This window comes from Fringilla coelebs (genome assembly GCF_963513975.1).
Source record: "Fringilla coelebs genome assembly, chromosome: 12".
Taxonomy (NCBI): Eukaryota; Metazoa; Chordata; class Aves; order Passeriformes; family Fringillidae; genus Fringilla; species Fringilla coelebs.
Genome location: NC_140038.1, coordinates 21,492,735 through 21,561,727, shown reverse-complemented (window position 1 = coordinate 21,561,727; position 68,993 = coordinate 21,492,735). Strand labels below are relative to the sequence as shown.

The 68,993-nt window shown below is 58.8% G+C and overlaps 1 protein-coding gene across 4 annotated transcripts; it reads left to right on the top strand.

Annotated features, from left to right (window-relative positions):
* The first annotated feature begins 18,254 nt into the window (after window positions 1–18,254).
* TLE3 (TLE family member 3, transcriptional corepressor) lies at window positions 18,255–48,165 on the top strand. Of its 4 annotated transcripts, none has more exons than XM_084214066.1 (21): window positions 18,255–18,393; window positions 18,883–19,025; window positions 19,159–19,259; window positions 19,345–19,408; window positions 20,282–20,326; window positions 28,977–29,039; window positions 29,427–29,501; window positions 35,050–35,254; window positions 36,579–36,595; window positions 39,451–39,570; window positions 39,931–39,981; window positions 40,116–40,271; window positions 40,358–40,490; window positions 41,077–41,258; window positions 41,792–41,868; window positions 42,023–42,272; window positions 42,806–43,053; window positions 43,684–43,831; window positions 44,389–44,539; window positions 45,447–45,523; window positions 45,929–48,165. In XM_084214066.1, exons 2-21 carry the CDS (start codon window positions 19,002–19,004, stop codon window positions 46,034–46,036), a joined length of 2,295 nt encoding a protein of 764 aa, XP_084070192.1. In that variant the 5' UTR covers window positions 18,255–18,393; window positions 18,883–19,001; the 3' UTR covers window positions 46,037–48,165. The 4 variants fall into 4 exon arrangements, with proteins under 4 accessions (XP_084070192.1, XP_084070195.1, XP_084070194.1 ...); XM_084214069.1 differs by having other exon boundaries at window positions 41,077–41,273; XM_084214068.1 differs by having other exon boundaries at window positions 29,427–29,531.
* The last annotated feature ends 20,828 nt before the right edge of the window (window positions 48,166–68,993 follow it).

Below are 68,993 nucleotides of genomic sequence, written 5' to 3'. Positions count from 1 at the left end.
GTCACACCCTGAGTGGGGACAGGAGCTCCTGAGTGTCCCTGTCACACTCTCCATGGGGACAGGAGCTCCTGAGTGTCCCTGTCACACCCTGAGTGGGGACAGGAGCTCCTGAGTGTCCCTGTCACACTCTGAGTGGAGACAGGAGCTCCTGAGTGTCCCTGTCACACTTTCCAAGGGGACAGGAGCTCCTGAGTGTCCCTGTCACACTCTGAGTGGAGACAGGAGCTCCTGAGTGTTCCTGTCACACTCTGCATGGGGGCAGGAGCTCCTGAGTGTCCCTGTCACACTTTCCAAGGGGACAGGAGCTCCTGAGTGTCCCTGTCACACTTTCCAAGGGGACAGGAGCTCCTGAGTGTTCCTGTCACACTCTCCATGGGGACAGGAGATCCTGAGTGTCCCTGTCACACCCTGAGTGGGGACAGGAGATCCTGAGTGTCCCTGTCCCAACCTGGGAGCCACACAGCTCCAGCATTTCCAGGCCTCACAACCTCGTCCCACTGAATTCCAGCTGGATGCCGTGGCTCCATGCCCGGGGTCAGGATGGGGCAGAGGGAGTACAGAGTGTGTGAGGGGGCTGGGCTGGGCTTGGTTTGTTTTCCTGGGGAGGAAAGAGGGGAGGGAGCCTTCAAAACGCTGCTGGGGATGCTGCCTGGGGATGTTCCCGCTCCCAGCGTCCCTCCCATCCCTCCCCTGTGCCAGGAGGTGCCTGTGATCCCTCTGCCACGTGGGACTGGCAGGAGCAGCAGGAGCAGCAGGAGCAGCAGGAGCCTTATCTCCTGTCTCCAGCACCCCAAATCCCGACGGGATGGAGCTGGAGCCGCGCTTGGTTGGGAAGCCTGGGAGAAACCTGCTCAAATCATCATCACTTTGATTCCCGACAAAAGGAAGGAGCCGGCTGAGTTAAATGCCTTCCCTCTGATGTGCTGTTTAGTTATTTTGCTTTCAAGAAAAATGAATCCCCCCTCGGCGTGTTTGCAGAGCTGATTTGGTGCCGCAGACGTGCCGCGATTGGAGGGCAAGGCAGGGGCAGGGACACGGGGACAGCAGCCTTGGAGCGGCTCTGGGCGCTGGAACGGCCCTGCCTGCGGCAGGAGGGGCCCTGGGGGCCGCCCCGGGCACGGAAACCCCGGCTGGGCTCGGAGCCCCCTCCCAGCCCCTCTGCCTGCCCTGCTGGGGGATTCCTGAGCCCGGGTGATTCCCCATTTCCATCCTGCACCCGGCTCCTCTCCCACTGCCTGGGGTGTGGGGCTGGGCTGGGGGACCCCTGTGTCCCCCTCTGGCCCCCGGTGTCCCCCGGTGTCCCCCAGGCCCCCATGCAGCCCCTGCCTGCGCAAGGTTCCCCATTTGCATTGGTTTGCATCCGCCCTCGGCTGCATTTGGGTTTCGTTTGCATCCGGCCCCGGCTCCAGGCAGCCCCTCCCCCGTGCAGATGTGCCAGATGTTGGTCCCCAGCGTGGCACGGGGGCTGTGACAGCCACAGCGAAGGGCAGGGGGCGCAGAGCCCAGGGAGAAGGTTCAGGAAGCTCCAGTGGGGAGGGGCAAGGAAATGAGGCTGCTGCTCCCTCCTCCCTGCTGGGATGGATGCTCCTGGCCCCAGCCAGGGAATTCCAGGGAATTGCTCCTGTTTGCCCCAAATCCCCAAACTTTTACAGAGCTGGGGGTGTTCACCAGGATCCAGGGAAAGCCCAGAGCCCCTGCCAGGGCCTGAAGGGGCTCCAGGAGAGCTGGAGAGGGACTGGGGACAGGGATGGAGGGACAGGACACAGGGAATGGTCTCAGACAGACACAGGGAATGTTGGGGATGAATTCCTGGCTGGGGGGGTGGGCAGGCCCTGGCACAGCGTGCCCAGAGCAGCTGGGGCTGCCCCTGGATCCCTGGAATGTCCCAGGCCAGGCTGGACACTGGGGCTGGGAGCAGGGATGGGGCAGGGATGGATCAGAGATGGGGCAGGGATGGATCAGAGATGGAGCAGGGATGGGGCAGGGATGGATCAGGGATGGATCAGAGATGGGGCAGGGATAGGGCAGGGATGGGGTAAGGATGGAGTAAGGATGGAGTAAGGATGGAGCAGGGATGGAGCAGGGATGACAATCACGGAGCTCTCCGCGGTGTGAGGGTTGTTTTTCTTCCCCAGGGCTCCCGTGGCTGCGCCAGCAGCTCTGACAGCGAAATCTCCTGCCTGGTGTCATCATTATGGAAAGGAGCTGTAAATCTTCCCTTGATGCTCGGCAGCTCCGGGATGCTCCGGGAGCAGCCGGCGTTGCCGTCGGGGTGGGGAACACCGGGACTGACACGCCGCAAGCGCTCATTTCGGCGAGGAGCTGCCCGGGCCGGGGCTGCCCCTCCCCGCAGCGTCGCCTTTTGTCCTTTCCTCCCCTCGGTTCGGAGGGGAGCGGCGGGAGGAAGGAGCCCGCCAGGCCGGGGATGCTGTTCCCCAGGAAAAGTCGCTGTTTGGGTATTTTCAGCACGGCTCTGCTGACCCGCAGACACCTTTGTTGGCCGCAGCTCCCAGACCTGTCATCTTCCCACCTGCTCCCGTTTAATCCTGCTCGGGGGGGCGCGTCCCGAGTCGCCCCTCGCTCTCCTCCGCCAGCCCTTCCATCTCGGGGAGGAGGGGATCCTTCCCTTCCCTCCGACATCCCTGCCTCTCTCGTGAAATGCAAATTAATTACATTCTAATTACTCGCTGCGCGCCGGAGCTGTTTCCCTCTCGTGTTAGGTTTAGCGGAACATCTTTGTTGTCAGCTGCGCCTTGTAGGTACCGAGCCCACGAAAGCCGAGCCTGGCTCGGCGGGGGACGGGCAGAGCAAGGGGCGCCTCCCGCTTTGTCAGCGCTTCCCGGCGGCACGGCCCGGGAAAATCCCCGCTTTTATTGTCCGCTTTTCCTCCTGGCTTTTGGAAAACATTGAGGAAACACCGAGGGAGCCCCTGGGCTTTGTTCCGCACGAGGTCTGTGGGGCCCGGGCGCTCCTGGGCACGGCGAAAACCCCTGGGACCCCAAAGTGAGACTGGGGGCTCCTGCCCGGGACCTGGGACCCCTGACAGGACCTGGGACCCCTGACAGGGACCTGTCCAGGACCAGTCCAGAACTTGGAATCCCTGTCCAGAACATGGGATCTCTGACATAGAGCCCTATTAAGGACCTGGGACCCCAGTCCAGAGCCCGGGATCCCTGTCCAGAACCTGGGATCCTTATCCAGGACCTGGGACCCCTGACAGGGACCCCTGTTCAGGACCTGGGACCCCTGCCTTGGACCTGGGATCCCTGTCTAGGACATGGAATCTCTACCTGGGATCCTGTTCAGGACCTGGCACCTCTCCATGTCCCCCCATCCTGCGCCCGGCCCCCTCCCATCTCCCTCGCCCCCCTGCCCGGGGTGTTTGGGGGTGATGCTGCTGTTTGGGGTGGTGGTGGTGTTTAGGGATGATCTCAGTGTTTGGGGTTGATGCTGCTGTTGGGGGTCCTGCTGGTATTTAGGGATGAAGCTGATATTTCAGGGTGTTGGTGGCTTTGGAGGATGATGCAGATATTTCGGGATGCTGACAGTGTTTGGGAGGGATGATATTTGGGGATGACACTGATGTTCAGAGATGATGCTGATATGTAGGGATGATGCTGATATTTAGGGATGATGTTGATATTTGGTGGTGATGCTGATGTTGGGGGTGATGCTGATATTTAGGGATGATGCTGATATTTAGGGATGATGCTGATATTTGGTGGTGATGCTGATGTTTGGGATGATGCTGATATTTGGGGGTGATGCTGATATTTGGGGGTGACGCTGATGTTTGGGGGTGACACGGGTGTGGCCACAGCTCTGTGGCAGTGTCCACAGCTGCCACCATCCACGGGGGAAGTTGGGAACCATCCCAGTCAGCGAAACCTCTGTGGGAAGTTGGGATGGGGACCCGGGACCGGGATTTGTCCCCTGCCGCGGGATCCCTCCTGCTGTGGGGCTGGGACAGGCAGAGCTGCCTCCTGCCCCATGCCTGGCACCCCACATCCCTCTGTTCCCACAGCTCCGGCTCCTTCCCCTGGACGCGGCGCTGGGCTGGGAGCGCTCCCTGTTCCCGCAGCTCCTCCCTGCCCGCCGCGGTGGGAAGCAGCCCTCGGCTCGGGAGCGCTGCTGCGGATTTGCATGGGGCCGTCATTAGGCTGTAAGTCTCATTTAAGGCAATAAAGGTGCTTAATTTCACAGGGAAAAAACTTAATGGAGCGCTCGGTTCCCAGGCGCTGCTGCCCTGACATTTCACAGCCTTTGGAAGTGTCGCTTAATGACGGCCGCAATCCCGAATCCCTGGGTTCTCCTGACCCTCCGGAAATAAAACAAAGCTGCTTGGAGGAAAAAAAACCCCAACAACAAAAAACAACGGAGCAGGTGTTGTGGAAAAGTCGGGAGATGCAAATTCCTCCTTCTCATTAACGATTGTATTTATTCCACGATTCCACCTGTCCGGGTGACGTCTCTCCCTCCCGGAGCCTTCTCACAGCAGATTAAAGTGCACTTTTATCACCATCCTGAAAGGCATTTCAGGAGGGAACATTAGTTCTCCTACATTATTCCCGCATGTTAGAAAAAGTGTCTTTTTAAAATATTAGACAGCAATCGAGGTTAATTTAAACCACATCAAACACGCACGGCTGCTCTGCCGGAATCCTCCCCCACCGCCAGCAGCTCCGGGATGCTCCGGCCGCAGGCGGAGCTCGCCGGGCCCGGCAGCTCTCCCGGCACGGGGGAGAGGTGGCACAGGGATGGGGGAGCCCAAAATCCGCACAGGGGAGCACAGAGAGGTCCTGGAGCATCAGGGCAAAATCCACCGAGTGCCAATGGGAAATCCATGCAGCACCTTGGCAGTGCGTCCAGGTGTCCCTTCGTCCAGGTGTCTGCTCATCCAGGTGTCCCTCATCCAGGTGTCCCTTCGTCCAGGTGTCCCTCATCCAGGTGTCTGCTCATCCAGGTGTCTGCTCATCCAGGTGTCTGCTTATCCAGGTGTCTGCTTATCCCAGTGTCCCTTCGTCCAGGTGTCTGCTCATCCAGGTGTCCCTCATCCAGGTGTCCCTTCGTCCAGGTGTCCCTCATCCAGGTGTCTGCTCATCCAGGTGTCCCTTCATCCAGGTGTCTGCTCATCCAGGTGTCTGCTTATCCTGGTGTCCCTCATCCAGGTGTCTGCTTATCCAGGTGTCCCCTCATCCAGGTGTCTCCTCATCCAGGTGTCCCCTCATCCAGGTGTCTCCTCATCCAGGTGTCTGCTTATCCAGGTGTCTGCTCATCCAGGTGTCTGCTTATCCAGGTGTCCCTCATCCAGGTGTTCCTTATCCAGGTGTTCCTTATCCAGGTGTCTGCTCATCCAGGTGTCTCCTCATCCAGGTGTATGCTTATCCCAGTGTCCCCTCATCCAGGTGTCCCCTCATCCAGGTGTCCCTTCATCCAGGTGTTCCCTCATTCAGGTATCCCTCATCCAGGTGTCTGCTCATCCAGAGGGCAGGAATTCCTGGCTGGGAGGATGCAGAGACCCTGGCACACAGCTGTGGCTGCCCCTGGGTGGTGGGCAGTGCCCCAGGCCAGGCTGGAGCGGGCTGGAACAGTGGGAGGCGTCCTTTTCCATGGGACAGGACAAGATTTAATGTCCCATTCCAGCATGGCCCATCTCTCCCATCCCATCCCATCCCACCCCATGCCATCCCATCCCATGCCATGCCACCCCATCCCACCCCATCCCATCCCATCCCATCCCATCCCATCCCATCCCACCCCATCCCATCCCATCCCATCCCATCCCATCCCATCCCATCCCACCCCATCCCACCCCATCCCACCCCATCCCATCCCATCCCATCCCATCCCATCCCATCCCATCCCGTCCATGGAGATGTGAAGCTGCTCCACCACCAAAGTTTCCAGGGCAGCACTTTCATCTGGTAAATAATTTCTTGTGGATTTGCATGAGGGTTAAACTCCTGCGCTGGGCCTGCTTCAAAGGGCTGTGCCCAGCCGGCTCCGAGTGGGAATTCTGCATCCTTGGAGCAGCCCGGAACCTGTCCGCCCTGTTTGGGAATGCCAGGAGTACCCGAGCTGGTTATTTAAAGCTTTGAAAAGCACCCGACTTCCTTGAAGTCATTAAAGCCTAACCTTTAAACTCCAGGAGTCTAATGGTTCAAGCCAAGCATAATGTTGAGGCACATCTGTGATAAATCTGCTTTTAATCTGCACAGAGTGCTTTCCGTGGATTCCGAGGCGAACGTATGAGGTGTTGGCTGAACACACTGAGTGCCAGTAAAACCCCCCCGATCGTAATCTATTACCTTTTACACAAAGCAGCATTTAGTTTTATTAACTACTGAAATATACTGAAAACTGTTAGGAAAGCAGCGTGTAAATCTCGGAGATTCATGCTGCTTGATTTTATGGAGGCCTAATTCCCCGCCAAAGCAGCAGCCAAGCGCTGGGGCCAATGACTTAATCGTTTGTAGCTGATTAACAGCAACCTCCCGCCTCATTCCGGGGATGCTGCTTGGCGAGGGGTGGAGGGGGCTCTGCTGGGACCCCAAAATCCTCCCTGCAGGGCCTCAGGTGCGGCTCTACAGGTGGGGATTGGAGCTGGGGCGTGTCCGGCGGCAGGTGAGTGCTGGGGAGGGGTCACGGCATCCTGGGATGGTCGGGGTGGGAAGGCACCTGGATGTCCCCCGGTGTCCCCGCTGCTGCCAGCCCAGCTCGCCCCGGGCCATCCCCACGCTGCTGCCCGTGCCGAGCCGGGCTGGGCCGGGCTGGCTGCGGCCGGCGGGGCGGTTCGGGCCGCGGCGCTGAGTCCATCCCCTGACCCCCGCTTCTCAGCCAGCAGGGCGAATTGTCAGCAAAACAGGGGAAAAACCCTGTAAGCAAAGCCCGAACGTGGGAATGATTAATAAAAGACAGAGCGGGCCGGAGAGCCGGCCCGCGGGGGGTGATGTAGAGACGTGCCCGGGGCTCCCTGGCCGCGCTCCCCCGGCCCGGGGCGCAGGGGGTGTTGGCCGGGGCGCCGGCAGCACGGGCAGGAGCGGCAGAGCCGGGCACGGCCGTGGCAGGAGGCAGCTCCGCACGGATTTGCCAGGGCACGGCTTGATTTTAATAAAAAGCTAAATTGAAAAAGGTTGTTGGGAAAGCTGCTCCAGATCTAGAGGGAAATAACTCCGGCTCAGGGCTGAGGAAGCCAAAATGTGTTTTGGTTCTTTCCACTTTTGGAAGAACTGTCGAGTGTTGTTGGGTTTTTGTTGGTTTTTTGTTGTTTTTTTTTTCTCTTGCTCTCTCCCCGTTCCTCCCCCTCCTGTGATTATTCAATTTGCCATGAAAGCTGGGCCCAAACCAAACCCTCGGTGCCAAAACCTCCGCACTTGGAGAACATTTGGGCCCGGAGCTGGAGCTTAAATTACATCTCGCACATGGCCCCAGCCGCACCGGATTGCAGTCCAAGACACACACGAGTTCCTGGTTGTCGAAACCCGGCTCTGAAGGAGCCGCTCTCCGCCCGGGGGGTTCTCTGTCTTCCCAAAGCCAGGAAAAAAAAATTATCCCGGTGCTCTGGAGCTCTTTCCTCAGCCAGGGACCTCCAGGTGCCGGCGGGGGCTGCGGGGCCGGGGCCGCCCTTCGGGGGCATTTGCGGGTTTCTGTCCCAGGGTGGATTTGGGGACCCTTCTCGCTCCCCTTTTGTGTAGGAAACACCAGAGAGCAGCTCCTGCTGGGACCTCAGAGCCCCGGGGCAGCGACAGCGGTGGCTGGCCGTGGTGACAAGGAGCTGGGAACAGCCCTGGCCGCGGGAGGAGGCGCTGGAGCCTCCCCGGCCTCCGGGGCATTCCCAATGGGATCGGCCTTTCCAGGGACCGGCTGAGCCTCTCCGCCGCCCACCGCCCGCTCCATCCGGGGGTCTCCCTGCCCACGGGGCCATCCGAGCCCCGGCCAGCAGAGCTGTGCCCCGGCCCCTCTCCTGTCCCACTTCTCCAGCTTCCCTTTGCCCCCGCATTCCCACATCCCTCCCCGCTGCTTTGCATCCGCCGCAGCCACAATCGAGGCGCATCCTCCCCTCTCGGAGCCCGTTCCCGGGGAGCGCCGGGCCCGCTCGGAGCCGCTCGGGGCGTTCCGGGGGCGACGGCCCCGAGATGCTGCGGTTTGGCAATTAACAGCTCGTTCCAGCGGCATTTGCATCTCCCCGCTGCCGAGCTGGAGCTTTCATCTCCCGCACCCGGAGCGGCGTGTCCGGGCAGGCTGCGGGCTCCGGCACCGGCTCCCGGGCCTCGCCGGGGCTCGGGCCACCGATGATCCCCCGGGCCGGGCCGGGGGCTCGGCTGGGCGGGAGGGACCGAGCCGTGTCAGCTCCGCCGACCTCGCTCTCCTTTGAACGCGCTCGTCCCAATTATCCCCAATTCCCGGCGGAGCAGCAGAAGCCAGACAGCTTTGAACCTGCGGGAGGATTTGCGCCGGTTCCAGGTGGGAGCAGCCTCAGCCACATGAAAAAAAAAATTGGTATTTCTGGAGCTATTAAAGAAGTGCCTTTAATGGTTTAATAAAATAACAGCGCGGGAACAAGGCCTCTCTGATGTCCAGACCGGATTCCTCCAGAGCATCGTCCGGGAAGGATTTTCCAGGCAGCCTGGGATGTCCCTAATGAGCTGAAAGGGACCCGGGAGGCTCCTCACGGTCACTCCGAGCTCGCCCAGAAGGACGAGGTGAGGGAGCATCCGAAGGTGGAACAACAGAGCCATAATCCCATTTATTTTGGGATTTATTTGGGGCTGTCTGGTGCCCCTTTGCAGGCACCCCGATGAATGCTGGCTCGGGCAGCTTTCATTGCTCTCTTAAAGCAAGAAATAGGAACATTCATCATCTAATCAGGAATTTCTCGTGCTGCAGAGGCATCATTTGATATTTTGTCCTTTCCCTCAGGATTGGGGGCCGTGCAGGCTGGGTCCCAAACCCCCTCAATGAGCTGGAACCGAGGAGACAGAGTTGCTGGAGGGGCTGATGGCGCCACAGCACGAGGGTGATGGGACCAAAAGGGAGACCCCAAAGAGCCCGGCAGCTCCAGTGAGCCCAGAGCCCTTGGAACCCCAGAACCCCGGGATGGTCTGGGTTGGGAGGGTCCTTCAGAGTCCTTCCAGTGCACCCAGGGACCCCTTCCACCAGCCCGGGCTGTGACTGCCCACCCCTGGAAATGTCCCAGGCCAGGCTGCTCGGGGCTCGGAGCACTCTGGGATGGTGGAAGGTGTCCCTGCCACGGCAGGGGTGAATGGGATCAGCTTTAAGGTTTTCCTGCATTCCACAGCATCCTGGGATTCCGTGAACCTGAGCTGGATCCTCGTCCTGCTCTGTGCACCCACGGCACGAGGTCAGCAGCCAAGGGTGTCCAAAGCAGAGGGAGCCCCAGGATCCATCCCCGTGCTCCCTGTGCAGGGCAGCTCCCGGCAGCCCGGAGAGGGGCACGCCCCAGCCTGTGCCCGCCGTGGGCGAGCGCTGGCCGGGTCAGGAGGGTGGGTTTGGCTCCCGGCTCAGCCCCGGGCTGGTTACACAAGGGGAGCGGAGCCGGGGCTGTCCCAGCCGGCTGGGCTGGGAGCTGGGAGTCAGAGCACCCGCAGGCAGCCGGGTTTGCCGGGGCTGCCCGGGGGTCCCAGCCAGGCAGGGCCCGGGAGCTGCCCACACACAGCTCCACCACCCCCAGAGCAGCTGCGGCTCCCCCTGGATCCCTGCAGTGCCCCAGGCCAGGCTGGACACTGGGAGCACTGGGGCAGTGTGAGGTGTCCCTGCCACGGCAGGGGTGGGACGGGACGAGCTTTAATGTCCCTTTCCACCCGAACCATTCGGAATTCCACGATCCTGCGATTTGACACAGACTGGAAAGCCCTGACTCCTCAAGAGCTGCTCCCAAACCCCGCGGGGAAAGGCAGCTGCTGCCCTTCCAGAGGAGGGCATGGCCTCCACGGCCAGGCTGACTCACCGGGAGCTGGGCTGGGCCCTTGGGCCGGGGCTGCTCCGCAGGCTGGGCCCAGCTCCTGCTGCAGCATCACCCGCGGCAGCTCCCGGCCCTGCCTCTCCCAGGCCCACCGGGCTGCAGGGCTCTCATTCCCTCGGCTCTTCCCCTGGGAATTCCCATCCCGGCTGGGCCGAGCACTGGAGCAGGGAAGGGCCTGTGCCAGAGCCCCCATGGAAAGCTCCTGGCACTGGGCTCCTCAGGGATGCCCCAGGGATTCCCGTGCTCCCAAACCCGCTCCCAGCGGTGCCCCGGCTGTCTCTGGAGTGTGAAGCCCTTCCCAAACTTCCCGGCTGGCTCATGGCTCACAAAGCTCTCTGGGATTTGCTGGATCTTCCCAGAACGGCGCCGGGTGTGACTGCCCTCCGGACAGAGGGGACAGAGGGGACAGAGGGGAGGACAGAGGGCAGAGCGGGCGGCTCCCTGCTGCAGCTGACAAGTGCCAGCCGTGCTGCCAAATCCCCGGGCCTGGCACTCCCCACAGCGCTGGCCAGACACTGAAACCCATTCATTTGTCCAAAAACAAACCCGCAGGGCTCGCCTCCTCCCACACGGGGACAAAGCCACTCCCTGTCTGCTCCTGGGGCTCTCCCCGCGGTGCCAGAGGGCACAGCCCCCTGCCAGCCCCACTGATGGCTCCGGGGGTGGCACAGCCCCCCTGGGGTTCGCTCAGGGGGGAGGTTGGAGCAGGAGCTCTGGCAAAGCAGAGCTGGGGAAAGATTTGGGCTGGGGTTGTGGCCTGAGCCCTGGTACCCTCCATCCCCCCGAGCTGCAGAGCCAGGAGAGAGCTGAGGGCACCTGGTTTAGGGTCAGGCTGTAAACCAAGGCTAAGAATCAAGGAATGGGACACAAGGATGAGTATGCTGTGCTGCCCACCAGGATGGATGGATGGATGGATGGATGGATGGATGGATGGATGGATGGATGGATGGATGGATGGATGGATGGATGGATGGATGGAAGAAGCCCCAATCCCAGCAGAGCTGGTTTTGGGTGAGCCATGGGATCAGTGCTACCAGCTCCACAGTGGCAATGCCCCAAGAGAGAGACCCCAAGCAGCCCCGCAGCTCCCGGGAGCAGCAAGAGAGACCCCAAGGAGCCCCGCAGCTCCCGGGAGCGGCGCTGAGCCCGGGCCGCTCCCGCTGCCGGCACTCTCGTGTCTCGGCGGTGAATGTCTTCCTGCTTAAAAGCTCTCCAAATCACAGGGGCAGCTTGTTTTGACATTTGATTAGCCACAGAGAACAACTTGAGAGTGCTTGAGTGACTGAGGGAGGGAGGGAAGGAGGGAGGGAGCTCCGCCGCGGGAGCGGAGCCGAGCGCTCCGGCCTTTCCCGGGAGCGGCACCGGGCAGGGGCGGTGGGCGCCGCTCCAGGCGAAGATAAGTGGGCTAGCGGGAGAGGCGAAGGCGAGGAGAGGAAGTGGTGAGTGAAGTCAGCTGAAAACAGTTTCTTCTGCTCGCTCTGACTCATAAATTTCATTAATACCCGGGCGGCAGCATCCCCCCAGCCCCGCGCGCGGCCGGAGCGGGATCCGGGACGGAAAGCCCCCCGCGCCGAGGGGCGACCCCCCTGTCCCGACCCCCCTGTCCCGACCTCCCGGTGGCCTCCGCGCGTCCGTGAGCGCGTCCACCTCGTGTTCCCCCTCGTCCGGCCGCCGACAGCGCCCCGCGGTGCGGGAGCCGCTCCCGGGCCGGGAGGGGTGTGGGATCATCCCCCCGCCCGCCGCCCCCCGCAGCCCCGAACTCCCCGGGGTTTGTTTTCTTTCTCTGCCCAGACCTACAACAAGTTGTGTCAGGCCGGTGGTGACACTGCGGGGCTGTTTTGCTTTCCCTCGCTATCATCGCTATCAAGTAGGAGTTAACAGCTCTTGTTTATACAATGCCTATCTGGCCAGGGGCTGATTTAATACCTCCCACTTCTTTTAAGTGCAAATAGACTCTAATGTGTGTATTAGGCTACTTGAGCGGCAGCTCTGCTGAAATACTCGCTTTCCAAATAACTTATCTGCAGTTAATGCCGGCCAGAGGAGAAGAGCAAACTTCTTAAGAATTTAGCAATAAGAAAAAGAAAACAATCCCTTTAATATCCCCCCCTTCCCCGGGCTAAGCATTTGGCCGCACGGAGCTCGCTGGGATTTCTCGGGCGGGATCCTGGGACGGTTCACGGGTCACAGCCCTGATCCGGCTCCTCCAGAGCATCCCGAACCCGTTCCCGCCCGCTCGGGAACTCGGAGCTGCCACGGTACCGGCGCCGCCGTCCCGCAGCCCTGCCGGCCGCTCCCGGGGCCACCGGCGCGCTGGGAGCAGTAGCCACGCCGCTCAGGCAGCGTCTGCAGCCACGCTTGGCAGGAGAGACAAAGAGAAACCTCATCCCTGAGCGAAACTGCGGAGTTTCTGCTGAGTCACAGCCATCAGGGAACGGGGAGAGCAATTACAGCCGAAAACTGGGAAGGCATCCCAAACAAATTGGTTATAATTAACAAGTAGAAGAATAACACCAGTAATACCATTAGCAGGCCCAAAAGCCATTTGCAATATAATATCTATAATTAGACAGTGCTCAGCAAAAGCCGGGGCTGAGCTGTTTGCCCCGGGAGGGGAGGGCAGGTGAGCCCGCGGCACCGCGGGCCGGGATCCGGGGGCGGCGGGCACGGGACAGCGCCCAGGAGCGGCCAGGAACATCCAGGAGGATCCAGGAGCATTCAGGACCATCCAGGAGCACCCAGGGATGACCAGGAACACCCAAGAGGATCCAGGACCATCCAGGAGCAGCCAGGAGGATCCAGGAGCAGCAAGGAGCATTAAGGACCATACAGGATCACCCAGGAGGGTCCAGGAGCAGCCAGGAGGATCCCAGGAGCATCCATGAAGATCCCAGAGTGCCCAGGCTGCAGCCCCGGAGCGCAGGGGGGATGCGCAGGGCACAGCCGAGCCTGCCTTCATCTCCCACATCCTCCGGAGGATTTAACGTCCTTGGACATTCCCAGCCCTGGAATGTCCCAGGCCAGGCTGGCCGGGGCTCGCAGCACCCTGGGACAGCGGGAGGTGTCCCTGCCATGGCAGGGGTGGCACTGGGGTGGCACTGGATGGGCTTTAAGGTCCCTTCCAAGCCAAGCTGGAGCTGCTGGGATGGGACCCGGGCTGCAGTGTGAGTCCTGGGCAAATCCCCCTTCCTGCTGTCCCCGCTTTCCGGGCAGAACTTCGCAATTCCAGCTCTTTGGAGCTGTCTCGGCTGCCGGGAGGGTTCTGGGGCTCTCCCTGCCCCCGCACCTCAGGGTGCTCCTCACCCAGCACTCCCGGATCCGGGCAGAGAAGTGTCGGGTTTGGTGCTGGGAGCGTGCCGGGGGCTCGGGGGGTTCTGGGGGGTCCCGAGCGGGGGTGCTGCCCCCAGGGCCCCCCCGGCCGTGCGGCAGCGGCCGGAGGCGCCGGGCTGGGCCGGGCGCTGGCGTTGCTCAAGCAAATCCGCGGCTGAGGGCGAGGTCAGGGGAGCTGGGCTTGTGAAAGCCGCGGCAATCGGGGCCTGTTGTGGCAACAGCGGCAACCGCCTGGACACCTCACCGGCCGCGGAATGGTCCGGGGGGAAGGGACCCCAAAGGGCTCAGCCAGCCCCTGGCACCGGCAGGGACATCGCCCTCCGAGCGTGCTGCTCCTGCCCCGTCCCGGCGCCTCCCGGTGCCACCGCCGAGCCCCGGGGCCCGGGGGGCGCAGGGCTGAGCCCTCTCTGCCAGAGGCGCTGGAAAACCTCGCTGCCGAGAGCAGAGACAGCGCAGCTCTCCGCAAAGCCAAACATCCAAATATCCAAATATCCAAATATCCAAATATCCAAATATCCAAATAAATATCCAAATAAATATCCAAATATCCAAATAAATATCCAAATATCCAAATAAATATCCAAATATCCGCGCTCGCAGGCTCCCGAGCGCTGCGCTGCCTCCCCGCTCCGAAATCCTTCTTTAGATAAACTTGAAAGCTGAAGGGAATTTGGCAGGCAGGGTCCTGCCCTGCGCGGAGGGCAGATAATGTCACCTGCAGTGTAAACACACACCGGTGACCGGGGCTGGCACCGCCTTGTCAGCGATAAAGTCACCTCTGGGGCGGCTCCCGTCACGCCGGGCTGCGCCTCGGGGAGGAGGGGACACCAGGGACACACGTGGGTGCGGCTGTGTGCGCGCCTGTGCGCACACGTGTGAGCGGCCGGGCATCACCTCTGGCCCCGCCGCCTTCTGCCGCGGCCCCGCAGCGAACCCGCATCGCTCCGGGCAGCTGCGGCCGCTCCCAGAGCCAAGGGGACATTCCGGGGGTCCTGTGGCACGGGGACATTCCGGGGGTCCTGTGGCACGGGGACATTCCGGGGGTCCTGTGGCACGGGGACATCCGGGGGTCCTGTCCTGAGCCGTGCCCCGCAGGAGGCCGGGGGTGGCGGTGGCTGTGCGGATGTTCGGACCCTTCCAGAAGTCCCTGCCCTCATCCCGAGGGATTCTCCCTCCCTCGTGTCCCTCCTGGGGGTTTGGGGGGGCTGTGGACCGGGGAGGCCGGGCGGTGGCGGTGGCAGTGCCAGGGAGGATGGGGACAGCGGCTGACCCCGCAGAGGGGTTTCGGGAAGGGGAAGGAAGGAAGGAAGGAAGGGCAGCTCGGACGGTTTCCCCGAAAGGCTGCTGGGGACAGGACAGCGTCAGCAAGTGTCACAACAGCCGTGCCCAGCAGCTGAGCCCGAGGTTTCTCCCCGGACGTGGGGAGGGAACATCAGCTTCCTTTCCCGGCTGTGCCACCTCACGGGGCACCAGGAACGGGACAGAGCCACCCTCGGAGCCGTGACATCCCCACATGGTCCCCAAAACCCCAACCCTCCCGCTCTCCATGGGGTCACCACCCCACGGGGAGCTGCTCTTTGCAAGGCGCTGGGATGGTGACACTGAGCACCCCTCACAGCCTTCATCCTCATCCTCATCCCCACCCGGAGGGGGCTCCATCCTCGGGACAGGGGGGACACCGTGTCCCCACTGACGTCCGCACTCGAGGCCAGCTGGGAGAGGACACAGCAGCTTCTCCCTCTGAGCCTTCTCCCAAGATCCTTCAGAAAAAGAAAACCCAACTCGGAAAAAGAAAAATAAGTTCTGGGAAAAGATCACGGGTTTCTAATTGGGATGTGCAAATATCAATTTAAGCAGACCTTAAATCAATATGAACCAGAACGTTTCCTTTCACCCCTAATCGTTCTTTTGATTTTTTTTCTCCCCCAACCAGGTGAGTTTTAATAAGCTAAAATAAAACATCTCCTCTTTCAGTGCAGTCCCAGCATGAGGAATATCAATTAACAGAGCCATCCTCGGCCGTTGGAGTTCACCACAACAGCGCTGGAGCTGTGGCTCGATGGGAATGGGAAGAAAATTACAACCTTTTCAGGGAAACCATTAAGTAAAAATCAGAATTTGTCCATAAGTACCACAGGGGGAGGGGCACAGCCCAGCTAATGGCTTCTATTTTGAGCAATAAAGTGAATTTTCAGTGCAAAATCGCCGCTTTCTGTTCCTCTCCCAGTGGCCTCACGTCCCCTGAGTCTGGCCCTGGAAAGCCCCTGGGACGGAGAGTCTGGCTCAGCCCCACCACGGGAATCACCCCCTTTTCCACATTTTCCAGCTCAGTGGGTACAGAGTTAGGGCTGGACAGAATCCTTGAACCCTGGGGTTATTTGGAAGGGACCTTAAAGCTCATCCAGTGCCACCTCTGTCATGGCCAGGGACACCTCCCACGGTCCCAGGTTCCAGCCTGGCCTTGGGCACTGCCAGGGATCCAGAGGCAGCCCCAGCTGCTCTGGGAATTCCAGCCCAGCCCCTCCCAGCCAGGAATTCCCAATATCCATCCCTGCCCTCTGGCACTGGCAGCCATTCCCTGGGTCCTGTCCCTCCATCCTTGTCCCCAGTCCCTCTTCAGCTCTCCTGGAGCCCCTCCAGGCCCTGCCAGGGGCTCTGAGCTCTCCCTGTGTATTTCCCTTCCCCAGGGGAGCATTCCCAGCTCTCCCAGCCTGGCTCCAGAGGGGCTCCAGCCCTGGAGCAGCTCCGGGCCTCCTCTGGCATTGCTCCAGCAGCTCCAGGTCCCGCTGGTGCTGGGATCCAGTGGGGTCTCACTGGGGGGGCAGAGTGGGACCATCCCCCCTTTCCTGCCGGGAATGAGCTGGGGAGAAGGGCAGAGTGCAGAGGAAGGGCAGCGTGTCCCATTCCCGGCCCTGCCCAAGGGGAGCATTCCCAGGAGCTGCTCCCTTTGCTTTGGGGGCTCCTGGGAGCGATGGCCGTGTGTGACACCGGGACCTGGGCCCCGTCCCTCCACTAAATCCCGGCCACCTTGGGCCCCCTCAGAGAGCGCACTTTGCAGGAGGAATAAGGACCACCAAGGTTCCCAGGCCTGCTCCTTGCCATTAATTTTTGTTGTTCCTCTGGCACTGGCGGTTCCAGGAGCTGCTCCTGCTCTGAGTGCTTCGGGGAGCTGTGCTCCCACATTATCCCAGCATCTGCCGGACAGGGGGCTTTGCACCACAATGGGGGTCCCAATGGGTCACTCAAGGGACAGCTGAGGGAGACTCCAGTGGACATCCTGGTGGACACCCCAATGGGCACCTTTGTGGGCACCCAATGTCCATCCTGATGGGTGCCCCAGTGGATACCCCAAGGATGGACACCCCAATGGACACCCAATGGCCATCCCAATGGATGCCCCAATGGACACCCAGTGTGCATCCTGATGGGTGTTCCTGTGGATACCCCAATGGATCCCCCAACATCACCCCGACATGCCCCGTGCAATGCAGGGGATTCACAAAGAGCTGCTGCCTCGACAGAGGAAAAGCCCCCAAAAAACCCGAAAGGCGGCAAAATGAGGGCATTGGGTAGGGCTGGGACTGGCGGAGGAGGCGGGAAGGGCGCGGGGGCAGCAGCCGCACGGTGACTCCGCTCCGCGCTCGATCCGCTCCGCGTTTTGCGGCGCTCCGGCCGCGCCCCACGTGGGGCAGGGGCGTGGCCGGGCGGCGGCAGCCAATGGGCAGCGCCGGGCGCTGACAGCGCTCGTCACGTCAACAACCGGAACGCGCCCAATTAGCGGCGGGCGGGGGGGCCGGGGCACCCCCGTCCCGCACCCGGGGGCCAGCGGGGCGCCCGCACCCCCGCGCCGGGGAGCGAGGAGCGGGGCGGCATTTCGGGGCGTTTTGCCTCCTGTTTGTTATTTAAGCGGCGGCGTTTCGTTCTTGTCGAGAAAGCGGCGAGGCGCGGCGTTGCCGCAGAGATCGCGGCGGTGCCGCGGCCCGCCCGGCTCGGCGGTGACAGATTGTTTGAGCTGGAGGAAGCGCCGGCCCGGGCTAATTACGCCGCCATGGCGGGCGGGCGGCGGGCGGGGGCTGCGCGCCGGCGGCCCCGCGTGGCTTTGATTGACAGCGCCGCTCACCGCGGCCAATAGCGTTGTAGCGGCGGCCCGCTCCGCGCCGCGATTGGCGGAGAGGCGCTGAGCGGCGCGCGGCCCCACGTGGGGCGGAGGCTCCGTCTGACGCGCGGGCGAGCGGCCATTTTGTGCGCTGGGCCGGGCCCGGCCCGCCCGTGGGGCCGCCGGTGCTGCGGCCCCGCCGCCTCCGGCCCGCCGGGACCGGGGCTGCTCCCGCTCCGCTGCGGCGGGCGCGGAGTCCCCCACAGGGGCGCAGCCGGGTGTCCCGCGGGCGCGGCGGGAGGGCCTGACGTTAACGCCATTACCCGTGTTCCTCGTTAAAGCCCCTCAGGCGTGAGGGGAGGCGCGGAGGGGGAGCAGCGCGGCCCTCACGACACATCAAAGGGGCCGCGCGGCCGCCGGGGGAGGGTGGGCGGCCTTGCCGCCGCCCGCCGGTGCGGGGGGCTCGTACCGAGCGCTTTCTCGGTGCGGCGAGGAGGCGTTCCGGTGCCACAGCGCCCGTGTTTGTTTTACCGGCCGAACCGGGCCGCCAGAACGGGGTTACGGCACCGCCGGGCCCGAGTCACGGCCGGGCCGGGGGTCGCGGGGCGGGGCGGGGCCTGCGCGGGGCGGGGCCCGCGGTGGGCGTGGCTCGCGGCCGCCCCTCCGTCAGACACAAGCTGCCATTGTGACGTTACGCCACCGCCGCCCAATCAGCACGCACCGGCGGCGGCCCCACGTGGGCGCGGCGCTCTCCGATTGGCTGGCGGCGGCGAGGCCGCCCGGGTTTTGTCCCCCGCCCGCCGCCCCGCTCCGCCCGGGCGCTGTGGCGGCACCGCGTGCTCGGGCGCCGCTGCCCCGCTCCGCGCCCGCTCCGCGATGGCTCCCGGAGTTACGGCGATCCCGGCTGGACGCAGCTGAACGGCCGCCCCCGGGCGGGGGACCCGCTCGCACCTCGCATGTCCGTGGCGCCCGGGAAGTCGGATGTGTACGGCCTTCCTCCCCCTCCTCCTCTCCTCCATGGCCGTCGTGCTCCGGCGTTAGTTCCTGGCTTTGCTTCCCCTTCTCCCGGCCGCAGGAATACCGCGGGACCCTCCTCCCGCCGCCGCGTTGTTGTTGTTGCCGCTGTGGCTTTTTGATTTTTTTTTCTTTATTTTTTTTCCTCGGGGGGGGGGGTGATTTTTCTCTTTTTTTTTTTTTCTTTTTTTTTTTTTTTTTTTTTTCAGCCAGCGAGTGCCGGAAGGAGGGGGGGGTGAGGAAGCGGAGGCCCGCGGAGCGCGGCGGCCGGGGGGGTCGGCACCTGGCCCCGGCGCTGCGGGGCTGGGCTCGGCTCCGCGGGCGCCTCCCCGGCGGTGCGGGGCCGGGCTGGGGGGGGGGAATGTGCGGGGGGGAACCGGCCGGGCCCGCTCCCCCCCCACCCCCTCCGCCCTCCCTCCTCCGCCCCCCGCACGGACTTTCCTCTCGTCCCTTTGTTCAGTTCTCGGCCTCTCCGGGAGCGCTCCGAGGCCGGCGGGCAGCAGCGGCAGCTCCGCACGTCGCGATCGCCGTAGCGAGGCTCGGCGCGGCTGCTTCCAGTGACCGCGCCCCAGCCCGGCCATGTACCCCCAGGGCCGGCACCCGGTGAGTCCCGGTACCCCCCGCCGCCCCCCGGCCCGCGCCCCCCGCTCCCCTCCCTCCGGCCGCCCCCCCTCCCGCCGCCCGCTCGCCCCTCCCGGTAACCCCCCCCGGTAACCCCCGCGGCCGCTTCCCGCAGGCTCCGCACCAGCCGGGCCAACCGGGCTTCAAATTCACCGTGGCCGAGTCCTGCGACCGGATCAAGGACGAGTTCCAGTTCCTGCAGGCCCAGTACCACAGGTGAGCCCGGGGGACCCCCGGCCGCCCCCCCGCCCCGAGCCCCCCCGGTTCCGCGGGGTCTCACCGTGCGCTCTCCCCCCCCCAGCCTCAAAGTGGAGTATGACAAGCTGGCGAACGAGAAGACCGAAATGCAGCGCCATTACGTTATGGTGAGAGACTTTAATCAGATTTCGGATCAGCCTGCAAATGTCATTAGCTGCGAGCCGCCGAACGGGGGGGACCGGGGACCCCCCACCCGGCACGGGCACCGCCTGCCCGGGGACCCCCGGGGCGGGGGGGCGGTGGTGCCCGGCGCTCCGAGCCCCAGACGGCTGGAAGCGCCATCCCAAGTTTCCTGTTAACCCCTTTGGGGCGGTCCTGCGGCCGCGGGGGGGTCGGGGGGGGCCGGAGCGGCGACCCCGAGCTCGGGGGGGATCCCCGGTGCTGGTGGGGGTCCTCCCGTTTTTGCCCCGAGGCCACCCGGGGGCCATCGCAGCTCCTCCCCCCCCTCCCGTTCATCCTTCCCGAGGGAAATGGGCACTTTTGTTGCCACAAAAAGCTCTTTTTAAAGCTAAATTAGCACGGCGGGCCCCCGGGTGGGCTCGTTGGGGTTTGTGATGGGCTTGGCCGGACCCAGCACCCCCTTTCCCGGCAGCTCCCCTGGTCCCTGGGGGGGGAACAAATTCCCCCCCCCCGGTGAGAAGCTGGATTTTTGGCCAGACTCCGGGCTGTACCTGTTCTGCCAGGGCTGAGCAGACGCCTGTCACCCAGCTCTGCGCCTCTTTGTTTTTCTAAGTAGCTTAGGAGGAGAAAACAGGAGTCAAAAGGAGTGTTCCCTCGTTAAGTGCCTGCCAGTTAAACCCATAAACATCTGCTTATTATAAGGTGTAATTTCCTTGGCTACCCGTGCTTTAAGCCCAGTTTTGCCCAGGATGCTTTTTGGTAATGACCTTATGCAAATGCCTTCTGTGAATTGAATTCAAATTCTCCCTGGCTGTAGTGTTTAATTGAATTTATTTCTATTTTTTTCTCTCCTTCCCCAGTACTACGAAATGTCGTACGGTTTGAATATTGAAATGCACAAACAGGTGAGTAATTTCGAGGGGGGAAGTTGTGATTGATTGATCTCCTGTTGCCCTTTTCCTCCACCTGAGGTAAAATCGGCCCTGATTGCACTAAATAGGGAATAAGTGCTGGAGGCAGGGATGTGACTCCAGGTGGGATCCCGTGGCCCGGCTGTTAAATTGGCAGCCGCAGGTTGATGGCACTCGGTGGGGTTATTTTGTCGATATTCAGGAGGAATTTCGGTTTGAGGCAGAGTGTTTATGCAGAGAGGTGAGAACAGCCTCGCCTGCCGTGCTGGGAGGTCAATACCTGGAATAGCGCGTTCCCAAGGCTTGGAAAACACTGATAGGGGCTGCGCTGGCCTCTGGTCGTGTTGTGGGTACAGCAGGGCTGTTTGTAAGGTCATCCCCTGCTCCCGGCCCTGCCGGAGCGTGAGACCGAGCCGGGCATTATCTCCAGAGCTCACCGTGTGTTGCTCAATGGCACGGAGTTGTCTTTGCATCTGGGAAGTGAAGCAATGTTTGGGACTGGTTGGGGTTTTGGTTTTGTTGGTTTTTTTTTTTTTTCCCCTCCCTCCCCTCCCTTCCAGTCTTCTCTAATGTGTAACTTGCCTGAAGGAAAAAATAGAGAAGGCCCCAGCAGAATGTGGTGTGCTACCTTGATAAGATTATCGGTAAAGAGCCTAAAGGCTGCGCACATGATGGTAAAACTTAAAGGAATAAAGTTATTATTGAGATTAGACCTGATTATTTGTGCTGCTGCTGCTTACTGGTTTTAGAAGGAGTTCTAATTAAGAACTTAGGGCAGATAGAAGTTGACATCAACTTTGCCGCTCGCAAATCAGCCCCATTCAACTCCAAAGTGGTTTGGCTTAATAGCGGCATCGCCCTCCGAGGAGGAGGAGGAGGAGGCTCGCAGGGCGCTGATGAGATGCAAAGCAGCGTCTCTGAATGCGCCTCGCTCTTCCTCCCCTCGCCTTTCTGCGCCGTAGTCACGGGGCAGCGAAAATAATTCCTGCTTAGTCTTCAGTTTTTTATAAATATCTCCTTCCACGCAGATAATCCCGACTCCCCGCTCGGGGGCCGCTGCCCGGCCCGGGGTCCTTGTGCGGGGGCTGTGGGACCCCCGAGCTCGGGGAGCTCGGCCAGCTTTGAGCTGGGGTGCTTGGGAGCACCCCAAAATTCGGGACTGTGGGCTAGGCCCGGCCTCCTGCCAGGAGGGGACGGCGTTGGTGTGGCCAGAGGGACACGGAGCCCGCGGCCACCTCAGCAGCGCCCGGGGGCTCTGGGATCACCTGGAGGGACTGCAGGGACCCCAGCCCGGGCTCCTGGGGCAGAGGGTCTCCTCTGCCCACCCTCCTCCTACCTGGCTGTCGGTGCTGGGAGATGCTGGGATGATGGCCTGGCATGCGGGGTTGGTTCCCTCGCTGGGACATGCTGGAATGGCACTGGGATGCCGGCTTGGTTCCCTCGCTGGGACATGCTGGAATGGCACTGGGATGCGGGCTTGGTTCCCTCGCTGGGAGATGTTGGAATGGCACTGGGATGCGGGCTTGGTTCCCTCGCTGGGACATGCTGGAATGGCACTGGGATGCGGGGTTGGCTCCCTCGCTGCTGGGACATGCTGGAATGGCACTGGGATGCCGGCTTGGTTCCCTCGCTGGGACATGCTGGAATGGCACTCTGGGATGCGGGCTTGGTTCCCTCGCTGGGACATGCTGGAATGGCACTGGGATGCGGGGTTGGTTCCTCGCTGGGACATGCTGGAATGGCACTGGGATGCGGAGTTGGTTCCCTCTCTGGGACATGCTGGGATGGCGCTCTGGGATGCGGGCTTGGTTCCCTCGCTGGGAGATGCCGTTCCCAAGACGTTCCCGAGTGTTTTCCCCCGGTCCGTGGGTGCATCCCAAGTTTCGGCAGCGCGGGATGAGCGTAGGGAGGTGCGGATGGAGCAGCCCCTCCTCCGTGTGCCCTGGGGGTCTCGGGGCTGGCCCGGGAGCCGCAGCATTCCCGGTTTGGCTCGGTCCCCGCCTGTCCTGGTGGTTCCCGGTGCCGGCAGCCCGGGAGGCCCGGCGTGGTCCCCGCTTTGCTGGGAGCTGTGCGAGCCGTTCCAGCAGCATCCCGTGCCCGCCCGGGCGCTTCCCGGTGACATCTGCTGCGTGCCCGCTGCCGGGAACTCGGGGAAGCTGGAGCTGTCTCGTTCTTTAATTGACAGCAGCGCGGAGCAAACAAACAAAGCAGCCCGGGCTGCGCTTCCAGGCGAAAATGGGGCGAGCGGGGAGCGCCGGACCGCAGCGGGAGCTCGGGGAGGGCTTTCCCCCCTCTCCGGGGCCGCAGCATCCCCTGAAAGGCATCCCTGGCGCAGCATCCCCCCGCCAGGCATCCCGCAAGGCATCCCGCTAATTGCGGCGTGGTCCTGCCGGCATCTGGCTGAGGGTGGCTGGTCCTGAACAAACAAGTTTATCAGCTGACCTGTTTAGCGGTTGACTTGTGTTTATCTGCACACAATCAAGTAGACTGAAGTGCTTGAATTATTCATGCAGTGTCCTGCCCTCCAGACTTGACTGCTTGTGATTACATCTGCTCCAGACAAACATTGATGGATACTTCATCTTTAAGCAAAAGGGGATTGTCTGTCTGTGGGCTTATATAACAGATTATCTCTTCCACGCTGAATATTAAGTGTGTGCATATGTGGCTGCGTGTGGGGTTGGGGTTTTTTTTTTTTTGGCCTTCCCCTCTTTCTTCTCGTTTTGTTTCTCGTTAGGAAAAAAATGGAGTTTCATAAACAACTCCATATGCAAGGAAATATTTAGGAAGTGATTCCCCAGTCGGTTGCAGAGAATTGCTCCTTACATCAGCCTTCCTGCTGAACTCAACTCCTTCCCCGGGCTCAGCTTTCCTAAACCCGGCTCCAATCAGGAGTTTTCTTTTGAAACTCCGACAAAACTTTTTTTTTTCTTTTTTTTTTTTCGGTCGGGTTAATTGATTTTTCCAAAAGAAACTTCCCTTCCCCTGTCGGCCGTGCATTGTTTCTGTGCAGATCTCCGTGGATAATCGCTGAGGGCAATAACCATTCCAAAAGGAAAACTCATTTTGCGTGGGGAAACGGGACACCTCGGAGGACAGAACCTTTGTGCTGCCTTTGATTCCTTGTTATGGCTGAGAACGCTCCACAGAAGCACTTCTTGTTTTCCTGCCTAATGCTTGGAACAAACCTAAACCCCCCAACACTTCCAGGGGAGAGAGGCAGCTTTTTGTGTGTGTGTGTTTCTAGAATATTCTAGGAACACAATATCCTTTCTGTCGTGCTCGTTAGCAAGGAGTGCCAGGTAATAATTTGCTAAATACTTCAGAAGCCGAGTAATTTGTGAGCTGTGCTCTCAGCACTCCCAAGGCAGGAGGGAATCCTTTCTCCCTTGGCTGGATTTTGGGGGGTTCCTGGCTGGATTTTGGGGGTTCCTGGCTGAGTTTTGGGGGTCTCGGCAGGCTTTACCCCATTGCTGGTGGTAATTCCCTAATGAGGGGCTGTGTCCTGCCCCTCCACACCCCCGCCCTGAATTTAATTCTCATCAGCCAGGCTCTCCACTTTGCTAATAACGATAGCAGCCACAAATAGCTTTCAACATGCCATTGACAGCCCGCTTGGAGAGAGCACTTGAAATAGTGGTAGACAGCTGAAAGTACCCATAATTGTGCGCCCGAGTGAGAACCACACTGCTCAAGGGCCTGATTTTCATGTGCTTAAAGAGACAATATCCTGGTTTCAACAAATGCTGCTGGTGCTTCACGCCTGGTGTGATTTACTCCTCCTTCTGCCGGGGAGGAGGGTTTGGGGGGGCCTGGAGGGGGCTGTGGGGTGCAGAGCCTTTGGGAAATCACCGCGGGGTGTGCGTGGAGGGGGCTGTGCTTTGGAGATGAGGAGAAGGCTGGGGCTTTGCAGTGGGGGCTGTGGGGTGGTGCCGGTGCCGTGCTCCTGCAGGGATTTAGGGTGCCCTGGGGGTGTAGGGATGGGTTTGTTCTTTCCCAGGGAATGGTTGCATTCCCAAAGCTGGGAATGTGCTCTGGGGCACACGGTGGGATTGGTGGTGTCTGTGCAGGGCCTTGGGTAATGCTGGTGCTGCCTCCCACCTCTGGGGATTCCTGGATTTGAGGATATAAGTAGGGATGTTTTGCAGCGTTCTGTGTTCGACACCTTCTCCCCATCCTTCATCCCACAGCATAAACCCAGCAGCAAGGTTAGGCTGGACCTGGGGCTGGTCTGGCCCAAAATCTGTTCTGGGGCTCCACCTGCCATGGCCTGGTGGGATTCCCTTCCCCATGGAGAATATCTGTGGAAGTTTCTATCTTTCCATTTCCTACAACTTTCTGTTTGGGGGAGAGGTTGAGGGGTGTGTGATGTGTGCAGGGGTTTGGGGCTGTCCTGTGCAGGGTGTTTTGGGGTGTTCTCTGCAGGTCTGGGGTTTTTTTGGGATGTCCTGTGCAGGGTTTTTTGGGATGCTGAACAATGCCTGTGGGTCTGCTTCCTGCAGGCAGCTCCATCCTCCCAGGAACAGGGAGCCCAGGAGGGATCTGTGTCCTGTCCTGTTCCATGGGGGGGATGCTGGGACCTGTCTGAGGGGGTCGCCTCGAGTCTGGCAGACCCCTGCAGCTCCCATGTGCCTCCTGGACATGCAAAGCTGAGACAATTGGACACAAGGAGCGTCCCCAGTGCCAAGAGCCCTGTCTGGGGTGTCCCCCCCACCCTGGATCCAGCCTGGAGCTCTGCACTCCCAGCTTTTGGGTCACTTTTAAGGCTGCTCTGCCTCTCCCATGACTGACATCTGGGGGTGTGTTTTTAAATTCCCTCTGCCCCATCCAGGTGTAGGGATGGGAGTGCAGGAGCTGCAGGGCAGAGCCAGCCCCAGCTACTTAACACCGAGCTGCCACCTCTCCCAGCCCAGCTCCCAGCAGTGCCAGCAGCAGCTCCCCGTGTCCCCAAGTGCTTGGGATGCTGCTGGTGGCTCTGGCCATTTTGAGAGCAGGTGACAGGAGCCTCAGCCGGGGCCAAGTGGTCCCGGTGTTGATTTATCGCCGGTGCAGATGTTTTCTCTGGTTTCGCTGAAACCCCACGCCGCAGGCTCTGGGCAGGGAGCAGGGCAGATTCCTGGCAGGGGCACGGAGCGAGGGGGGATTCGTTGGGATTTCAGCTTCTCCCGACCCCTTGCCCTTTTTAACATCAGCAGTATCCCGGGATTGGCTCCCGGGCTCTCTCCATGCCCCCTCCGGGTGTTTGATCCGCCCTGGTCCAGGAGGATGCAGGGCAGCGGAAGGGGATGCGGAGCTGGGATTGCCATGGCAACCTGCAGTGGGAATGGAGGCTTTCCGTGGCAGGAGCAGCTCGAGGTGGGGCTCAGGGGCAAGGTGATGGATGAGCCCTGTGAAGGGGAAGGTGTCGGGCAGGGAGCCCACCCCTGTTCCTGGCATTCCAGAGAATCCCTTTCCCTCCCAGTTAAAGTTTTAATGGAGACAACTGGAGTTTAATGTGCCAGGGAATGGGAAAAGGGAAAGTGAGCAAATATTTAAAGACGATTGAATCTCGTGTTCACAGGAAACCTCACGGTTGTAAACATAGTATTTTGGACATCCAATATCTCTGTGCTGGATCCCACGTGGGAAGTCTCTTTCTGTGTGGAGTGGGGAGTTTGGCTTCACATCTCACTTGGAAGTTTTGCATTTAAAGGTGGAAGCATCACATGTGCTGCTGGTCAGGGCTGTGCGGGGAAAACCCAGCTCCGTCCCTTCCTGCTCCATGGAATCAGCCTGGCTGGATGCTGTGTTTTTGCAGGGTGCAGCCGAGGGAAGCTGGCTGGTGTTCCCCCCTTCAACGTGGATCAGATTTGTTCTAGAACCTGGGAGCTGCCAGGGCAGAGCTCCTGGAGCAGCGGCCGTGCTCGCTGCATCCCAGTCCAAAGGCTGGAGCTGGAGGAATAAATCTTTAATGGAGCTGCAGCTAAATATAATATGATCAAAGTGCCAGTGCCAAAAAGCCTGGAAGGAGCTTTTCCTGTGGCAGGGCACGGCGCTGGCACCGTGGGGGCTGGTGGCACTCGTGGTGCCAGCCTGGCTGCTCCGGTCACGGCACCGGGGCTGGGCTTGGATTTGGCACTTGGAGCTTCCAGCCCGGGTGCTGTGGGAGCGTTGGGTGCTGAAAACCCTGTGCTGGCCAGAGCCTGGTGCTGGGGACAGGTGTCACCGTAGCAAAGTGTCCCTGCAGTGATGGGACACGGGGAGTGGCTTGCCCCTGCTGAGGGCAGGGACAGTCGGGGTGCTGGGAAGGAGCCCTTCCCTGAAAGGGGCTGGGGCGCTGGTGTCTGTGACTGCCCCATTCCTGGAAGAGTCCAAAGCCAGGTCAGAGCAACCTGGGCTCCTGGAAGGTGCGGGGAGTGGAACTGGATGAGCTTTGAAGTCCCTTCTGACCCAACTGTTCCAGGAGTCCATGATCCCCGGCTGCCTGCTGGATCCGCGCATCCTCACGCTCAGGGCCACGATGATCCCAGTGACTTGGTGGCTGTGGCCAGGGTACCTGAGTCCAAGACGTGGTCACTTCCAGCCGTCCCTGCCTTGGCACGGTGTGCCAGCACGTTCCCTGCCTCTGGAATTGCTAAGAAAAGCATCAGGTGTAACCCAATCACCGGGAGTGCTTCTGGAGAACAGGATGGCCAGGAGTGTTCCTGTGGCTTTGCAGCCCACAGGGAGCTCTGTGGGGACCCCTTGGAGCAGGACCCGCAGCTCTGGGCTCTGTGGGGTTGTTCCCTCCATGGGGGTGGCTCCAGACTGGGACAGGTCAGGATTTTCCTGGTGTTTATGGCGTTGCTGGGAATGTTGATGGTGCTTGTTGGGTTGTTTGTGTAGCAGTGTGGAGCAGTGTTTGTGGAGCGGTATGTCCCAGCCATCCCCAGCAAAGGCTGGGTGTCCATTCAGATTTCTCCCCCAAAATAGGATATTTGGGGATCTTCCTTGGGGTGCTTGATAGCAGGTGGAGCTGAGGGCTCCTTTGGTTTGGTTGGTGCTGTGGGACCCGTCCCAGGGAGCTGAGCTGTGGGATCAGCAGGGTGAGGCTTTGGGGTGACGTGGGGAGCACGGTGGCTTTGGGAGCAGGGGCTGGCTGTGGCTGTCCTGGGAAGGAGGCTCCCTGCCAGCAGGAGGCTGGAGCTCTCCCAGTTAATCACTTGTGTTGTTGATAACGAGCTGCTGGGGCTGGCGGAAGGAATTTCGGGGCGTTTGATTCCCTGCCAGCGCTCGGCTCTGGCCATTGTTGTGGCGCTGGATCCTCGCGGCCGCTCGGCCCTGTTTGACTTGGAGCTGGAGCTGTTTTCACAGCTGCCTCGGCCAGGAGCAGCCTGAGTTAACCCCTGGGAGCTGGGACCCAGCTGTCCCACCAGGAGCATCCATGGGGTGGGACACGGCCATCCCACCGGGAGCATCCCTGGAGAGGGACATGGCCATCCCACCAGGAGCATCCCTGGAGAGGGACCCGGCCGTCCCACAGGGAGCATCCCTGCAGTGGGACACGGCCGTCCCACCAGGAGCATCCCTGGAGAGGGACACGGCCATCCCACCAGGAGCATCCCTGGAGAGGGACACGGCCATCCCACCTGGAGCATCCATGGAGAGGGACACTGCCATCCCACCAGGAGCATCCCTGGAAGCTCCCACAGAGCTAATTCCTGAGGAATGCATCAGGTGTAGCCCAGTCTCCAGGAGTGCTTCTGGAGAACAGGATGGCCAGGAGTGTTCCTGTGGCTTTGCAGCCCATGGGGAGCTCTGTGGGGAGCAGGACCCGCAGCTCTGGGCTCTGTGGGGTTGTTCCCTCCACGGGGGTGACTCCAGGCTGGATCAGGTCAGGATTTTCCCGGTGTCTCCTTGCTCATGGTGCCCCTGGGAATGTTGATGGTGCTTGTTGGGTTGTTTGTGTAGTGGGAGCAGCGTGTCCCAGCCATCCCAGCAGGTCCTTTGGGGTTTTTCCTCCAATAAAGCTCCCCAGGGTGCAGCTGGCAGGTGTTGGTGCATCCAGGCTGTTTCCAGAGCGGGATGTGAGGCTGGCAAAGGGAATCCCACTCATGGGCAAGGAGCAGAGCAGAGCCCTCAGCCCTGGTGGGGACTCAGCTCCCTGCACAGGGCAGGTGGCCTTGCCAAGGTGTGTTTAGGAGAAACCAAACCCCCACTGCAGCCTTGGGAGCGGGAGGAGGTGGAGGTGCCACCAAAGCCTGGATTTCCTGGCATGCAGCAGCTGCTCCCTGGATGAGCCTGGCTGTGTGCTCAGAGCCAGGGCAGTCCAGGCTGGTGTGACACTGCCAGGCTGCTCCAGGACACTCATCCCTTGGTGGGAAGGGGATGGAAGTGTCCCAGGGAAGCAGGGAAGTGTCTCTGGGCTGGAGAGTCGAGGGGGCTCCCAGTGCCTCTGCTGGGAGGGGACAGGGAGGGGACTTTGGGAAGGGACAGAGAGGGGACAGGGAGGGGACTTTGGGAAGGGACAGGGAGGGGATTTTGGGAAGGGACAGAGAGGGGACAGGGAGGGGATTTTGGGAAGGGACAGACAGGGGACACAGCGCTGCTGCCAGGAAGCCTCGTGCCCCCGTGGGAGGCTGCTGCCGGGTGCTGACCGCTGCTTCTCCTTCTTCCCTTTTTTCAGACAGAAATTGCTAAAAGACTGAACACGATTTTAGCCCAGATCATGCCTTTTCTGTCACAAGAGGTAAGGACTTTTCCACACCCTCTTTGAGGGCATGTTGCTTCTCCCAGAGGTTTCCCCTCCCTCGCGGGCAGTGCTGGGCCCCTGGGTGGGGGTTGGATGTGAGAAGTGGGATTTAAGCCCTTCCTGAATGCTGGAGAACCCTTGGGATGGGCAGAGCTGGGCCCTGCAGGAGCTCTGCTCGGCCTGGGGGGCTGCACTGAGCCCAAAAGGCTGCGAGGGGCTTCCCCTTTTCCCTGAGGAGCTCAGAGGTGTCCCAGGCTGCTGCACCCAAAATAGGGCAAAAAAATAGGGGAAAAATGGGCAAAATAGGTCCCAAAAGAAGGGGAGCCATGCCTGGGGTGGTTCTGCACCTGAGCTGCGGCTGACCCAGGCCCTGTGTCCCCGCAGCACCAACAGCAGGTGGCCCAGGCTGTTGAACGTGCCAAGCAAGTGACAATGACGGAGTTGAATGCTATCATCGGGGTACGTGGACTTCCCAATCTGCCTCTCACCGTGTGTATTCCCCTTTTATTCCTATCATTTACCATATCCAGAGGCAACCCTGCACTCAGGAGGGCACCCAGGGCGGCTCCCAGTCCCCAGCCATCCCAAAACCCCAAAGCTGTCCCAATCCCACACCTCCTGGCTGTCCCCAAACCCCAAAGCTGCCCCAATCCCACAGCTCCTGGCTGTCCCAAAACCCCAAAACTGCCCCAGTCCGGCCCTCAGCAGGACAGGGCTGGGAGCTGCTGCCCCCCTGACAGCTCCAGGATTCCAGTGGGATGTTCCTGGGGAGATTTGGGATGGGAGCCTCCCCAGCCCCTGAGGCCAGGCTTGTCTCTGCCGGGCTGTTGGTGTGGAATGTGCTGTGCCCTGGCAGAGTTGTTGTTCCATGCATTGACCCTTCCCTGCACAGACTGAGGGGTTCTGATTGAAAATTAACAGTTCTAATCATTTCTGTAATTGCTGTCACTGCCTTGGTCCTGCAGCAAACCCCGGGACATCGGAATTCCCAATCCACGTCCTGGGCAGGTGCCTCCAGAGCTCCTCTTGCTTTGGTTCCCAGAAAATACTAATTTATAATTATTTTTGTTTTTTAATAACTATTTACACTTTGTAGGCTCCAAGGACCTTTATAATTCTGTGTCTAACTTGCTCTTCCATCCATTTTCCTGTATTTTATGGGTGTCACCCACTGTGGAGTCGTGCTCTGGGCCCTGCAATTCTTGGGAATGAGGAAGCAGCTGGATCCCTCATGGTGGGGTTGGTTCCACTTGGGAAGTGCCCCAGGAATGGGAGCTGAGTTTTGGGGTGACACTGCACCCTCCTTCTGCTCCTCACCCATTTGGGGTGGGCTGGGGATGGAGCAGGAGCCATGGAAGTGGCAGATGCTGGTATTCAATTCAGGTGGATGAGGAGGCCCGTGACCCCCATTCCCTGGGGAATTGCTTCCCTGGGTCACAGCGAGGCCCTGCTGTCATTAACAGCCAGCCCAGCCCTTTAATCACCTCCCTGACCAGCTCCCAGCAGGAATCACAGGCATCTCATCTCCCCTGGGCTGGCCCAGCAGGGAGGGACACGCTGCTGCTCAGGGATCCCAGGGCCTGGCATGGCTTGTCCAGGGATGGGGAGGTGCTTTGGGTGCTGGGTCAGTGCTCCTGCACCTGCTCCAGAGCTTCCCAGAGCAGAAAACCCAGAGGATTTTGCCTTTTTTCCTCCCCTCTGTGCAGGGAGGGGTTGGTCACTGTAGGGTTGCTGCTGGCAGGAGGGGATGATGATTCCATGGCTTTCAGAGATGGTTCCAGGCTCATCTCACCCGTAGTTGGGGTGGAGGATTTGTGCTCCTGCACCTGCTCTGGTGCCCACAAAGACACAAAATCCAAAGGATTTGGGTTTTTTTCCTTCCCCTCTTTGCGTGGAGTGGTTTGTTATTACAGGGTTGCTGCTGGCAGGAGGGGATGGTGATTCCTTGGCCTCCCGTGGCGTTTAGAGATGGTTCCAGGCTCCTCCTGGAGCATGGGGCTGGTTTGGGTGGCAGCTCCAGCTCGAGTCCCCAAAATGCAGAGGGTTTGGTGTTTTGCCCTGCCCTCAGCAGGTTGTTTTTGTAGGGCTGCCCACATGGACGCATCCCTGGCTTGGTTTGCTCAGCACTGGGGTGTCCTGGTGTCCCTGGGCTCCAGCCCTTGGTGGCCCCACTGTCCCCAGCCTGTCCCAACACCCCGGTGCAGATGCTGCAACACCCAAACCCCCCCCCCAAATGGTGGAAAGCTCTTTTTTGCCCCTTTTGAGGTCAAGATCTGTTAATTTTATGCATCTGGGCCATTGTCTCGCAGCTCCTGCGCTCGAGGCTGGGCTGAAATGGAGCCTTGATTTGGTTGTAGCCCTGGAAATGATTGCCCTGGAAATGATTAAACTCCGTCACTAAATTTAACGCCGGTGCTGAACTGAAGTGCTGAACCATTAAATCGGGAACAAAGGCATGGAGCGTGATGGACATAATCCAATTAAAGCCACTCCACCAGCAGACACTCCTTGCCAGCCTTCCTCCCAAATTTGGAACCTCTTCCCATGTCCCCATCTCTGTGTGGCACCGCTGAGGAGCGCCGTGGGCGCTGCCCCGGGCTGGGTGTGCAGGATGTTGTCTGGGATTGTTATCCCTCCCAGCCTCCTGTTTCTGGGACACTGGGGACATCACTCCCTGCCGGGCTCCTGCCAGCACAGGAGGAGCCCACACTGCTGCTGGAATTCAGTTGGAGCCCCAGTGCAGCCTCCTGAGGGATCTGAGTTGTGGATGGGCTCAGTCACTCCATGATCCTGGGATGCTGCTCCACACCCTTGTGCCGTGTGTGTCACTTGTCCAGCAGGACCTCGGTCCCTGGGCAGGGGGATTTGGGGTCCCAAAGAGCCCCCCCATCCCTGGGATGCTGCTCCACACCCTTGTGCCGTGTGTGTCACTTGTCCAGCAGGACCTCGGTCCCTGGGAGGGGGATTTGGGGTCCCAAAGAGCCTCCCCATCCCTGGGATGCTGCAGGAAGCCCTCACCCAGTGGTGCTGTTGGAACACAGCATTTCCAGACTGGGATAAGGGATGGGATGGGAGGGAAGGGGCCTTTCCAGCAGGGAACACTCGGGGCCAGCAGGACCTCTGTGCCACCGAGTGCCAGGTGGGCTTTGTGCCCCTCCTTGGAGTCTCCAGGACGTTGTTCCCGAGGGATGTGCAGGAAGGATGGTGCACTGGGAGCCTGGGAATTCTGCAGCACCACCCCAGGATGAGCCCCGGGCCCCTTGGCTCCTCCTGCTCTCCTTGCCATGGGAATGACCTGCCTGGGACACGGATGGAGCTCTGCAGCCCTGCTTTGGCACCTTGGCTACCCCAGGACATCCCACACGGATTCTGCTCTCCACTCCAGAGGGGAGAAGTCCCAGCCCACCTGGAGATGTTGCTGTGGGCCACCAGGGATGCTGTGCCTGACCTTGGTTCCACCTTCCTGCAGCTCACCGAGCCCCTGGATGGATTTATCTGTTGGCAGCCTAAGGAGCAGGGAGAAATCCCAGTTTTTTCTTCTCTGCTGGAGCAACTCCAGGTGCTGATTCTTCTCCCCATGGTGATGCTGCCTCGCTTTGGTGGGGCTGTGCTGTCCCCTGGGCTATTCCAGGGTTGGAATTGCCATCCACACCCTGGGAGTTGGAGTGCTGCTGTTCCACAAGGCCACGTCCCTTTTTTGGGTGGAAAGCTGCCGGGATGAGTTACAGCATGCAGATGTTTCTGGAAGCTGGAGATTGCTGAGGATAAACCAGTGGATCTTGGTGTATCCCAGGGATGGAATATGGAAATACCAATGGAGAGCTCTCAGGAGAGGAATGAGGGAATGGTTGGAGGTGCTGGAAAACCACCTGGGGCCGTTCTCTGGAATGATGCTCTGCTACAATGGCCAGCCCTGCCTCTCCCTGCAGTGGGTGGAAATCCTGTGAAATGGGGGTTGGGAAGAGCCCCAAGGATCTGTTCCATTTGTTTTGGTGCCAGAGGATTGATCCTGGCACTGAGGAGCTGCCGAGGGACCGACCCTGTGCCCCTCACCCCCAGCTCTGCTCCATGTCCTGGTTTGGGGACACTCTGGAATGTCCATCCTGAGGATGCTTCCCGTCCTGCTGGCAGAACCACTCCTGCTTTTGGAGGGCTCAGGGATTTATGGATTTCCTGCAGCAGAGGCCTGAGGCCTTCTCACTAGGGCTCCTGCTGCAGCTGGGATATCAGAGCTGGATCTCCTGGGATATCTTCCATGGATCTGCTGTGCCTGGCACTGTGACCTGTGCCCTCAGCTCCCACCTGGAATCTTCTTCTGCATGGGCATTTCCCCCTCCATCCCACAGGGATGAGATAGCAGCTCTGGAAGGGGTGGGTGGCCCATCCTGCTGTGTCCATGGAGTGGGACAGGGCATCACCTTCTGCTGCCCAAAACGGGTCCTTCCATCAGGAATGGGCCAGAGCTGTTCCCCCAAAACTCGGACCTGATGTGGGGATACTTATCATGGAATCATGGAATGGTTTGGGTTGGAACGACCTCAAAGCCCATCCAGTGCCACCCCTGCCATGGCAGGGACACCTCCCACTGTCCCAGGCTGCTCCAGCCCCATCCAGCCTGGCCTTGGGCACTGCCAGGAATCCAGGGGCACCTCCTGCAGCGCTGGGGAAGGTGTGCTGGAAATGTCCTGATGGAACTGGTGGGAACACTGGAGCTGATGGAGCCCTCTATCCCCGGGGGTGCTTTGGGGAGCCCTCCATTCCCGGGGGTGCTTTGGGGAGCCCTCCATCCCCGGGGGTGTTTTTGGAGTTTCTGGGGGTGTCCATTGGGCTGGCCCTTGTGCCAGCAGGTCCTGCTGCTCATCCCTGCCCCTGAGTTGCCCCAGGACAAATCCTGATCCAGGCTGGTTGTGGGGACCGGGAGTGGGCTGGGGGGGCTCTGCAGCAGCCGGGGTGTCCCCTCACTCTGGGTGTCCCCAGCTCATGATTCCCATTGTGCTCAGATGGCCAAATGTGATTTCCCTGGGATGCTGCTGGAGGGGCTGTGGGTGCAGGCAGGAGGGTCTCAGGCAGGAGCAGCAGCTCCAAGACCCTCCTGCCTGGACCAGGGCAGGCCTGGGGCCTCTCGGAAGTGGCTCCTTGGATTTCAGCTGGTTTTATTCCAAGATTGTGTTTGAAGCAGGGAATGTGTCTGGTTTTCCCTTCTCTCCCCAAGCTGCAGTTCAGTTTTTTCCAGCTCAGCTGGAGCAGGCAGTGAATCTCCATGGCTGGAGGAGTGCTGGGATGGCTGGGATTCACTCCCAAAAAACCCCTGGGAGCAGCTGGGGGCCCTGTGCCATCCTGGCTGGGCTGCAGCTCCAGGGAATGTGGGGGGTTGTATCCAACCCCACCGTGGGAATGGAGGATCCCTGCAGGATTTATCCAGTGTCAGAAGGGGCTGGCAGCAGCAGGATCCTGATGGCACCAGGACACTGTGAGGCATTTTCCTCCCGCCATGAAGCACCTGGAAGCTGCTCCTGACCAAATGAGCAGAACTTCCCTGTGCTGAGCTGGCTGGGAAGCTCCTGGGTGCTGGAATTTTCTCCCTCAGACTGGTTTAGCTGCTGCCCTCCAGCCATGGAGTATCTCTGCCTCCTGGGTGGGATTCCTGGGGGTTTTTTTATCCCTTTTACTGCTGGAAAAGCCAAGCTAACCGCGTCCTCGGGGATGCAGGATTGTCCCAGGGAGAGGGCGCCTGTGTGCTCTGCCACGGGCTGTGCTGTGTCCTGGCGGACATCCCTGGGCGCCTCTGTCCTCCTGCTGACCCCTGGGGACATCCCTGGGCGCCTCTGTCCTCCTGCTGACCCCTGGGGACATCCCTGGGCGCCTCTGTCCTCCTGCTAACGGGGCTTCTCCTTCCAGGCATCCAGCGGGGCCGCTCCCGGCGCCGCCGGGCCCGTCCCTTCCCGGAGCGTCCCTTCCCGTCCCTCTGCCCCGCTCCCTCCTTGGCTCACTGGTGCTTTCGTTGCAGCAGCAGCAGCTCCAGGCCCAGCACCTGTCCCACGCCGCCCACGGCCCCCCGGTCCAGCTGCCGCCGCACCCCTCGGGGCTCCAGCCGCCCGGGATCCCGCCGGTCACCGGCACCAGCTCGGGGCTGCTGGCCCTCGGCGCCCTGGGCAGCCAGGCACACCTGGCCGTCAAGGACGAGAAGAACCACCACGACCTGGACCACAGAGGTGAGCTGGAGCTGCCACAGCGCTGGGGTGGGTCAGATGGAAGGGAGAGGAAGGTTGAATGACGCTTCCCGCTGTCCCAGGGGGCTCCGAGCTGGATTTGGACACCGCCGGGGATCCAGGGGTCTGGGCACCCTGTGCCACCTGTGCCAGGGTCTCACCACAATTCATTCCCAATATCCCACCCAAATCTCCCCTTCTCCGCTATGAAGCCATTCCTGGTCTCCTGTCCCTTCTCCCCAGTCCCTCTCCAGCTCTCTTGGAGCCCCTTTGGGCCCTGCCAGGGGCTCTGAGCTCTCCATGGAGCCTTCTCTTCCCCAGGTGAACATTCCCAGCTCTTCCAGCCCAGCTCCGGCCCTTGGAGTAGCTCTGTGGCCTCCTCAGGAGTTGCTCCAGGTCCCTCAGATGTTGGGGGAACTCCCTGGTCCTGTCATGACTCATTTCCCACCACCCAACTCTCGGCTGCGTTCAGATCATGGGATTGCCCTCTTAAGGATGCAGAATTCCCTAAAATGATGCTCAACCTTAGGTGGAGCCTGGCTGCAATTCCTGTGCTGTGCCTTAATGGGAAAGCAGCCTTCACCCTCCTCCTCTTCCTCCTCCTCTCCATCACCACCAGAGCCTTCCCACAGAGAGGGATCCAGCTCTGTGCAGCTTTTCCCCATTATTTGGGTTTCCATTTGTTAGCAGGTGGAAGGAGCTGTGGATCCAGCTGCAAACCAGCAGTGTTCAGGATTGTCCTGGCAGATCCCTCTGCCCACCAGCACAGGAGGGTTTGGGATATTTCCACTCTCCCATTGGCAGGGCAGGTTCCCACAGCCTCCCTGAGCTGTTGGGCTCTGCTGGAGGATTTGGGGTGGAAAAAAAGCAGTGAGACAAAACTATTTGTGGCAGTGCTCCTGCTCCATTCCTTTTCCTGCATGGATCCAGATTGCCAGAGATCCCAGGGGAATGTGCAGTTTGGGTACAATTGGGTACAATTTGGGTACCACCTCCTGGGTGTGGAGCTGTGCCCCCAGGGACCTGGGGTGACTCCAGGGACAGACAGCTGGCGCTGCTGCCATTCCCTTTGGATCCAGGGCATTTCCAGCTGTGTTTGGCCAGATAAATCACATGGGCAGAAAGGGGCAGGAATTAGATGGGAGAGATGGATGGAGGGAGATTCTAAAGCTGGAGAGAGCCCAGGCATGGCTTGAGTTTAAGGGTTTGAGTTAAGAGCCTGAGAAGGTTCTGGGTTTATTTTTCTGGTTTGAGTTATCCTAACTTGCTTTATTTTCCTGTCTCTGTTTTGGCCGTGCCCTCCCCTCTGCCCTGGCATCTCCTGAAGAGCGAGACTCAAGTGCAGTAAGTCCCATTCCTTCCTTCTGCTCCCCCTTTCTGGTGGCTGCACGGCTGAGTTTTATTTATCCCTTAAAAACCCACCTGGCGGCTGGGAGCTGCAGGGCTGCCTTTGGCACAGGTCTTATTAAATAATAAACCAGGCAGTAAAATCCCTCATCCTGCCTGGAAGAGCTGTGCTGGGTGGGATGAGCAGAGTCACCTTCTCTGTGGTGGTGGTTTGGAAGTGTGATTTAAATCGCTTTGCTTGTGGCAGAGCATCAGGAAATTCCATCATTTTGGCTGAGTGAGCGTGGTCAGACCCAGAACCCCAGGGTGGCCAGGGAAGCTGGGTCACTCCTGATCACTCCCCCGTTATCTGGGCTCACCTAGTCTGGGATGGGGTTGGTTGTTTCTCCAAATTATTTAGGACTTGGAAGCTCAAGCAGCTCCTAACCAGGGAAATCCCTGCATTTTGGAGACACCTTGGAGGCTGCCCTTGGCATGGATTCCCCGGGGAGCAGGGATGGAGAGGGTGTGGAGGGAGGCAGGAGCCAGGTGGGGGCTGCCCTGCTCATGGAATGGGGCTGAGCCAGCACCTCCCAGCCCGGTGTGCAGGGAAAATGGGACATCAGGAGGAGCTCCTCCACGGGAAGGGCTGTGAACGTCAGAAAGGGCAGCGCAGGGAGGCACTGCCGTGTCCAGGCAGGGCCTGGCCGTGTCCCTGAGCTCCCCGAGCTGCTGACAAGGTGGGGCTGGGCCCAGGTGGGGCTGGGTGATCCCGGAGCTCCTTCCCCAGCCCGGCATTCCGTGTGAAAAGCTGCCAGGACAAAGGCCGGCTGAGCTGCGGCTTGGCAGCGATTTCCTGCCAGCCCCGAGCCCACAAACGGCCCTTTGGAGAGCGGGGAGGGGAAGTGCTCTGCGAGGGGGGAGAGGCAGAGGGGAATTGGGCATCATTAACCCGCTCCTGGGGCGGGCAGGGGGCCGTCGGAGCCGGGCAGCTTCCCAATCCATAAACTGCGAGCCGGGGTATTCCCCGTGGAGGTTTAATGTGTGCGATAATCAGCGTTAGTCATTCATATTTTCCCCAGCCTTTGCCTGTGCAATAAAAAATATTTAGTTGCTTGGCGGCGGGCCAGGAGCGGGGCTGAATGGATCGATGCCTCTAAATGCCTGACATGATTCTCTGGGAGCTGCGAGGGTTTTCAGCATGACTGCCTGGGAAGAAAGAGCTCCGTGTTATCCAAAGCTGCTTAGTGGGGACCGAGGAGAAACATGAACTGCTTTGGTTCTCCCTTTCAGCCGGGGAAGAAAGGCGGGCACGGCTCAGGAACGGCGCTGCTCGGCGGGGCTGGCAGGCCGGGGGAGCGGGGATGGAGCAGGGAATGTGCGGGGAGAGAGCTGGGATGGATCCTGCTGATCCTGGGACTGAGAGGAGGGAATGTGCAGGGATGGATCCTGCTGATCCCAGGGACTGAGGGGAGGGAATGTGCAGGGAGAGAACCGGGATGGATCCTGCTGATCCCGGGGACTGGGGAGAGAATGTGCAGGGAGAGAGCTGGGATGGATCCTGCTGATCCTGGGACTGAGAGGAGGGAATGTGCGGGGAGAGAGCCGGGATGGATCCTGCTGATCCTGGGACTGAGAGGAGGGAATGTGCGGGGAGAGAGCCGGGATGGATCCTGCTGATCCTGGGACTGAGAGGAGGGAATGTGCGGGGAGAGAGCTGGGATGGATCCTGCTGATCCTGGGACTGAGAGGAGGGAACGTGCAGGGAGAGAATGGGGATGGATCCTGCTGATCCCAGGGACTGAGGGGAGGGAATGTGCAGGGAGAGAACCGGGATGGATCCTGCTGATCCTGGGACTGAGAGGAGGGAATGTGCAGGGATGGATCCTGCTGATCCCAGGGACTGGGGAGAGAATGTGCAGGGAGAGAACCGGGATGGATCCTGCTGATCCTGGGACTGAGAGGAGGGAATGTGCAGGAATGGATCCTGCTGATCCCAGGGACTGAGAGGAGGGAATGTGCAGGGATGGATCCTGCTGATCCCAGGGACTGGGGAGAGAATGTGCAGGGATGGATCCTGCTGATCCCAGGGACAGAAGGGGGGAATGTGCAGGGAGAGAACTGGGATGGATCCTGCTGATCCCAGGGACTGAGGGGAGGGAATGTGCAGGGAGAGAACCGGGATGGATCCTGCTGCTCCCAGGGACTGGGGAGGGAATGGGGATGGATCCTGCTGCTTCCAGGGACTGAGGGGGGAGAATGCAGGATCAGGGCCAGGCGTCCTCCTCGTTGTGCTGCTGTTTTCCTCCTGTGTTCCCTGGGAACACCGGTATCTCCTGGGCTTTGCTGCTTGGAGCAAGGGCAGAATTCTCCCCGTGCCATGGCACTCCTGGTCACATGGGTTTTCCAGGACATTTTGTGGATATCCTTTGGCTCCAGGTCTGGGATGCAACCATTCTGTTGCTCCTCCTGGATGAAGCTCCTGGCTGTGCCAGAGGGAGAACCCCTGGGCTCTGTAGCTTTCCTGGGAATGGCAGCATGTCCTGGGCTTTGCTGCTTGAGGCAAGGACAGAATTCCCAGTGAGCAGAGCTGTGCCATGGGCACTGGGCTCTGCCATTCCTGGCTTTTCCCAGATGTTTTTATAAACAACCTCCTCCTGTGTTTTCCTGCTATTGCAGCAAAGGAGCTCAGCTGTCCATGGGATTCCTCACAGCATTCCCAGTGCTCCCAGCGAGGCTGATGTTGATCTGTCCTCTGGATCCTGTGGCATGGGGGGGACCAGGGGGTCTCGTCCCTGCTGGGACAGGGCTGTGCTGCTCGTGGAGCCTTGTTTCCTTCTGCTCCCCCTTCAAAGCTTCTCCCATCCCCACAGAATAATTCCGTGTCCCCCTCGGAGAGCCTGCGGGCCAGCGAGAAGCACCGGAGCTCCACGGACTACAGCATCGACTCCAAGAAGAGAAAAGCGGAGGAGAAGGACAGCATGAGCCGATATGTGAGTGACAGTGACAGTGACAGCTCTGAGGCCACGGGGGCAGAACGCGGGGTTTGGGTGCTGCTTTCCCGGTGTGATGTGGGTCAGCTGGGATCATTCAGCCTGGAAAAGGAGACTGTTGGGTCCAACCATCCCCCAGCACTGCCAAGGCCACCGTAACCCGTGTCCCCAAGTGCCACATCCAGCTCCCCTGCCCTGGGCAGCCCCTTCCAACACCTGACCGCCTGTTCCATGACAGAATTTCCCCTGATCTCCAGCCTGAGTGTCCTGCTGCTCTTGGGGGTGGTGTGGCTCCTCAGGGGGCTGATCCCCCCCAGTGTTTTGAGCTCTCTGCAGGCTGTGACACGCTTTGTGTTCCAGGACAGCGATGGTGACAAGAGCGATGACCTGGTGGTCGATGTCTCCAATGAGGTGAGCTCTGGGTTTGGGATGTGGGAGGTGATTCCCTGGAACCTCCCAACACCCGCCTGAAGGGGAAGCCAGAGGGAAGGAGGGAGCCCGCCCATCCTTCCCACTGGAATTCCAAGGCTTTTCCCACCTGTCAGGACCCCGCCACCCCCCGGGTGAGCCCGGCCCATTCCCCCCCGGAGAACGGCCTGGACAAAGCCCGCGGGCTGAAGAAGGGGGACGCTCCCAACAGCCCGGCCTCGGTGGCCTCCTCCAGCAGCACTCCCTCCTCCAAGACCAAGGACCTGGGCCACGTACGTCCCTTCTGGGGGTCCCTGGGGCGGGGTGTGGGTCCCGGCAGCTGGAGCTCACCCTCCTTCTCCATCCCTTCTGCCCCCAGAACGACAAATCCTCCACGCCCGGCCTCAAGTCCAACACTCCGACGCCCAGGAACGACGCTCCCACCCCGGGCACCAGCAGCACCCCGGGGCTGCGGCCCATGCCCGGCAAGCCCAGCGGCATGGACCCCCTGGGTGGGTACCAGTGTCACCACGGTGCCACCATTGTGCCCAGCACCGCTTCGGCTCGTCCCTGTCAACGGGGAGCAGCAGCTCTGGGGGCATTGCATTTATGGGGAGTCAGGTTTATGGGAGACCCAATCCAATGGGGTGAGGAGGGAGGTCTGGTCACAGAGTGAGAAGGATTGGGATGAGGGGACACGGCCTCGAGCTGTGCTAGAGGAAGTTCAGGCTGGACATCAGGAGGAATTTCTTTGAGAAAAGGGTGCCCAGGGAGAGGTGGTGGAGACCCCATCCCTGGAGGTGTCCAGGGATGTGGCACTCAGTGCTCTGGGCTGAGAGGAAGGTGGTGTTGGGCCAGGGGTGTTGGGTTTTTCTGTGGCGGTGCTCTGCTCTGCTCCCTGCCCGTGTCCCCAGCCCTGCCCGTGTCCCAGCCCTGACACTGTCCCCAGCCCTGCCCGTGTCCCAGCCCTGACGCTGTCTCCAGCCCTGCCCGTGTCCCAGCCCTGACGCTGTCCCCAGCCCTGCCTGTGTCCCCATCCCCTGACGCTGTCCCCAGCCCTGCCCGTGTCCCAGCCCTGACGCTGTCCCCCTCTGGCAGCCTCGGCCCTGCGGACGCCCATCTCCATCGCGGGCTCCTACGCGGCGCCCTTTGCCATGATGGGGCACCACGAGATGAACGGGTCCCTGACCAGCCCCGGCGCCTACGCGGGGCTGCACAACCTCCCGCCGCAGATGAGCGCGGCCGCAGCCGCCGCCGCCGCCTACGGCCGGTCACCAATGGTGAGCTTTGGAGCTGTACGTAGCACTTTTAGCTCCTTTCTCGCTGGGGGGAGGGCTGGGGGGCTCCTTGGGCTGGGAGGTTGGGGCTCCTTCTCAGAGCCAGCTGTGCTTTGGATTGGAGGGGTGGGGATGGAGATGCTTCGTCGTGGGGTGACGTGCATGTGCTGCTGGATTGGGGTTTCTCCTTTCGGTTCCTTGGCCCCTTAATCCCATTCCCTTCCCATTCCTCTCACTAAACTCCTGTTTTAAGGAGTCAAACACTGCCATTAAAGCAGAGATTGGGGTTTTGCCCTCGCGGTGCTGGGCACAATGTGGCTGATCCCATTCCTGGGGGCTTGGGAACAACACAGGGAGAGGGAACATGTCCGACCTGGTTCTTGCAGACCCAAAACCTTTGGTCGGTTCCCCTTCCTGCCAGGGGGAAACGCCATTAGCTTTGAGCAGCAGGGGAAAAGAGGAGTGTCCCCAGGGGTGATGGATGGGAAGCTGTGTGACGTTCCCGGCCTCACCCGTGTCCGTGCATCTCTTGGCAGGTCGGGTTTGACCCTCACCCGCCCATGCGAGCCCCGGGCCTGCCCTCCAGCCTGGCGTCCATCCCCGGAGGGAAACCGTAAGTCCCGCTCGGATTTTTGTGGGATCGGAGGGGACGAGCGGCCAGAAGGGAGGCGAGGGAGGCCTTCACCCAGGGCAGGCGCTGTGAACGCGGTGTGACAGCCCCCACAAGCCCCGTCCGTCCCTGGAGCTGAGCCCTTTCCCTCCCGCAGGGCCTACTCGTTCCACGTGAGCGCGGACGGGCAGATGCAGCCGGTGCCGTTCCCGCACGACGCGCTGGCGGGGCCGGGCATCCCGCGGCATGCGCGGCAGATCAACACGCTGAGCCACGGCGAGGTGGTGTGCGCCGTCACCATCAGCAACCCCACCCGCCACGTCTACACCGGCGGCAAGGGCTGCGTCAAGATCTGGGACATCAGCCAGCCCGGCAGCAAGAGCCCCATCTCACAGCTGGACTGCCTGGTGAGGGCTGGCGTCCCGTGCTGGGACCGCTGCTGCTGTCCCCAGGGCTGTGTCCCCGCCTTCACCCGCCTCTGATGTTAACCATCCTCACCCCGTTAGCATCCACATCTCTTCCCCACGTTGCCATCTATGTCTCCTCTTTCCCCACTGCCCTCCCTTTCCTCTTCCCCCCTTAACATCCTGTTGCTCTTCCCCATTACCAACTCCTTGTCTTCTGTTGCTGTCTTACTCCTCTTCTGTTATCTCTCTTTCCCCCTTTAAACTTCCCTTATCCTCTCCTTCCCCATCAACATCTCTTTTTCTCCTTTCCCCATCAAATGTCCCTTTTCCTTCTTCTCCCCATCAATGTCCCTTCTTCTCTCCATCAACATCCCTTTTCCTCTTTTCCCCACCCCCTTGCACTCCCTGTCCTCTTCCCTCTCCCCATCCCTTTTCCTCTCACCCCCATTACACCCCTTCCCTCCGTCCCCTTTCCCTTCCATCGCCACCTCTGCCGTCCCCAGGCCGTCCCTGACGGTCCCTTGTGTCCCCAGAACAGGGATAACTACATCCGCTCCTGCAAGCTGCTGCCGGACGGCCGCACGCTGATCGTGGGGGGCGAGGCCAGCACGCTGACCATCTGGGACCTGGCGTCGCCCACGCCGCGCATCAAGGCCGAGCTGACGTCCTCGGCGCCCGCCTGCTACGCGCTGGCCATCAGCCCCGACGCCAAGGTGTGCTTCTCGTGCTGCAGCGACGGCAACATCGCCGTCTGGGACCTGCACAACCAGACCCTCGTCAGGTGAGCCCCCGCCGGGGAGCTGGGCTGCAACGGAGGGACCTTAAAGGTCATTTTTATCCTGTCGGGTTCCTTTTCCTCTTCTGTTGGTGTTCCTTTTCCTCTTCCCCCACAACGTCCTTTTTCTTCTCTTCTTGTCAGTGTTCCTTTTCCCTTCCTCCACAACATCCCTTTTCCTCTTCCTTTTGTCAGTTTTCCTTTTGTCAGTGTCCCTTTTCCTCTTCCTTCCATCTGTGTCCCTTTTCCTCTTTCCCCACCCCATTGCCATCTCTTTCTTCTTCTGCCCATCATGGTCCCTTTTCCTCTTCTCCCCATCGATGCCCCTTTCCTCTTTTCCCTGGGCAAAAACACCTTCCACTATCCCAGGTTGCTCCAAGCCCATCCAGCATGGCCTTAAATATTCCAGGGAGGGGGAGTCCCCCATCCCCTCGGGGCTGGAGCCAGGAACACTCTGGTGATACTGCACCATCTCCTGGTGCTCATCCCTAAACCAGCCCCGTTCTCAGCCCAGGATGCTCCTGGATGGATTTCCTGGACGAGCCACACAAACCTCATCTGAGCACCTTGAACGCGGCTCCGTGCTTTTTCTAGCGCTGCCCTTGCCAATTTCCACGATTTTTTTCTGCTCCCCAGGCAATTCCAAGGGCACACGGACGGGGCCAGCTGCATAGACATCTCCCACGACGGTACGAAGCTGTGGACGGGGGGCCTGGACAACACGGTGCGCTCCTGGGACCTGCGGGAAGGGCGGCAGCTGCAGCAGCACGACTTCACCTCCCAGGTGGGCACAGGGCTCAGGGAGCCATCCCCACAGGGAACAGGGCTCCTGGAGGGGCTTTTCCTGCTGGGAAAACGGCCCTGGGAGCTCCCAGTGTGGCTGTTCCCGCTGGTTTTGGGGTGGGCTGGGAATGCTGGAGCCGTGGGGCTGCCCAGATCTTGTGCCAGCTCTTCTTTTCCTTGCAGGATGAGGATGCAGCTCTTTTTATGGGATACCTGTGGATGAAACAGGGTTCTCTGGGTGCCCTGGGAGTGGGATGAGGGCGGGGGTCAGGGATCAGGATCCTGCCTCCTCCCAGCAGAGCCTGATCCAGAGGAGCAGAGCTGGGCCCTTGTGTGCCATTGGCAAAGGCAGCAGTACCCATGGGGATGGAGCCGTCCCAGCCCAGGGATCTGCCTCTCCCCACCTGCTCCATCCCTCTGGGGCTGGCCAGCCGCTCCAGCAGTGCCACAGATCCCAGAACGGTTGGATTGAGAAGCACCTTGAGGATCTCTCATCCCAGCCTTGTGTGGGGGGCCGGGAATTCCCGCTGATCTCCCCAAACCCCCTTCCCTCTGCAGATCTTCTCTCTGGGATACTGCCCGACGGGCGAGTGGCTGGCGGTGGGCATGGAGAGCAGCAACGTGGAGGTGCTGCACCACACCAAGCCCGACAAGTACCAGCTGCACCTGCACGAGAGCTGCGTGCTCTCCCTCAAATTCGCCTACTGCGGTGAGCAGCGGGGCTGGGCTGGGCTGGGAGACACCTTAAGGCTCGTCTCTGGGGCACCTTCCACCTGATCCCAGCCCGGCACATCCTCGTGGGTGGGGAGGGTGGAATCACAGAATGCTTGGCGTTGGGAGGAACCTTAAATTGGGATAGCTCCCGCTGTCCCAGCGTGCTCCAGTCCCCACCCAGCCTGGCCATGACACCTCCAGAGATGGGAGACAGGGATGGCCATCAACTGCAGGAAGGGACAGTGCTCGATGCAGCAAGGGGGCTGAGCATGGATGTTTCCAGCAGGATCTGTCCCGTGGATGCTGCACTTGGAGTTTATTCCCATAAACCCATTCCAGTTGTGGTGGGGTCTATTCCCATGAACCCATCCTGGTTTTGGCAGGGTTTATTCCCATAAACCCATCCTGGTTTTGGTGGGGGTTATTCCCATAAACCCATCCTGGCTGTGGTGGGGGTTATTCCCATAAACCCACCCTGGTTTTGGCAGGGTCTATTCCCATAACCCCATCCTGGTTTTGGCAGGGGTTTATTCCCATAAACCCATCCTGGCTGTGGTGGGGGTTATTCCCATAAACCCATCCTGGTTTTGGCAGGGTCTATTCTCATAAAGCCATCCTGGTTTTGGCAGGGTCTATTCCCATAACCCCATCCTGGTTTTGGCAGGGGTTATTCCCATAACCCCATCCCGGCTGTGGCTGCAAACGGCCACAGAGCACCATTGGAGGTGGGAAGCAGCATTTGGATTCTTCCAGCAGAGTAGGGCTGGGCAGGACTCCCCAGGAGCCTCCAGGTTTTCCTGTTTCTCCCAGATCTCTGGGCTCAGACAGACTGTGGGGACAGGGAAGGGTTGGGGAGGTGGCACTGGCAGGGTTCAGCTGCTGATCCCAAATTCCCAACGCAGGGAAGTGGTTTGTGAGCACTGGGAAGGACAACCTGCTCAACGCCTGGAGGACGCCCTACGGAGCCAGCATCTTCCAGGTAGGAGAGCTTGGGAAGGGCACAGGCTGGGGGCTGCTCCCAAATTCCCATTCCTGGAGAGAGGGGACATCCTTTGGGGCAGCCAGATCGGTGTCAGGGTGTGGGATGTGGGGCTGCCCTCAGCATGGATGCTGCTGGGAGCATGGAGCATCCATCCCACCCTGATGGGTTTTCTCTCTCCCCCACCCTGATGGGTTTTCTCTCTCCCCCACCCTGATGGGTTTTCTCTCTCCCTCACCCTGATGGGTTTTCTCTCTCCCCCACCCTGATGGGTTTTCTCTCTCCCCCACCCTGATGGGTTTTCTCTCTCCCCCACCCTGATGGGTTTTCTCTCTTCCCCCACCCTGATGGGTTTTCTCTCTCCCCCACCCTGATGGGTTTTCTCTCTCCCTCCTGCTTTCCCAGTCCAAGGAATCCTCGTCCGTGCTGAGCTGTGACATCTCAGCGGATGACAAGTACATTGTCACGGGCTCTGGGGACAAGAAGGCCACAGTCTACGAGGTCATCTACTGAGCCTGGGATGTCCAGCCCTCGGGAATGCTCCGGGAGTGCCCAGGGGAGGCCCCGGGCCCGGCCCAGCTCCGCCCGGCACCGCCACACTCGGATTTATTTGGAGATCTGCAACTCTGGCACACATGGAAGCCCTAAACGGATTTTTATTTGGTTTTAAGGTTTTGGGGTTCCTTTCGATTTTTTTCTTTTTTTTTTCTTTTTTTCTTTTTTTTTTTTTTAATTTTATTTTTTGTTTTCCGGCTCTTTCCGTCTGGCTTTGGTGGCACTATAAAGGACTCCTTTTTTATTGGGACTTTTTTTTTGTGCATCCTGCATAAGACTTGTGAAAAATGTAAATACTGGACTAGGAAATAGCGTGGGAAGGGGGGAACCCTCCCAGTACACTTAGTTGTGTATTTTTGTCTGCTGTAATTGTATTCCACTGATGGTTTTGGTGGTGGCAATTTTATTCTGGGGGTTTTTTTTGGTTGTTGTTTTTTTTTGTTTTGTTTTTTGGGGTTTTTTTCCCCCTTTTCCTTCCCCCCCTCCGGAAGTGTCCGTGGGGGCTTTGCCATCCAGGCTGAGCAGAGATGTCCACTGGTGAAAAGTTGTTCCTCCTGTCGTGCGTCGTGTGTTAGTGATGGTGGGGAATCGCTCGGATCCTCAGCTACTGACGGGACATCAACACAATCACCTTGGGGTTTGTTTTTTATAGATGGATTTATGGATTTATCCTTTTTTTTTTTTTTTTTTTTCCGTGCTTGGATGTTTGAAGAAAAGGGGAAGCCCACGCAAGCCCTTCTTGGTCTTCGGACAGAAGCAAATGAGGAGTGATTTCAAAGAAAGCTTAGAAAATTCAGCTCAGGGAGCCACGAAAGATAATAGCAAACTTATGTGTTTTGTATTCAAATGAAAGTAAAGAATTAGAATTGATAACCTTGGAAAAAAAAAAAAGACAAAAAAAAAAAATACAGTTTTTTTTAAAAGCGAAAAGTTTACTAACAAGTAGGGTTTGTGTGTGGTGGGGGGCTGTTTGTGGTCCTTGTGGGCTTTATGGTCTTGTGTCTTCTGGTTTTATGGAGCAACTCCCTCCCCCCACAGGCCTTTTGTACTAAAGGGTTCCGAAAAGGACAAAAAAAAAAAAAAAGACAAAAAAAAAAAAGAAAGAAAAACGAAGACCTAACGGGAAAATAAAAGTATTTGTGTAGCAGAAGTGCTCACCTGTATCGTAGCACACGGCAGAGGATTTTTATACCACATTTTTATGGATTATTTTTGGCGAGTTGGATCTGGTCCAAAAGGTAAAAAAAACAAATGTTTTTTGTTGAGGGGTTGAAGGGAAGAGCGGTTTGGAGAGCGGGGAGAGGAGGATGGAGAGAGGTGGGGCCGGGAATTGCAGCCCTCCCAGGAGCCCCCATCCCTCTGAGGGATCCATCCATCCCTCCAGCCGCTCCCAGGGTGGGCAGAGGAGCAGGAGAGCTCTCCTGGTGTTCCTCCCTGCTGTTCCCATCCCTGGGGAGCGGGAGAGCTCTCCTGGTGCTCCTCCCTGCTGTTCCCATCTCCTGGGAGGGTTCTGAGCTGAACCCAGGGGCTGTTCCAGGCCGGGGTGGCTCCGTGTGAGGGTGGGATCGCTGTGGGGCACCGGTGATCCGAGCAAGGAAAAGTTCTCTAAAGCTGCTTTTAGGGAAAGGCATTTTAGGGTGGTTGGGCTCAGATTAACCCCTGGGGCAGCAGAGCCTCGGAGGGGTCCGGGGGTGTTTTGGGGTCGGTTTGTGGGATCTGTGGGGGCAGCTCTGCCCCGTTCTGCACCCCGGCCCCGGCGTTCCCAGCTCCATGGCTCGGCACGGATGGGGCTGTGCTGGGAAGGGCTGGGGGCTCTGCCCTGTCCCCAGGGGCCCCCTGGCAGTGGGGTCACCCCCAGCTCGTGTCCCCCAGGCTCCCAGCTCTGCTGCTCGGTTTTTCTCCCCGAAATGCCAGGAGTGAAATGCAGGAATTGCGCGTTCCGGAGCCAGGCTCTCAACTTCACACCAAAGTATGTAGCAGAATCTGTACAGCTGTTAATAACTACCACTGGTTTTTGTAAAAAAGGGCCAAAAAGAGAAAAAAAAAGAATAAAAAGTCAATGTACTGAAGCCGAACGGCAAGCAAAGTGTCTCTAAACCCTCTGATCCATGGAGTTTCACGGAGGTGGGGGGAAAGGCAGGAGAGGGGAGGGTTGGGGGGCACAGGACGGCCCTGACAGGGACCCCCGAGCTGGGGGCTGATGCTGGAGGTGGGATGGAGCCCGGGATGGATGGGAGGAATCCCCAGCCCCGGCATCCACCCCTGCCGTGGGCTGTGCTGCTCCTCCCGGGGCATCCCAAACCCCATCCCTCCCTTTCAGCTCCTGCCGGGCTTGGGAGGCGCAGGGAGAGGGCTGGGATGGGGAATCCTGCCCCGGGCGGTGCCTCCCAGCGGCATTCCCGAGCTCCCTGCTGCAGACAAAGCCCTTCCATGAGCCGGGCCAGCTGGGGCGTCCTGCGGGGCTCCCGTGATGGATCCGAGCTGACAGGACCTGCTGCGAGGGAGGGATGGGGCAGGGGCAGCGCTCTGCCCGCCCCGATCGTGGGCAGGGAAGGGCTGGGAGTGCATCTCCATCCCGCTGGAGGCCGGGTGCGCCAGGGGCTGGCACGGGGGACCATTGAAAGGCCGGAATGGCAAGCAGCCCTTTGTTGGGAGATGGGAGAGGCCCGGCAGGGGAGGGGAAGGGAGCCCGGCGTGGCTCTGGGTGCGCTTCCAGCCCTGCCCAGCAAAGGGAAGGGGTTCCCCTCCCTCCCTCCCTCCCAGCTGCCCTCGGCGCTCCATGGGGGTGGACTCGGCTTTTCCCAGCGCTGGGGAGGAGCTGCTGGGCTCTGCCATCCCCGTTTGTGCTGTCAGCTCCCAGATTTTATAATTCAATTATTCCCATCCTCCTGCCATGCTGGAGTTTTAAATTATAAATCCATGAGGGCTTTTTAAAGGTGCTCTCAGGTCTGTCTTGGCCCACGCTGCCAGGAAATGGCCAGAAAACCGAGTGGGAGTGGATTCCCCAGGATCCTGAGGATGTGAAGGTGCAGCCTGGCACACGGCATTTTTGGGTGGCATTGCCCTCTTCTTGCTCCTGATTTCCTCGTGTGAGCATGGAACTCCTGCACGGAGGGGCTCCCGTGGAGGCGGGCAGGGATTTGCTGCTGGAGTATCCAACCTGCTCTTCCCAGCTGGGGCTGTGTCCCTGAGCACTGGGAAAGGGGCAGGGGCAGCAGAGCCGTGCTGGGCCATGCCGTGTTCTGTGTCTGTGCCATGTTCCGTGTCCCATGCCACATTCTGTGTCTGTGCCATGTGTTCCGTGTCTGTGTCATGTTCTGTGTCCCATCTCCCATCCCATTCCATGCTCTGTGTCCCATTCCATGCTCTGTGTCTCATTCCATGCTCTGTGTCCCATTCCATGCTCTGTGTCTCATTCCATGCTCTGTGTCCCCCGTGCCATGCCAAGCCATCCCCACCCCAGCAACAAAGCAGAGCACACATCCAGCTGTGCTCAGGCACATCCACACAATCTGCCCACCAGGGAATCTGGGATAACAGGATCCCCTCCCCTTCCCATCCCTTCCCCATCCCCTTCCAGACCTTTCCCATTGCTCCCCATCCTTCCCCATTGCCTTCCCATCCCCTTCCCAACTCTTTCTCATCCCTTCCCCATCCCTTCCCCAACCCTTTCTCTTCCCTTCCCATCCCTTTCTATCCCCTCACCATCCCTTTCCCATCCCTTTCCCATCCCTCCCCATCCCTCCCCTCCCTCCCCAGCCCCGTTGCCAGGGTGCCACCCCCGGGCTGGGGACAGATGGCGGCGGCTCTCGGGGACACCCTCAGCTGCCGCTGGCGCTGGCTGCCGCCGCCGAGCGTGAATTCTGCTGGCACCGCTCCCTTCGGCGGCTCTGCCTCTGCAGCGCAGCAGTTTTAATTACAGTAATTGAGCTATAATGAACGATTGTGCGGGGCCGCGGTGCGCGGGGCCGGCCCCTGCCCGCGCTTTGTTCGGGCTCCGGGGGTGGCATCGCCTCCAAAGCCGCGCCTGCCCTCGGATCCTCATCCTCCCGGAGCTGGAGCTTCCCGGGATCCCGCTGGACAGCGGCAGGAGCGGCTCCAAACTCCTCTGGCTTAGTCCAAAATAAAACACGAAAATATCAACGAGCAGAGCCGAGGCGGGAAGCAAAACAGCCCAGCAGGAAAAATCCCAACCCTGCTGGAAAAATCCGTCCCGGGGCTGGCGCGGGGTGCCCGCAGCGGGAGGGGCTGGTGACACCGGGGACTTGGGACAGGACACGGGAATGGCTTCCCACTCCGGAGGGCAGGGAGGGATGGGATTTGGGGAAGGAATTCCTGTCTGGGAAGGCGGGGAGCGGCTGGGATGGAATTCCCAGAGGAGCTGTGGCTGCCCCTGGATCCCTGGCAGCGCCCAAGGCCGGGCTGGCCAGCCTGGGATGGTGGGAGGTGTCCCTGCCATGGGCCTGGATGTCCCTCCATGTCCCTTCCAACCCAAACCATTCCAGGATTCCGTGATCCACCCAGCAGAAATCCCCTTTTCGCTGGATTCCTGTCCCTCTCATTGCCACTCCTGTCCCCAGGGCTGTCCCCTGACATTCCAGGCTCTTGTGCCGTGGCCCACCCTGCTCAGGGGGGTGGATTTGCCCTAAATCCTCTCCTCTGTCCCCACCAATGTGGGATGAGCCTCCCTCGTCCTGCTGAGCCTGGAATATCCCTAGTTTCTGCCTGGCACTGCCCACCCAGGATTTGGGAATGCCGGATCAGGATGGGTTTGGGGGCACCTCCTGGAGAGCCCTGAGAGAGCCCCAAGTGCAGCCCTGCTCTCACCCCTGGGGGATTTTGGGGTTTTCTGGCATTTCTGGGCAACAATAAAAACTTTCATTGGAGCAGAACCTTGGCTGGCCAAGAGGAGCCTCGTTAATTCCAGGGAATTGTTTCATCTCGGCTCAACAGGAATAATGAATCTTTTTTTTACTATTATTATTATTTTTATTTTTTTTTACAAGATGAGTTGGTGAATGGCCAACTTCCTCCGGGGGAATTCCTGGGGAGTGTTGATCCCAGCTGGAATTTACCTCGGGGTGGGGGGGGAAACAAATATTAAAAAAAAAAGGAGAAAAAAAGAGGGGAAAAAAATAAAAAGAGAAGGAAAAAAGCGAAGTTTTTAAAGGCTCAAACGCTGCTATTCATAACAACGTGTGATTGAGCTCAGCCTTTTCCTGACAGCTCCCAGATGGAGCCAAGGCTTTTCCACAACACCCTCACACAACACTTCCCTCCGGAGCCAGCTCCAGCCCCAAACAAAATCCGGGAGCACACAGAGGCCTCGTTATCCTCGGGAAAGCCAGGGAGCCCCAGGGGCTGCAGAGACCCCCTGAGCTGGAACTGCCTGGGAAACCCAGCCCAGGCCTGGGGGGGCTCTGTCACCCCGTGGGGCTCAGCCCCAGGGTGTCCCCAGATTTTGGGGTGTCCCCAGGGGTGCAGGGCTGGGTTTGTCCCAGGGCTGAGCAGTTTCCTGTTAATCAGAAAGGATGAAAAATGGCCCTGAAGTGTCGCTGGGGCAGCTGGGCCCTGATGAGATCTGGGGGATTTTTATGATTTGATCAAACTCTGTGCATTTCCAGGCCAGGAGAGCACCCAGAGGGCTCCTGGCTGCAGGGGCTGGTGGCAGGGCTGGTGGCACTTGGCCGGCACCGTGTCCCCTCTGCTTCCCCTGGCATTTGCAGGGATGGACATGGAATATTCCAGAGTGGCAGCAAAGGGCCAGGACCGAAGGGAGCAGCTGCCTGCAGCCTGGGATCAGCAGATCCATGGGTTTGGGGAGGCTGAAGGGCAGAGCTTCCCTCGGGAGGGCGTGGAGAATCCCAGCCCTGCATCCCTGGCCCTCCCTATCCCCATCCCAGTCCCTCCCCAGCTCTCCTGGATCCCTCCAGGCCCTGCAAGGGCTCTGAGCTCTCCCTGGATCCTTCCCTTCTCCAGGTGAGCATTCCCAGCTCTCCCAGCCTGGCTCCAGAGCAGCTCCAGGCCCTCTGGAATGGCTCCAGGTGCTCCTGCTGTTGGGAATGCCAGCCAAGCCTCGATAAAGCTGGACAGGGCTGGCCTGGGGGACAGGGACGCTGTGGGACACCCCAGGAGCTGCTCCGCGGGCCCTGGGCACACCTGGAATGCTGAAGGGGGAGAACAGGGGCTGAGGGACAGGGGGGATTTCCTGGGCTGCCTCCACGGCACCTGCTGGGCCCGGTCCGTGACCCGTGAGAGCCCCAGAAGGGCTAAACCCGAGCTGCTGACGGCTCTGCTCCTCCCAGCGCCTTCCCGGGGCTCTGCCTCGGGCAGGGCTCCGGGCACCGCACCGCCAGCACGGCATTCCCGGCACAGCGTTCCCAGGCACGGCATTCCCGGCACGGCATTCCCAGCACGGCATTCACGGGCACGGCATTCCCAGTACGGCATTCCCAGCACGGCATTCCCGGCACGGCATTCCCGGGCACGGCATTCCCGGCACGGCATTCCCAGGCACGGCATTCCCAGCACGGCATTCCCAGCACGGCATTCCCAGCACGGCATTCCCAGTACAGCATTCCCGGCACGGCATTCCCGGCACGGCATTCCCGGCACGGCATTCCCGAGCAGGGCATTCCCGGCACGGCATTCCCAGTACAGCATTCCCAGTACAGCATTCCCAGTACAGCATTCCCGGCACAGCATTCCCGGCACGGCATTCCCAGCACGGCATTCCCGGCACAGCATTCCCAGGCACGGCATTCCCAGTACAGCATTCCCGGCACGGCATTCCCGGCACGGCATTCCCAGTACAGCATTCCCAGCACGGCATTCCCGGCACAGCATTCCCGGCACGGCATTCCCGGCACGGCATTCCCAGTACAGCATTCCCAGCACGGCATTCCCGGCACAGCATTCCCGGCACAGCATTCCCGGCACGGCATTCCCGGCGCGGCCTTCCCAGCATGGCATTCCCAGTACAGCATTCCCGGGCACGGCATTCCCGGGCACGGCATTCCCGGCACGGCATTCCCAGTACGGCCTTCCCGGCACGGCATTCCCGGCACGGCATTCCCAGTATGGCATTCCCGGGCACGGCATTCCCAGTACAGCATTCCCAGCACGGCATTCCCGGGCACGGAATTCCCGGCACGGCATTCCCAGCACGGCATTCCCAGTACGGCATTTCCAGTACAGCATTCCCGGCACGACATTCCCAGCACGGCATTCCCAGCACGGCATTCCCAGCACGGCATTCCCAGCACGGCATTCCCGGCACGGCATTCCCGGCATGGCATTCCCGCCGGGAGCGCAGGACAGGGCTTTGGGACAGCTTCCCCTGCCTGCGAGCCCGGGAGCGGATCCCCCTCAGCCCGGGGACCTCTCCTGTTCCATCCGCTGTGGAAAGATTACATTATGAGTATCTGATGTGAAAAGATGCAATAAATTATATATTTGGTGAGAAATAAAATGCTGTAAGATTGGGAGTAAAAAACCAAAGATTGGAAATAAAAAACCAAAAAAACCCTAAACAGCTCTTTAGGGCAGTGCAACCCTCTCCCTGCGCCCTCCCGGAATCAGCTGCTCTCCCCTCCCCTTTCCCAAGGCTTCACCCCGGGATCCTCTCCCTGGATCCGCTCCCTGGAAGGCGGGCGGGTCTGGCACGCACTCCCCGGACCACCCTGGGAAGCAAATCCCGGTAATTTATGGGGAGGCTCAGCTGGAGGCTGGGCTGGTTTGAGGTTTTTATTTTTTTTCCTTCCCCCTTTTTCCCTTCTGTCCTGACCATAAATTTTTCATGGAATTTACAGAACAGCAGCAAACGGCCAGGGAAGCTGGTGGCACCGGGGACACTCGGGAACCTTGCTGGGACTCGGCACGCAAGGATGTTCCCAGAGGTGCAGCAGGGACAGCAGCATCCCGCTGGGAATTGCCCTGGAGCTGGGAGAGCAGCATCCCCCTGCCTCAGCCAGCAGTGTCCAGGGGGATGCAGCATCCCACGGCCAGCCCGGGCTTGGGGACACTCGGGGACAGGGCAGCTCCAGGCTGGGATGAGCCAGCCCCATCCCTGTCCCCATCCCAAACATCCCTAAATCCCCATTTTCCAGGCTTTTCCAAAGACCAGGAAGGCTTTCCTGTGGACAAGGAAGGATTTTCTGAAGACAAGGAAAGGTTTTCCATGGAACAGGAAGGGTTTTCCATGAACCAGGAGGGTTTTCCATGGACCAGGAAGGGTTTTCCATGAACCAGGAGGGTTTTTCATGGAATAGGAGGGTTTTCCATGGACCAGGAAGGGTTTTCCATGGAATAGGAGGGCATTCCATGGACCAGGAAGGTTTTCCAAGAGCAAGGAGGGTTTTCCATGGGCAGGAAGGGTTTCCCAGGGACAAGGAGGGTTTTCCATGGGCCAGGGAGGGTTTTCCATGGAACAGGAGGATTTTCCATAGACCAGGAAGGCTTTCCAAGAGCAAGGAAGGTTTACCAAGAGCAAGGAGGGTTTTCCAAGGACCAGGAAGGGTTTTCCATGGACCAGGAGGGTTTTCCAAGAGCAAGGAGGGTTTTTCATGGGCAGGAAGGGTTTTCCAAGGTCAGGGAAGGGTTTTCCATGGGCAGGAAGGGCAGGAAGGGTTTTCCAAGGTCAGGGAAGGGTTTTCCACGGGCAGGGAGCTGCAGTGCCATCCCCAGCCCGGAGCACTTCCCATCCGCCTCCATTCCCTGGCTGAGCCGCCTGTGCCAGGTTGGGAGGGGAGCTGGGAGCGTTCCCAGAGGGTTCCAGGGACAGGGCTGGGATTTATTGCTTTTCATGGAATCCCAGAATGGTTTGGGTTGGGAGGGACCTTCAAGCTCACCCAGTGCCACCCCTGCCATGGCAGGGACACCTCCCACTGTCCCAGGTGCTCCCAGCCCCAGTGTCCAGCCTGGCCTTGGGCACTGCCAGGGATCCAGGGGCAGCCACAGCTGCTCTGGGCACCCTGTGCCAGGGCCTGCCCACCCTCACAGACAGGAATTCCTTCCCAAGATCCATCCAAATCTTCCCTTTCCCACTCTGAAGCCATTCCCTGTGTCCTGTCCCTCCATCCCTTGTCCCCAGTCCCTCTCCAGCTCTCCTTTAGGCGCTCTGAGCTCTCCCTGGATCCTTCCCTTCTCCAGGGAACATTCCCAGCTCTCCCAGCCTGGCTCCAGAGGAATTCCAGCCCTGGAGCAGCTCCGTGTTCTCCTTGTTTTTCACCATTTCAGGATACCCAAAGCGCAGCCCCGACTGTAAAACCAACCCCCAAATCCAGGTTATCCTGATTGCTGGGTTTGGATTGGGAATTTCTGGCCCAGGGCGAGCCGGGTCCGGAGCCTCCCCTCGGGTGCTCGGCCCCCAGGCCCGGCGGAGCCGCAGGGAAGTCAGGCGGGGCTCAGGGCACTGCCGCACAAAAGGCGACACTTGGGGACATTACATCGCTCAGGGACAGTCAAGGACTCTTCAAAGCATCTGCGAATTGTGTGGCCAAGCCGGGAAACACAAGGCACAGGCTCCTCCTGGCCCGGGAAAAAGAATGGAGTGGAGAGAAAAAAAAAAACCAACAAAAAAACCCAAAAAACCACCTCAAATCTTATTTTGATTCTGGGAAATGAAGAGGAGAGCCCGGCGCTCTGGCCTGCCTGCCCGGCAAGCTCATCCCGCGCTCCAGGAGCCGGCGGTGCTCCCTTTCCAGCTGGGGCAGGATGGGAGCGCTCCGTGCCCGGATTGCCGGGGGGGATCGGGCTGGAGGGCCGGGAGAGCACCCGGGGTGCACCCGCTGAGGCCGGGGGGACGCCAGGATTGCCAGGGAAAATGCCAGGGCTGCTGGGGAAGGCGCCAGAGGCGTTGGGAGGGTGCTGGAGCAGCTGAGGAAGATGCTGGTATCCCTGGAAGAGACGCCAGGGTACCCAGGGAGTGTCGGGGGACAAGGCCAGGGTACCTGGAGAGGATGCCAGGGTACCAGGGGCAGGCGCTGGGGCTCCGGGGGAGGATGCCAGGGCTGGGGAGGATGCCAGGGGAGGATGCCAGGGCTGTCAGGGGGTGCTGAGCTGCCTGGAGAAGATGCTGGGGCTGCTGAAGAAGATTTGAGGCGCCCAGGGAAGATGCCGGCACCGCTGGGGTGGATGTTGGGGTACCCAGGGAAGGTCTGGGGAGGATGCTGAGGTACCCGGGGCAGATCCGGGGCCGGTGCCAGGGTGTTTTGGGGCTGCTGGGCCGGCTGCCGGGGCTCCAGGAACGCTGCCAGCTCCGGCGGGGAGGATGCCGGGGCTGCGGCTCGGAGCCATCCATTGTGGCTGCCGAAATGTTTCGGAATCAGCCGTTTAATGAGAACAAAAGAAATTAATTGGTGGTTTAGGCCTAATGAGACCGCTGCGCAAATTAACAGCCCTCATCAGCAGAAACAAACAGACTCCTTAAACGAATCGCGGCCCGTCCGGGGGGGTTCGGCGGCACCATCTGCGCGGCCCCTCCCGGTGCGGGGAGAGCCCCCCGCGATCCCGGAGCCGCGGGCCCGGCGCTTTCAGGCGGGCGCAGCTTGACACCGGCAGCTCGGAGCGGGATAAAGGCGAGCCCCCCGCATTTGCATCTGAAAGGGGCGAGACGCGGCCCCGGGCTCGGGGGGCGCGGGGGGCGTTTAGCCCCCATTGAGGCCGCACAAAGGGGCCCCCCCGGGCCGGCTGCCGGACCCCGCGGGCCCTCACACTGCCCGTTTGTTCCCGCTGTTTACTTAAGACGTTCCTCAATTCCCAGCGAGGATTTGGATTTCGGGGCTTGGTTTACTTTCTGCCGGCAGGGAAAAAAAAAAAAAAAAAAAAAAAAAGGAGGAGGAGGAGGGGGAAAAAAAATCTGTCTGATCTTTAATAATCAAAGTAATTAGAATAATCCTTTCAGGACTGAATGGGGGATTATTTCTTCGTGTCATTTTAGTTTCATCCTCATTTTGGGCTCCTAAAACGTGGAAAAAGCACTTCAAAAGCCCCACTGTAGTCGCGGGCCCTCTTGACGCTCCTGGAAATTCCCACCCAGGCGCCCGCCGAGCCCCCGTTCTCAGGGAAAAGCGCCTGTTTGGCTGCAGCCGATTTATTTATTTCGGGCCTGGTCAAATAAACAGCGGGGCCGGCGAGATTTGGGGCTCGTTTGTTGTTTGGCTGTCTCGGGCAGATAAGGAAGCCTTTGATGGAGAGCAGGGACTTTGTGTGTCTAATCTGAGCCCGGCAGCGCCGCTGAAACGCGGCCGAGCCTGCGGGGAGCAGTAATTACATCGGGGGATTAAAAGGTCCGAAACCTCACCTATATTTCACTTTTGTAAACCAGCGAGGAACAAAGAATCCTTGGCTCGCCCCGAGGAAAGAATAATTGACACAATTCGCAGGCTCGGGATGATTATAATGTAAATAAACGCGGCGAGGAGGAGGACGGGGCTCGTTTAGCCCTGAAAGTTTTCAGCTGGGTTTTAACGAGGGGATAAACACGGCTTCAAAAACAGCGCCAAAAAAAGCCCCCCAAATCCCTCCTTTTCCCCCCATTTCCCGCTCGGGGTGCAGCAGGGGGAGGAATCCCACGGGGAGCATCGCCCGTGGCTCTGCCAGGAGGGAAATGGCCGGGAATTGCGGCAGGCAGCGAGCAGCAGGTACCTGGCGCTATAAAGAATGGTTAAAATCATGGAATTCGGGAATTATTCCTCCAGGGAAGGCCCTCTGAGAGCCTTGATCCAACCGTCCCCCCCAGCACTGTCAAGGCACGACGCCCGTGCCACATCCACAGGGCTGCTGCTGGAATTAGACAGCAACAGGGCCGGGGAAATCCCTAAAATAGAAACAATAATTATTAAAAAATATATTTTCTTATTTTTTGGGGCCAGCTTGACTCCTGATTTCAGGTAGGAAAAGGGAGCAAGCTCCCATTGGAAGCTGAAAGTCAGGAAGGGTTTGAGGGGTGCAGGGGTGATCCCAAATCCAACCCGGGAAGGGTTTGAGGGGGCAGGGATGATCCCAAATCCATCCCAGGAAGGGTTGAGGGGTGCAGGGATGATCCCGACTCCATCCCAGGAAGTTTTTAGGGGGTGCAGGGATGATCCTGACTCCTCTGGGTTCTCAGAGCCCAGGATGAATTTCCCAAGCACTGATCCCCCTCCAAGGAGCTCGGGCTCTCTCCCCCCGGGAAATCCGGGCTGGAGAAGCAGGGGGGTGTGAGGAGCCGGCTGTTTCTCCCGGGTTTTTCCGGGCACGGGGACACACTCCGGGTTCCGGGCTTGAGATGATCCCAATCATCAGCGGGAAAAGGGCAGGGATGGGAAATGGAGGCGGGAGCTCCGCGCAGGGGCTAAATGCCGGCCATAAATGCATTCCTATTAGGAAGTCAATACCCGGCTGGCAGCTCCTGTCTGTGCCGATCCCTCATTAGACAAAGCCTTGACCTTGACCTCATTGTCCCGTTTGCCGGGAGCCAGAATCCCGGGACAACTCGTATTGGCGCGCTAATCCATAAATATTGATTCATTGTTTGCAGTGTAATTTAAATGTCAGTTATAAGCCCGGGGCAGATAAAGATCTGTATCAACAATAAACTGGAGAGGCCATAAATCCCTCGGGCTTCCAATGGAGCTGCAGCGCCGGCGGCCCGCGAAGGGAAAAGCAAAAACAAAGGGAAAGGCCTCCCCAAAGCCCCGTTTCCTGCAGGTCGGAAGGAGGGAGGAGATCGATTATCCGGGGGCAGCCCCGAGCTGGGTGGCCCCGGGACAGCGGTGGCACCGCGGCCTCTCCCGGTGTCCGAGGGGAGGTTCCAGATCCCAAATTCAGCTGATCCCAAGTTCTGCTGAGCGCTTGTCACTCCTCCTTCTCCTTTTCATTCTCTTCCTCTTCCTCCTTCCCCTTCCTTCTCCTCCTCCTCCTTCTCCCACAAACCGCCCCGGTCTCTTTAAATTTCATTTATTTTTTTGTCCACCCTCAGGGGGAGGGGGATAAACCTCCACCCATAATTTGGGGTCAGCCCCAAACTCCGAGAACCCCAAGGTTTTGCCGGCAGAGCTGTTTTTGGGGTTATTTCCCCTTTCAGCAACAACCACCGGAATGTTTTTTCTGCTCCCATATCTCCGGGAAGCAGCTCGTTGTGTATCGAGCTCTATCGGTGACTTTAAAGGGAATCTTTTCCATCAGATTTGCAGCGGGATAATCTCCTTACTCTGCCTGAGGGCAGGGAAAACCACAGCTCCAGCTCGGAGACTCCGCGGCTGCTGCGGGACACGGGGCCAAAAAAGGACATTTGTGCGGGGCTGGAGGGGAAAATCCTGGAGATGAAGGGAATGGTGGGGCCGTGTCAGGGAGACTCCCGGGGGGTTATTCCCACCTTCCCCGAGGGATAGGGAATTGGGATAGCCGGGATATTGGGAAGGAATCCTTCCCTGGGAAGGGCTGGCGTGGAATTTGCAGAGGAACTGTGGCTGCTCCATCCCTGGGATGGTGGGAGGTGTCCCTGCATCCGTGGGCAGATTCCAGACACGATTTATGGGGGATCTGAAAGGATTTGGGTCCTGGCAGGGCAAAAGCAGCCCCAAATCCAACCCCATCTCCGTGTGAGCACTTTGGTGGGATCAGGGAATCCTGATGGGTTTGGAATCCCAAAATTGCTCCGAGCACCTGGGGACAGGCCTGGCTGGTGGGAATTCCCCCTCTGGAGTGGCCACGGGAAAAGTTTCCAGCTCCCAAAGTTTTAGCCCTGATTCCCAGGGGAAAATCAGATTTGGGCTGGAATTTGTGTCTCGTGATTTCATTTAATCCTCACAATCCTCTTAGGGAGCGGGACAGCAGGAATTATCCCGGGACACTGGGAATTAACCTGGGAGAACAGGAATTATCCCGAGACAGCAGTAGTTATCCCAGACAACAGGATCCTCAGGATCTGCAAATCCCAAACCTGGAATTAATCCTGTTCCTGCCAGATCCCATCACCAGGACAGGATGAGGAGGGTGCAGCTCCAGCCCTGCTGGATCCTCCCAAACTCCCTGGAGCAGAGGGAATCCCTAGGATTCGAGTCCTTTCCTTGCTTTCAGGCCTACCCCAAATCTATTGGGAATTTCACCCCCTCCTGAAGGACATTCCCAAGGATGTGCTCAGCTCCCTGTGCCCTCCAGGATGGATCAATCCCAAAATCCCCTCGGAGCAGGGAAGCCAGGCAGGGCTCTTTGTCCATTAGTGGAGCATTCCCAAAGCCTCAAGGCTCCCTCCTGGATGTGTCCCTGTAATTACGGGGAAAACTCCTCCTTTGTAACGATCGGATCAATCCATGACCTATTTTCCAATCAGCCCTCCACAACAAAAAAAAAAAAAAAACAAAACCCAAACCCACGAGAGAACACTTTAAAAATGATTTGTTGTGATCGCCCGGCTCCCCCAAATCCCCCCAAGTATTTCAATCCCTCCTTCCCAATCCTTTATCCCTTAAGGTTCTTTCTGTTTCCATAACCAGGATTCCCAGCTGGGGGGGGAATTCCGGCGCCGCCGTTCCCGGAGCTCTCCCAAAGCCCCCCCCAGTTAAGCCATGTGGGATTACAGCCCTGTAATCTTTGGGAACACATGTTGGGAAGGATAAAAGCAATTTTCTTGGGAAAACCGAAGGCCACGTTCAGCCGGAGTCAGCTCTGGCTGCACGGAGCTCTCACCCCTCGCAGGCCCCGTGGGAGGAGGGAATTAAGGGAAATAAAACCCCAAAAAAGCTGAATTTTGGCTGTTTGCCTCCAGATCAGTCCAATTTGCCGATGTGTGCCTGGGCAATAATTCCAGCCTGGGGTTTTCTCAGGCTCGGAGCTAATCTGGATGTAATTCCCGAGCCCCTGGCGAGGCCCAGCCGGGGATTAGGGGTTATATAAATGTAATTTCCTAATTAATCAGCGCGGGGCCAGCCCCACGCGGGGTTTGTCACCAGCGGCGGCACCCGGAGCGCGGCGGGAGCCAGGGAGGGGTTACATAACCGGGAAAGATCCGGAAAACCCACGGCCATTCCCACTGCTCTCGGCCAAACCCCCAAAGCGACGCCAGAGAAACCCCAAAAGGGTTGGGACGCCCCAAATCACCGGGATTTGAGCCTTTCTCAGAGATCCCAACATCCGAAAGAAAGAGGATTTTGTTTTCTTCCCCAATATCCCATGGAAAAACACATTCCTCCGGCTCCTGGAAAATAAACCGGAGCGTTTGTTGGCTGCCCTATTTTTCCAGGTGTGTTCCACCAGCACTAATTAACTAATTAACTCTCAGGTAGATTGGAACACTCCAGCCTCCAAATGCCAAAACAAATCCTGCCATAATTCCCAGGAATCCTTTTCATTAGCGGCTGCCTAATTATCCCATTAATAGCACATCCCGGGAGACGGCGTTCGCTTGGCAGGCAAATATTTGGGATGAAATGAGCAAACACGGAGACAAACAGCTCTGTTTGCCCAGGGATCTGGGAATGCCAAGGGGGTCAATTCCCAGAAAAAAAATGGCCATCCATGGAAAAAACAATGTTTGCTCCCGGGGGGCCACGAGGACAAAGAGGGGGCACAGCTGGGCAGGGGCTCCGGTGCTGGTGTCCCTTGGGGAAGGATGTGATTCCCAGAAAATGGGGGATGGGAAAGCAAGGATGATGTCATGGCAGGAGGATGATGTCACAAGGATGATGTCATGGTGGGGAGATTACATCATGCCCAAAGGATGATGTCGTTGCACTGAGATGATGTTGTGGTGGGATGATGTCACAGAAGGAGGATGATGTCACAGAGGCAGGATGATGTGGTGTAGGATTACGTCATGGTGGGAGGATGATGTCATGGCAGAAGAATGACGTCATGGTGGAGGATGATGTCACGGTACAAGGATGTTGTTGGGGGTGATGTCATGGCGAGACAATGATGTCACAGAGGAGGATGATTTCATGGCAGGATGATGGTGATGATGTCATGGCCAGGTTATGATGATGTCACAGCAAGAGGATGATGATGACAATGAGGACAGTGATGACAATAATGATAATGATGTCACAGCATGATGATGATGATAATGATGGTGATGTTACAGCAGGATGATGATAATGATGACAATGATGACGATGATGTCACATCAGGATGGTGATGATGTCATGGTGGGAGGATGACGTTCATTCCTGGGATAACAAAGCAGAAATGTCCTCTCAGCATGGGACCCGCAGAGGAGGAGAGGACCAGGCCCCACCTCGGGTGTTCCTGCGATCCCAGTGGGCACAGAGGGGAAATCCCACACTTCCCATTCCCACACTTCCCATTCCCACACTCCCAGTCCCAGCCCCTTCCCGGCCATCCTGGCCCTTCCCGGCAGGCCGAGGGTGCCGGGACCCCGCCGCGAGGGAAAATGAGGCCGTGCCTGGGAAAGCAAAGGTTAATCGGAGCTTTGCCAGGCTGGCCTTGAATGAGCTGAGCCTAAAATGCAGCTCGGCCGCAGCCGGAGCACAAAGGGGCTTTGAGCCCATTGTGAGCCCGGGCTGGGACCACACAGGGGACGGCGGCGGCTGGGAACGGGGACTGGCCCGGCGGTGGGCTCCTCCTTCCCTCCCTCCTTCCCTCCCTCTCCCACCCAGCCTCCCTCCTTCCCTCCCCTGGAGTTCCTGGAATCCCTGCCCAGAGCATCCCCTGGATTTCCTGGAGCCTCCAGCCAGAGCATCCCCTGGAGCCCCTGTTCCTCCTGGAGGCCCTTCCAAGGGCATTCCCTGGAGTTCCTGGATCTCCAGCCAGAGCTTTCCCTGGAGCCTCTGCCCAGAGCATCCTCTGGAGCTCCTGGGTCCCATCCCACCCCATCCCAGCCCCATCCATTATTCATGGCCCAGGCTTTGATTAAAAATCCGAGCAGTGATGAATATGCAAAAGCTCCTAGGAACAGATCTGTCAGATTGTCCATCCTTCATCCCCAGAAAGGAAAATCTCCAGAGGTCCTGGAATTGAAGAATTTCCCCCCAAATCCCAGCTTAATGGTCGGGATGAAACTCCTCTCTTCCCGCATCCAAATGGGAAAATATTTGTGTTGGGAATCCGGAGTGAGGCCAGCGAGGAGAGGGGCGAGCACACGAGAGGAGATGTGATTTTCATTCACATTGTGACTCGGCAGCCATTTAATTATTTTAATTAGGCTTAATTAGTGGTAAATTTACAATGATATGCTTGATACCTGGCATTAAATCTTCCATGCATAAATGTTTTGTTAAAACGGGAAAATAGGCGCGTGGCACCCTGCCAGCAATTAGTGCTGAATGCGCTAATGACAGATTAGGGCTGGGCCGTGATTCCCGGTGACAGCAGCGCCGGGAGCCGGGAGCTTCCATCGGGAACGGGGAGCTTCCAACAGGAGCTTCCATCGGGAACAGGGAGCTTCCAACAGGAGCTTCCATTGAGAACAGGGAGCTTCCAACAGGAGCTTCCATCGGGAACAGGGAGCTTCCATCAGGAGCTTCCATCGGGAACGGGGAGCTTCCAACAGGAGCTTCTATCGGGAACGGGGAGCTTCCAACTGGAACAGAGAGCTTCCATTGGGAGCTTCCATCAGAGAGCTTCCATCAGGAGATTCCATCGGGAACAGGGAGTTTCCATCGGGAACAGGGAGTTTCCATTGGGAACAGGGAGCTTCCAACTGGAACAGAGAGCTTCCATTGGGAGCTGGGAGCTTCCATCGGGAACAGGGAGCTTCCACCAGGATCTGGGATTCCATCAGGAGCCAGGAGCTTCCATCGTAAGCCAGGAGCTTCCAGAAGGGACAGGGAGCTTCCACTGGGAGCCAGGAGCTTCCACTGGGAGCCAGGAGCTTCCATCGGGAGCAGGGAGTGCCATCGGCACCTGCGGCACCGCCACCGACCGACCAGAGGAATTCCCAGGGAAGCGCAATTCCCAGGGAAACGCCAGTGTCTGGGATGGGACCAACTCAGTGGTGGCCGCCTGTCCCCACACCAAAATCACCGAGAACATTCCCAAACTCAGCAGCTCCCTGTGGGAAAATCCAGCTCCGTCCCCGGGCCTCTCTCCAGGACATCATTCCCGCATCTCTCCCGTGTCTTGGTGTGCCAGCGCTCTCCTCACTCAACTGATCCATCCCTCCTTTCCTGTGGAGTTCCAGCTGCCAGAATCCTCCTGCTCCTTTGAAATTCCACCCAAATTTGGGTCTCCTGGATTTCTAACACAGCAGGGAAGAGCAGCTGGAGAACCACGAGGCTGCTCCGAGCCCTGGGACCAGGCAAGGAGTGGGGATTGGGAAAGGAATTAATGCTCTGCATGGAATCCAGCACACAGAGCAATCCCAGTGTTCCAATTACCACTGGAAATCCTGGGAAGATGAATTCCAGTGGTTCCTAACTACAGTGAAGTGCACCAGGAGGGTTTTAAGTCTCTCCAATTCCTATTGATCTTCCTGTCTCCCGCTCCTACTGGAAACAATTAGAGGTCAATAAGTGACAGGAGCTGGAATTCCCAGCTGCCAGAGAAACCATTTGGAAATGTTTCCTTGTCCTTTTACACCCGGAGCTCTGTCAGTGCCCCCATCCAATATTTTTATGGAAAAGAAAGGATCTTAGAAAATCTATCTGTGCTGTCTCCTGGCCTGGAGCAGAGGGGATGAATCCAGAGGAAGGAAATCCAGAGGATAAATGGCAGGGAAGCTCTGCTCCAACAGCCCCATCCGTCCTGGAAAGACTGGAACACCGTTACCCTTGGCGTGACCCCGCTGAAGGATGGGAAATCCTTCTCCAGAGCAGCCAAGGAGGAAATCCGGGCACAGAAAGGTGGGAGGCAGGTTGGTAACGGCAGGAGGGCAGAAATTCCCTGCCTGTGGATGAGGAGGGGGGAATGCTGCAGGACTCCACGCTGGGACACGCTCCCAGTGGGATTCATGGCTTGGGTTCTGTGCTGGAATGTGAGTGGGATGCACGTGTAGGACACACAGGGAGGATGCACGTGTTGGATGTGTGTACTGGGGAAGGCGCTGGATGGACGTGCTGGATGCAAGCGTTGGGCACACATTTTGGACACAGCAGCTGGTTGCATCCATTGGTTCCATGCATGGGATGGGCATGTTGGATACAACATGGATGCGACATGCTGGACGCACATGTTGGATACATCCTTTGGTTCCATGCACTGGATGCACATGTTGGATGCAGCCATTGGATGCACCCATTGGAAGCAAACGTTGGATACATCAATTGGATGTGCATGCTGGATGTATCTGTTGGATGGACATGTTGGATGCATCCATTGGATCTGCAGGTCGGATATATTCATGGGAAGCAAACACTGGATATATCCATTGGATGGACATGTTGGATGCATCCATTGGATCTGCATGTTGGATGCATACATTGGATGGACATGTTGGATGGACATGTTGAATGCATTGGAAGCAAACATTGGATATATCCATTGGATGGACACGTTGGATGGACATGTTGGATGCATCCATTGGATCTGCATGTTGGATACATCCGTTGGATCTGCATGTTGGATACATCCATGGGAAGCAAACATTGGCTATATCCATTGGATGGACACGTTGGATGGACATGTTGGATGCACCCGTTGGATCTGCATGTTGGATACATCCATGGGAAGCAAACTTTGGATACATCCATTGGATGGACACGTTGGATACATCCCTTGGGTGCATGCACTGGGACCTGGCATTGGATTCCCGTGGATGAACAGTCGGACACACACTGGATGCAAGCTCCAGGAGCACACACAGGATTCCCACTGCTGCATGTGCTGGACACAAGTGTTGGATGCACACCTTGGAATGTGAGCACATGTGGGATGCACACTCCAGATCCACGCAGGATGCAAACTCTGGATCCATGTTGGAGGCACTGGGGGCACCCCAGGAGCAGAGGAAGCACCCGGACAAGGCCCTGGGATCTGTCTCCTGCCAGGAGTGATCCAGCCTGAGGAGAGGCACCATTCACACCTGGAAATCCCGGGATGTTCATGGCAGACATGACCAATTTCCCAAGGCATGGATAGGTGTGGAGCCGCAGAGCACAGCTCAATTCCCAGCTCAATTCCCAGCTCAATTCCCAGCTCAATCCCATCAGGAATCATCCATGGTACATTGAGAGCTGCTGGGGATGAACGGCCTGGAGAATTCCAGAGACATTTATCTCCTCTTTTCCCAGCTTGTTAACTCTTCCTCCCAAACTGTCATTCCCTGCCCAGATCCGATGGAGAATGGGAAGGATCCCTCTCTGGATCCGGGATGACAAGAGAAATGCAAACTGGGGGATCCGCGGGGAGCTGGAGTCTCCCAGCCCCTTCTCCCGGGGATTCCCCGGGCACAGCCACGTGTGCCGAATCCCAGAATAACCCCGGGGCACCTGAGCGCTCCTGAGCTGCCCCAGGCACGCTCGGGAATGTGACCCGATCCCGCAGCAGCCCTAAATCAACCCCCGGCTCAGGGCCCGTGCCAGGGGTGGAACGGAGCCACAGCCTTTGGATGAGCCTTTGGATGCGCCTCTGGACAGCCCCTGATTTAGGAGAGGCTTGGATTTCACTCGGATCCCATCAGGCACTGGTGGGGGGGAGATTTTCCAGGAGCTGGGAAAAAATAGCAGCAGCTCCAAAGGAAGGAGGAGAAGTTCCTTCCCCGGCCTCTGAAGGAGGAACCACTCCAGAGATCATTAAGCCGAGCTTAGCTGATAATTGGAGCTTATAATTAAAAAATGATTTATTGACACAAGCTTTAGTGGGAAATTATGTTGGAGCTTCCTGTTAAATCCATAAAAGTCCTCGCTCACATCCTTAAACTCCAGGATTATTTCTAACAACCCTTCTCCCTCGGAGGGGAGGGAGGAGCAGCTCTGTACCTGCTCCATTCCCCCTGGGAAAATCCTTCCTCATTAATTCTGGGATGGGATAGGCCTGGAGGAGCCACTTCAGCTCCACAGAGCCCTTCAGCTGAAGATGAATCTGCTCCAAATCAAGCTAAACCTACCCAAAATCAATAGAAACCTGCCCGAAATGAAGCTAAACCTATCCAAAATGAAGCTAAACCTGTCCAAAATCAAGACAACCCCCCCCAGATTCCCAATCCAGAGGATTCCCTGCTCATCCCACAGCAGCAATGCCACCCTTCCTCATCCTCCTGGCTGGAAAAGCCCAGAGAAGGTTTAATTAGGATTTAATTTCGATCTGATAACGATGAAGTTTTTAGTGAATATCAATTATTATCCAGGATATTTTTTCAATTATTTTCCAGGATCCCAACGATGCCAGGGATGTGCATCCCACATCCCTAAACCTCCAGAAATCCTGGGATTTTTAACGAGCAATCAGCTTTTAAAACACCACAGCGCTTCCAGGAGAGGAAATTAAAGGATTAACCGGAGCCAGGCCTGCATTTAGGAGCTGGAGGAGCAGCAGGAGCAGTGGGAAGGCCGGGAAGTGACATCCCAGCCTTGCTCCTGGTTTTCCAGCAGCATCCAGGGGTGAGGCCGGAGCATCCTCCTGTCCGGAGCTCTCCTGAGCTGGGGGAAGCCGGGAATGGAACCTGGATGGGCAGGACGGGGAGCAGAGGGGACTTTGGGGACCTCCTCAGGGGTGAGGAACGTCCCCAGCCTCCTCCTGGAAAGAAGGAACTCATTCCCGGCGGATTTTGGGGGGCGAGCCGGGGGCCAGCGGCTGGGCCAGCAGGAATTTCTCCTCCCAGGTGACGGAACAGCTCCGATTTGTCTCTGCCCGCAGCAGAGAAAGCCCCACGGGAGCTCCTCCAGCTCCATCCCGAACAAAGCCTCCCTTTATCCCGCGGCGTTTTGTTCCCATGGCACGGAGGTCAGCGGGAAAGGAGATTTATTAAGGCATAAACAAACCTCGGGAATGCTGCCGGTAATTCCACTTCCGTCCAAAAGCGCGGTGGTTTTTAAAGCTCCTTTAAATGATCTCTTCCCAAAGAAAACTCCCGTGTAATCTGCCGGGGAGGGAGGGAGGGCTGCTGAGCCATGAATTATTCAGGGAAGGCTCTCGGGAGCCTCTGGAGATTATTCCCACCATTGTCCGCCCTGATGGGTCATTATGCGCTCCCCGGATTTAATCTTTGGGGCTATCCAGCGGCACAGAAAAAATGGATGAATAACAATTTTCCTGTAATAACCTTCAACTAACCTTTCAACCGGAGTGAGTAATTCCAATCCTATTTTCACATCAATGCCGCAGTCAAAGCCAGGCAATTATCCCTTATCTCTTCCAGAACCCTCCTCCTTTAATTTTTAAAGGGATGTTCAAGCACTTACTGGAGGCAGGGAGAAGAAAGGAGCCTGGGATGGAGTTCGGGAATGTTTTGATGAGCCGTGATAGGGATGAGCTTTGGGTAATTATTAATTTCTCCCCCATTTTGCCGCATTCCTCAGTTCCCAGTTTCCTCACCCTGCTGGGACAGGGAAGGGATCATCCCCCAACTCCTTTTTTTGTTCCCAATTCCTCAGTGTCCCCGGCACCGCGGGGTGGCTCTGGTGTGCCCTGGGTGGCAGGTGGCTCTTCCAAAGTCACCCACCAGCGTTCCCAAAATCCCAGAGCTGCTTCCCGGGATAGCAAGGCAGAGGAGAACCCTTCCCCTCCTTCCCACGCGGTGTCCCCAAGGAGGACATCACCCTCGGTGTCCCCAAAGGGGACATATCTATAAATCTATAAATCTATAAAATAATATATAACACATATTATGATATAATATGATATAATATGATATAATATGATATAATATGATATGATATAATATAATATAATATAATATAATATAATATAATATAATATAATATAATATAATATAATATAATATAATATAATATAATATAATATAATATAATATAATATAATATAATATAATATAATATAATATAATATAATATAATATAATATAATATAATATAATATA

What these genes read in the sequence shown, in the direction of transcription:
- TLE3 (XM_084214067.1), top strand. Translation starts at nt 19,002, where the DNA reads ATGTACCCCCAGGGCCGGCACCCG. An exon ending in ACCCCCAGGGCCGGCACCCG is followed by an intron (nt 19,026 to 19,158) that starts GTGAGTCCCGGT and finishes CGCTTCCCGCAG; the next exon opens with GCTCCGCACCAGCCGGGCCA. An exon ending in ATATTGAAATGCACAAACAG is followed by an intron (nt 20,327 to 28,976) that starts GTGAGTAATTTC and finishes CCCTTTTTTCAG; the next exon opens with ACAGAAATTGCTAAAAGACT.